Here is a 60,198-nt window from a genome sequence, read left to right as displayed (position 1 = left end):
CAGTGTAGGGTATACCGGGCAGTGGCACTTGACCTTAAAAAAACATCAGTGTAGGATATACCGGGCAATGGCACTTAACCAGACCTAATATGACTAGACCCTTGGTAAATGTCCGAAATATATACTAGGTCTGGTGCCACTTTTGCTATGGCTTAAATATTTAAAAAAAAATTAAACAAAGCGTTTGAATCAATTTTAAACCGATACCGAAATTATTGCTTTAAAATTAAAAAAAAAAAATAATAATAAAAACTGCGCCAGATAAGAATAATTGAAGTAGTTGCTTTATACAGCGCATGTGCGGGAAAAAAATTTAAAAAAAAATTATTCAGGTGCATCTAAAAGTGGATGAATATCCCAAGACATCCTGTGGCTATGTGTGGCACAAATTGCCCACTTGACTTTTAGCATTATACATAATGACCGGGCAATGTAATAATTGCAACATAATTTACCATTTTGTCATATCCTTTTGGGCACTTTTTAAATTGCCCGGGCATTATAAACAATGTCCAATTATTTACATTGCCCGTGACTCGTATATATGTTACGGCGAATGACCGAAATAGGTGGTTGTTGACTTTCACCCGTGAATGTCGAGAAACACCAAATACGTAAGTGAAAGATCGAATATTTCATTACATTCTTGTACATTCGGACCCTCACCGGTGTATGTCAACAATCACATAGTCGCTTTGGTGAATGTCCGAAATATTTGTTATATCTAATTTTATAATAATTTATTCGTTGATATTATTATACTTATTCTGCATTTTAATACTTACTGACGATAGATCAGAAGAAACATCAGTGTTTAGAGTATCTGGCAAATATTTACCGAGCAATGGCACTTGACCTTAAAAAAACATCAGTGTAGGGTATACCGGGCAAATGTATACCGGGCAGTGGCACTTATCCTTAAAAAAACATGAGTGTAGAGTATAACGGGCAGTGGCACTTAACCTTAAAAAACATCAGTGTATGTTATACCGAGCCACTTAAGGTAAAGTGCCACTGCCCGGTATACCCTACACTGATGTTTATTTAAGGTCAAGTGCCACTGCCCGTTATACATTTGCTCGATACTTGGTGTATACCGGGCAGTGGCACTTAACCTTAAATAAACATCAGTGTAGGGTATACCGAGCAAATGTAAATGTATGGTCCGATACTCAAACACTTATCTATCGTCAGTAAGTATTAAAATATCGAATAAATGTAATTATATCCACGAATAAATTCATATCAAATCGAATGTAATAAATATTTCGGACATTCACCAAAGCGACTATGTGATTGTTGGCATTCACCGGTGAAAGTATATAAGTTTAACAGTGACATGATTGGTGAGCAGTGTCGCTGAATCGGATGTGAAATTAGATTTTTCTATGAAAAAAAGAGATTATTATAAATTTGGGACTCGCTGGTACCATTCAATGAGGAAGTAGATGATGAAATTCTTCTCAGCATTACATGATGACGGGTGATGCAATCTGCCCAAATATTACACTGAAACTCTACATATATATATATATACAATATAAAATAACAGCTAGTACTGAACTTTCATGTTCTTCGCCTTAAAAGATGAAGGAGATCATTTATTGTTACCCGGTGGGCACCTGTGAACCAAAGACATGGAGGCAGATAAGAGAAGAAAAACGAAGAAAAACAAATTTAATAAGTTTTATTTTTGAATATAGTAATAAAAAATATAGATTAATATAGTTAAAAAATACAGATAAAACGTGGAAAAAAGATTAATGAAAAGAAAAGAAGAAAAAATTATTAAAACAAAATATTTAAAAAAAAAAAAAAAATTTAAAAAGACGTTTAACAAGATAATGAAAAGATATAATCTTTTCATCAGCTTGCATGATTATATCCGCAAAAAGGAGTGCTTTCTAATATTTGTATCTTCATAGCCAAAGCAAAATATAACAATACAATAAGAGTGAGGAACACTCAAATTTTTTTAGAACAAAATAGAATTTAACACATATCACGTATAGAACATACATAAATATCACATAAAAAACAAAAACTAAAATGTAAAGAAAAATCAGAACAAAACATAAAACGAAAACTATAAAGCGAGTAGCGAATTCATAGTGCGAATATGGAAACGAAAATAGCGAGTAGCGAATTCATTGTGCGAATATGGAAACGAAAATAGCGAGTAGCGAATTCATTGTGCATACATGGAAACGAAAATAGAACACATTAAAAAAAATAAAAATGATATATACATATAATAAAGACAAAAAGGATAAAATAAAAGAGACATTAGTGAAGAAATTCAAAAAAAAAATAATAAATTTTATTTACTGCGCGTAAGTTTCAAGCCTATAGAACTCATAATTAAGTTAAATACGTACAGAAAACATGGAACAACAAAGAAAACAAAAACGTTAAAAAATGCTTTTAAAAAATATTCACAAATTTAAAAAGAAATGGAGGAAAATAAAATAAAAATATAATCTTATCATCAGCTCAAACGATAAGTTCATCTCGGAAATGTCTATCTTTGAAAAATATACTCACATTTTTCCTAACTCCGATTTACGTTTTACTGTTACGTAAAACTCTTAACGCTAGTCCAATGGAAAATAATGTAAAATCAGGGTTTCATGTCATTTTTTTAAAGGTCACTATTTCGCTGCTCCCGCCTCTTAATCTTGTATCAATAAAGAAAATCGGCACAAAATTCACCTCAATTGTCTTGAATAATCAGAAGAAAAATTTAAAAATGTTACCATTTTCAACAACACCAAATTTTTAATAAGGGCCAGAACAGCCTGGTTGGTAGGGCACTGGCCCCATGTCCAAGAGGTCGTGGGTTTGATCCTCGCCGGCCGAAGACATAATGTAGTGTATAAATGGTGACGGATGCGTGTTAAATATGTCGAGTCACAAAGCCTTCCGTGTTCCAATAACAAATTAAAACCTCTGGGGGTACTGATCCAGGAATTTCCTTGTTTCTGGATTGGGTTCAAAATTACAAGGCTACGGAGTTGACCATTAGTAGTCGTAAACCAAAAAACTGGGTCGGTTGTCCAACGAGGGTTATAAAATAAAAATAATTAATAAAGGAAACACAGGGTCACACATTTTCAATAGAATCATATGACCAAATAAGCAATGAACATAATTATTATATTCGAGTATTGCGATCCCCTATGGAAAACATTAAGAAAAGGGATTTAGTAACTGTTCTCAGTCTTCGGCAACTAGTGTCAGGAAATAAATATATCTCTACAATTGAAGTTATCTGGAAAAGTAGGCAAGTTTTTATTTTTTGAATACTTATGTTTTTTAAGCCACTATTTCATTGCACGATCCGACAACGACAAAACGGATCAGATTGTCGTCTGACGATAAGAGATAAGTTAAATTAAGCGGTAAGAAGCTGCACGCTTTTCAGTCAGCCAAAACAATACCTATTATGACGTCTCCGATTCTGAGATATCGTCAAACGGAATGGAATGTCGGTTGAGGTTTCGAGTTAGACAGGTACTTTAAAAAAACTAAATTTAAATAAGAAATTACATTAAAAGTGTTTCAGTAGAAAAATATAGTCGTTTCTGTAAATTAATTATACCACATACCTCTAATTACTTTTTAAACATACATTTAACACTGAAAATAATTTTTCAAAGATTTTTGACATCTAACCTTCTTTGTTTCGATAATTCTTTTAAGGTTAGAAAGAACAGCAGATCCCTCATAGCCAACATTTTCCTGGGATTCAAAAATAGTTTGTAAGAGTTTTACAGCTTTTTCTGACCACTTTTCGGTCATCTATATCAGTGTTCCCCAACCTTTTTATCACCGCGGATCTGTCAATGTTTGATAATTTTTCCGCAGCCCGCTGGTGGGGGGGAGGGGGACGTTGATTGCTTACATTTTAGATTATTTTGATTTATTAATATTAATTTAATTGTTTTTAAATAATTGCCTTCGAAATAAAACACAGTTACACCAAAAAATAAATATAAAGTGATTTAACATTTTAACTTACTAGAACGTTAAATCAATTAGTCACGATCGAGAGACGAATTTCTTCATTAGTTCCAATGTAAATTTCACACCGCGCTTTGGTGTTTTATTTATGACAGTTATGATGATTGATTTTTTTTTTAATTAAAACTAATTGAAAGAAAAAATAGTTGCTGTGGTTTTCTTTCTTTCTTTTACTTTTTAAAACATTAAAAAATGAATGTCACTACCTTCAGGGCCCCCTTTTTTTAAATAAATAAAATTTTAATGGAACACAAATATTTTAATTTGGGGTATAGGAATTTAAATTCAGTTTCAATGAAACGGGAGGCCCGGTACCATTTGATCCACGGACGCGGGGGTTGGGGAACACTGATTTAAATGATTTTCAGCTTCTTCTTCTTCATCTAATATTCTTTTGACACTATATATGATTTCCGCATCTGGAATGTTCCACATGTTGCCAGGTAGTTGTAAACTTGTAAAAATCTTCAAAATTAATATCCAGATATTATTGCATTTCATTCTGGCAAATCTGGCACTGAATTGTCAGCGTCAACAGTTTCTTCTTCTTTACTGATGCCTTCACCCTCTTGTTCATCATCTTCACAGATATTCTTAACACCAACGTTTTAAAACCATTTTGGATAATTTTTAGAGACACATTTCTCCAGGCATAACTGTCATTCTGATAGCATCCAACACATTTATTTTTGGTAAAGAACTTTTTTCATCGGTGGCATCTACAAGTTTACGGTCCAATTGTTTTCAATAGTTCACTTTAAAACTCCTAATTTTCCTTTGATCCATTGGTTGCAATTTAGAGGTGAAAATGAATTTTTATTTCTAGCTATTTTATCGATGTTGATACCAGGTGGTTACTACATCCTACTAATCAACCCTCTCACTTACTGCCAGAATCTTTGTATTTTCTAGCTAAGGAAATTCAGGGATAGTGATCGAAATTCCAAGAAACACCCCAACCTGAGGGTTCACGAAATTTATCTCTGTCCGCAAGTTCTACTGATAAAGAAAATTATGTTGTTTGAACATTTGTGATCTATTATTAGTAATTTGAGAAACAGAGGGTTTGAAAGAAGAAAAAAAAATCCCTCATAAACATGGAAAATACATCGATTTTAGACAGTAAATGTAAGTAATTTTAGAGATTTTGAGATAAACAGGTTCAGCTGTATTTTAAATAGAAAATGTTAATATTTCTTGCATCGGCTTAGATTTCCTGTGATTTTTATTTCAGTTCTTATATCACACAATTGACCTTTGAACAACCTCCTAAAACACAAATTCATAAACTACACAAATAAAATATTGAAGGAAAAAATCTATTTGCAATCAAGTACAACTATTTGTCATTTCTAAAAAATATTTATTCAAGTAAGTATTATATGTATATATATTTCAAAACAAGCATATAAAATTGTCATAAATAATTATTTCAGATAAATGTAGAATCTAGACACAACGTTGTACATGTGCGAATGCAATAAATCTGAACATTGCATCAATGAATAACAGTAAAGCAGATTTAGAAAATAAAAATGTTCCAAAATACGTATAATGGAAACCTTTGATCCCACAATGACTTAGAATTTTTTAAGGATATATTTATATGACAGGAAAAAATTAGATTTATATGACAAGAAAATCACAACCAGTATATTTTTATGAGTACTTGAAATAAAATGATTGAATATCTATTTTTATAATCGCTACTATTCCTGAATTATCACATGAAACTATTAAGCCTAGTTTTGAATTTCAATGTTAATTTTTTTTTATAACATAAAAACATTGGCTTAAATTTTAAATTAAATATAAAATTTCCAAATGAAAAAAATTCTTTTAGAATTAAAATGATTGAATAATTGGAATAAAATAATTGAATATCGATCATTCATAATCACTACTATTCTTGAATTATCACATTAAGATATTAAGCCTAGTTTTAAATTCCAATGTTAAAAATTTTTTCTTACTTCAAAAAAAAAAAAAAAAAAAAAAAAAAATTTGTATCAATTTTAAATTAAAAATACAATTTCCAAATGAAAATAAAATTTATCAGATTTAATTAGAAAAATCGAATTTAGAATATTGATTAAAATTACTAACTGTTATAAATCATAAAATAAAATATAAATATAGAGAATTTAAAAAAAAAAATGAATGAATTCTTCTTACTGGACTTCTTAAAAGAGCACAGGGTTGTTACCAATCATAACTATATTTTGGAGACCTAAATTCATATTTATTATTTAAATAGTAGGGAACATTTAATCCTGAAAATTGAATTTACATAATTTTAAAAATCTTCATAGTATTAATATTTTCTTAATTCTAACATTACTGTCTTAAACGAAAGTATGTAAAATCACACATGATTTTATTTAAACTAATTTTAAAATAATATTGTTCTAATAATAATAAGTATTTTAAATTTACTTATAGCTCAGTACCCAATTAAGAAAATAGTTGAAGTTAAAATTAAGCAATTAAAAGTAGAATACTCCAGCAACAATCAGTTGTTTCCCGAGATTTAAAGCCAACTGAAGGTTGGTGCAAATGAGAATTTAATATTGTGGGCTGACCGCTTTTACTTTCCAAGCACACAGAAGCTGGATTAAAGTTAAAGTTTTCGTAATTCCTGCCTTTCCATAAATATTTGTTTTGTATAATTTTTTGTTGTTTTATTGAAGTCATATAATAAGTGATATCACTACATAAACATGTTTTTAATTAGTGTCAAATCTTCTAAACTTGAATAAAGTTCTACAATAATCAGATTTTGTCCTTTTACACTACGGATGTAAAATGTTTAGATCTAAGGATTGCTATCATAAAGACCTCTTTTTTGTTTCATGTCATTTAATATTTTACAACTTTTACACAAAAGCAAAAATATTGATAATAATGCTTTAAGAATTTAATTTTATTTTGAATAATAAAACTCTTTTTTAATAATAATAAGATATATTTTGTTTTAAATAAGATACAAGTCTTTTTTTATTTTTCATGCTACTTACTTGTAATTACAGGGAATTAATTTTAACAAATGATTTTAACAAATTAACATATAGTTTGTCTATGGTAAGAACTCTCCCTGCTATGAAGTCTGAGGCTGTCAGCTGCCATGGAAACAAGAATAGTGCATTATCAGTCTTTTTTTGTTTGCATTTTAATATTATCACCACCATAAAATGATACTCCAACCACAATATATGTTACAGAATAAACAATATTAACCTATAGTAGGGATATAGCAGATCTTTTAGTAAGTACAGAATACTCTCTCACAAATTAAAATTGGTGGTAGGATAATTTAATATAAAAAAACCTACAGTAAATAATATAATTGGAAATAAAACCTTTTGATTATTCTTCTATTTAGACTACAGATCAAAGAATTTTATTCTTAAAGCTTTTTATAACCCATGTATTTTATTTAACGACAACAGAGAAAATTCACTTAATTATCTCTTCATTTTATTTGAAGGGGGAAAAAACTGAATCACATATTGTTCAAATTATAAACAAGTAACAAAGAAAAAAAAATTTAAAGTCAATTCCTACTTAGGTTAACACAGAAAAATTTTATTTTAGTCACTTTTTATTAAATTATTAAAAAATTTTCTCCCATATAAAACTAAAATTACATTTAATCAATAAATTAATATTTGAAAAAACTTGTATTAACATCAAGTGTCATCTACTACAAGTTTAACAAAATTTATTTGAACTTGAGTGTATGAATAAAAAGTATTTTATTAACGATTGTAAATTTGAACAAGATATAGGGAGAGTATGAACTAATAGTAGGAATGGAAGAAAAAAAATTCACCCTCAACTGTTATAATTTCTTTTAACATTTATTGTAAATAATGTTCCAGAGTTAGGTAGTAGAGCTCTTCAATAACGAAGCTAACATCAAAAACTATATACCGTAAAATGTCATACATCAAGCCTGTGTGCAAATATTAACTATAATTATATAAACATAGCTTATGATATAGCAAATTTAAAAGTTTGTGCAACATACTAAGAACACTAAACTACAGCAATACTGGTAGTGGTATAAAATAGAAAATGAAATAGATATTACTAAATCGTATACTGTATGGAATATATTTAAACAAAAAAAAACTTTTTAAAATATTTTTGTAACTTTAATTTTTATAAAATTTCAAAATTAAATATTGTAAATAAATAATTCAAAATTAAATATTCAGCACTATTATTATATTAGTTTATCGAGCACTTATTGCGACTTCAATAATAAAGAGACGTCAGCTTAAAAAAATAAACATTTTTAAAAAATACATTTTCATAATATTGCATAGATAGATACAACATTTGATATTGCATGAGATAGCAATGCAAAACGTAGTACTATTATTGCTTTAATGTATTACTCTTAATTGAAAAGGCAAAATGGTAAAAAATAGCTTATACTCGTTTTGAACTTTTTAGGTATTAATTCTTTAATTAGAATACTATTTTTTAATTGTTCTAGGTACTTAAAATCACTGGATACTTTAAGAGGTATTGACATTAGGAATTAATATTTTTAACTTTTTAAAACTTGACACAGTAATCATATAACAAAGCTCAATATTTTTTTAAAAAAACTAAATGGTGATAATAGAATTTCAAAATGAGATTTGTAAATAGAGATATTTAATATAAAAAAAAACTAAACATTTTATATTTCTTACCTCGAAAAGCCATTAATAATGAATATTTTTTAAAGCATAAGAAAAATTTAAATAAGAAAAATAAAAAAAAGGAGTAAATAATTCTAGTACATAACATTAATTGTTGTTGTACACAACACTAAGCCGGAAGTATTTGCAATGACCTCGAAACATCCTGGCGGATGATCCGAATACATATAATCTGGATAGCTTAAATATGAATTAAAGTATGTCAGCTAGTTTGAATAATTTTTTCATTTAGGTATTAATCTATTGAATAGAAATAACTAAATCAACATTATTTCTATTTCTTACGGTGAAAAGACTTAAATGGTAATTAAAAATTCATAGATAATTTTAGAATATTTAACTTTAATGTGAATTGTTAAGTGAAGTAACTTAAATTACGAAATACATGAATATTAAATTTTTTACCTTTTAAATATTAAGAATAATTAAAAGATCAAAATATCTTTATTTCTTATTTGTAAAAGAACCCTATAGTATTTATATTCTAAATAGTTAAGTAGGAAATAATAAGAATTATAAAACAGAAACAAGTAAATATGCACTTAACTTTCTTTGGCAAACAATATGAATGTTACAGGGAAAATATTAACATGATTTAAATTTGAAAAACCAACTTAATTGACTAGAAATATGTTATCATTTTTCTTAAATTTGAAAACATACAAGCAAGCTTGATAAAAAAAAAAACTTTTTACACTGAAATATTTGTAAGAATCAAAAAAAAATATTTCATATTAGTATTTAACATTGAGTGCATGACAAAAATAAAATATACTTAGACAAACGTGGTATATAAAGGTATGGGGAAAAAAGTAGCATAAAAAAAAATGTAAAATTAATAAAATTTGCACAAAAAATATCACAATGTTTTAAATAATACTAAATTCAAAACAATAAATGCATTTAGTACAAAGAGGAAAATAAAAACAAGTAAAATAATATAAAATAAATAAATAGAAGAAATAAATATCAGCAAAGCAATGATATCTTGGATCAATTTGCGAATCTTATTTTTCCTAATTTGCATTAAATAAGTTCTGTAAATAAAATATATCTGAGTTAAAATTAGAAAGCTCCATTGTAACTTTTAAGTAAAAACAATAAATTAACATAAACATCAAGCATTTCATTTCTAAACAGCAACTTATAAATAAGGATTTTCCTGATAATTTTTTTAAAAAGATTCATTTTTAAACTTTTTTCATTTTTTAAAATACTGCTGAAAGGAAATGATTTCAAAAACTAAATGCGTTTTTAAAAAAGAAAAAAAACCTTTTGAACTTTTCTGCATTTTGAACAGCAAAATAAATGCATTTAAAAATGTACAAATAATTCAAAATGTAAAATAATCAAACATATCTTACTGCACAAAAAATGCTTATAAAGAATTATAAAAAACAACAAATTAGACTAGATTTTTAAACTGTAAAAATTACAAGAAAGTGTAAAACTATCACTCGTACAGGAATGCCGGCCAGTATTAATGCTTTTTCTTAGACATTAAGCCCTTCTTTTTGTAATAACAAAAATGAAATTTTCCGTACGCATAATGAAACAAATAATATTCTTTGAAAATAAAACTTCAGATTGTAAAAAATTAACAATGAGAGGTTATCTAAATAGAAAAATCTCTTTAGTTTTATTTCAAACAAGTTTACCTTCATGAAAAACAACAAGGTAAATCTTAATTTCAAAACGGCTATAAAAGAAATTTTTATTAAATGAAAGGAAGAAAAAAATCCAAAAAAATAAAAGGCAATCGTGCTTTCCTGCATTTTTTAAATAAGTTTCCTGTAACTTCGTAGTTCGAATTGAAATCTGTGGAAATTACAGAAAGTTTGTAACAGTAAGCATCGCTGGTTATATACACAGATCTGAAAGCAAATAATTTATGTAAAAAGAAACTACATTTTAGCACATTTCATAAACCAGCTATATTTTACTTTATATTTGTAGCAGTATTTTAATTTGTAACTTGGTCTATTTTGGGAGGAGGTAGTCTAGGACCCCTTGACTTTCTAGATTTATCTAACCTATGATCTACTACAGGTACAAGAGGTTGCTTCAAGGCAGGCAAAGTATTTGAACTTCTTTGATGATACTGAATTTCATACCTAAAATGATAAAACACAAAAAGTAATAATATGTACTTTTTATAGGGAAAAAATTTATTCATTACAAAACTGTCACCACAAAAACGAAAAAAAAACTAATTATTTATTAAATTTATGTTCCTAATACCAGGGATGAGATTGGCCAAATGACAAAAAAGCTGAATTTCCACGACAGTAAATCAGATGCGATTACAATCTTTTAATAATAAATTTCAGATAAAAAATAACTATGTGTTGATAGATTTTTAATTGCATAATAATTTATTAATATGTAAATAATTACCTTGACACTTAGTAAAATAACCCATTGAAAAAAATAAAGCTAGAAATTAAATTTTTCTTCAGTTCACACAAAGGAGACAATTACAACTAGAGAATTCTGCCAAGTTTAGCACTACTGAAAACATACATAAACCTTATATTTCTTCTAATAAATACTAATTTGTGATTTATAGCAAGAATATCAATAACATAATTTTTTTAATTATTTAGCAAACAAAATAAAATTTTATAATGGAAATCATTAAGTTCATATTATTATCTAACAGGGGTCTGTCTAGTTTTTATTTTTTGTTGAGAGGTACAGTCGTCCCCACTTAATCGCATAACTCGCTTATATGAATAAAATTTAATGGAACCAAGTAATTTTATATGAAACAAGTGCTTAACTTCCCCGTTTATTTGCTCTTTTTTATCCCCGTAAAATTGCATAAAAAAGTAGTACTGAAATGAAATGTTTCACCAGCTAAATTGGAATTTCCGTTTTTCAGTTAAAATAAGGATACAACAGGGGGTCACTTCAATAGAAACTTCTTATTCATTAGTACATGTTTAAAGTTGAAAAATTAGTCAAATCTTGCAGCCAGTTATACATTGAAGGCCAGTTATACACGAAGGAGGTTTTATCTCTCTTTCGACTTACTTCACTCACACATCATTTAGACTGTAAAAAAGGGATTAAGTGATTTGTCTTCTGGTCAAGACTTGTGATTTGTTCTGTGGTCCCCTCCTGATGCATTATTAGCTTTGAGAATAAAAAAATATTAAAAACCTAACACACTTGTGTACAGAATGTCTTTCTTTTAAGTAGAATAATTGCTTAATCCAGTGAATATTTTGAGTGGGTTGTAAGTTGAGCTCAAATAAGAACGATTTAAATTAATCGAAGAAAAAAAATTAATCTTGGAAACAATAAATTACAAAAAATTCCTCATTAAATAGTGCATTAATTAGGAATTGCTCAAGTTTTAAAGATTAAAAAAAATTAATAGGTAAAAATTAAAAAATTCTGAAATTTTCTAATGAAAATTTTAGTAGAAACTAAAAGGGTATATCTAATTTTGATAAATTGACGAATTAAACGGGTACAAAAAAAAACAGACTTCAATTATGGATTTTTTCAGAAGGGATCAAATAATATTTTAGTACCTATATGATACTTTTCAGTAACATTGATTTATTTTTAGATAACTTTAAATGACATTTATATTTAATGATACTAAAGCAGGCAGTTTTAATTATAATTGTTTTTATTGATCATAAAACTGAGTAATCAAAACGCTAAACTATGCATTAAATACCATTAAAGAGTAAAATTTCGCAAAAAACTCATAATTTAAGATTGAATATTTCACTCCTCCCTTAATAGAATAACACGCTTAATGGCATAAATTTGGCTGGAACTGATGGTATTCCTCTAAGCGGAGTTGACTGTACCTATTTTGTGAAAACTTAAGACATAATTTGTGAAATTTAAAATTTTTTTTAAAAAGTCAACACAAAAATATGGTAAAATAAGAAAATATTTTCAAAAATATTTCAATATTTTTTGAAAAAAGGTTAAGAACATTTTGAGAAACAACTGTTTTTCTTAAAATTGAATTTGTGAAAGTACCACTCAACGGCAGTAAATTTGCCCTGGACAGACCCTTGTCTAATCTAGCTAAAGCTCTGAGAAACATATCAATAATTGTGAAGTAGAAACATTTAATAACTCCTTATCTACAAAAAATTGCTAATTAAGTAGTTTGAATAGTTAAAGTAGTTTGAATTTTCTGTTTATCTTCGAAAATCAAAAATAAATATGATTGTTGTTTCAACGGCTGAATTTTCAGAAAAAGCGGAATATTTATAATAGAAAAAAGTTAAACTTTTAGAGAAAAATCAGTTTTCCATAAAATAAAAAAAGGCTAAAATTCGAGAGACAAAAGCAAAAATCCGCTAGAAAGTGGAAAAATCTCATCCTTACAATACTAGGCATCTTTAATCATACGGTTTTCGAAACTTTGTATTTTTCTCCAGTTTAAATAAGTGGAAAATTAACAGAGGTGACAACTTTCCAGAATAGATTAGAACAAAATATAATCAGTTACCGTTTACAAAATTCAAATTAGTGCAATTGAAGTCATTCTATATATGGATATAATATTATGGGTAAGTTTACAATAAAATTTTTTTAAAAAATACCACTTAAATGAGGTACTAAATTTCAACATTGAAATTTTTCACTTCATTATAAAATTCCTTGGAAAGATTATTAGATTATTCTAGTTTTTGATTAAATCAGAACTAACCCCTATTTCCTTTTTATCATGCTTGGCCTTCTCAAGAAGTTTTTCCCAGACTTACCCTTTTTCTGCTAGTGTTTTCCAGTTTTTAGTTCTTAAAACTAAAACTCTTTTTCTAGGCTACCTATCCATCTCAAATTAGGCCTGCCACTTTTTCGTTTGCCAACTGGTCTGACGTTGAAAACTCTTTTTTGTGGTGCGGTCTTTTTCCCTTCGGATAACATTGCCTGCCTATTTTATTCTTTGTTGGGTTCATTATATGAGTGATAAAGCTCTAAATTTGCTCTTCTAAGCCACACACTATATTTTTGAATTCCTCCAAAAATACTTCGCAAGACCTTTCTCTTAAAGGTACCCAACATAGCCTCAGCCGTACAAGATATGGTTCAGGTTTCGCAAGCATACGTTAAATTTGATCATAAAAGCGATTTACCTAATGAAACTTTTGTTTTTCTATGAATTACATTAGATGTTATGTATTTTCGAATTCCATTAAAATATATATTGGCTATAGTGATTGTCCCTTGTATTTCCATTGTAATACTGTTCCTATCCTCGATCACAGAACCCAAGTAAACGAAACTGTCAACAACCTCAACTTTATATACTTCAATTTCTAAGTGGGTGTAATTGAAGCTGGTTTTAGAACAGGGCAAATATTTTGTTTTGTTCTCGTTTATTCTCAGGCCAATCTTGAGAGCCGCTTACTCTAAAGAAATAAAAGCTTGCCTTAGTGCAACAGGTGTCCAAGAGCTATTAATTAATATTATCTATAATTTTTTTAAATATATCCATCTTTCTTCCATAAACATGCTAACATATTATAAAAGAATGGCTGAAGATTTTGAATATACTAATACTTTAGAATTACTTAATGTCATTAATTAACTGTATTCAATTTACAACATTTGTATAAATTTAATTAATAAAAATGCTCAAGTTTTTTCTCAATAGAATTTATTCATAGAGCATGAAAAATTTAAGGTAATACGTTTTTCAATTCAAAAATATTTGGAAATATTAGAATGATAAAAAGGACTAAAATCATCAAATTGGTTGGATACATATGTGCATGTAAAATAGTAAAGGTATGTTTTAATACAATTGATTTAATGATAAATAAGGAATGGAATAATTTTCTTAAACACATTGAAGCCTTAAGCATATCAATATGCTTATATTATAACAGCAAATAAAATATTATGCATTGATTAAATTTTAAATGAATTTTTGAATGTTATTCAATCTTTTTTAATTGAGGTCTTTTATATAAACTTTGTTTTTTAAAAATGTTAGAATCAATAAAAATACTGATTTGCAGAGGGCAAAAACATATCACCTGGAATAACTTTTATTCTCATGAGGAGATTACTAATTGTCAATCTCAATGGTTCCTAGGCCTGAGATATGCTAATGCTAATTAGATTATAATCATTCATATATGCTAATTAATAAGATTATATCATAATCTACAAAGAGAGAAGATTATGTTTTAGAATAGCTAGTTGGAAAAAGTAAAGATAAGATTTCTTTACCTTTTTTTATTATTTATTTCAATAAAATCTAACTGGTTTCTTAGCTTTGGTAGCCCGACGACCTGAGCGCAAAGTCTTTACAGTAAAACAGTTTTATGAGGACCAATGTCGCGCCCCCTTAGACCCCACAAAGGCTGATCAAAGTGGACACCCACCCGCTTACTCCACAAATTGAAAAAAAAGTAATGTAAAATATACATATATAGCCTTTCTCTTTACATGTTTTGGCTTTATATCTTTGCAAACTTGTCTTTATGTGTCATATCAAATCTCAGATTATGGCAAACAAGTCACACACACACACAAAAAAAAAAAATCCTATTAAACCAGAACAAGTTTATGATAATTTTTTATGTGCTATAAGAAATAAAAATGTTACTACTTGAACTAAAATTAACTTACTGTTGGTGAGAATAATTCTGTTGGTTTCTTAAAGGTAGTCTAGGAAGTCTAGGCTGATGTTGTTGACGAGGTGACTTTTGAGGCTGATGATGATGATAATTATGATGATGACGATACCCATTGCCATTCCTTACATAACTATCTGACCAATCAAGTTTGCAGTCATCATGGCGATTGCGTCGATCCTCCCGCTGAAATTTGTCATGAAACAAAAACTTGAACTAACAAAGAACAATGAAACAACTAACAAAGAAAAACCAACTAAAACAAAAACTAAGTTTAAAATTTATTACAAATGGTACAAAAGTCAAAACACAATGAACGCTTAATAGACATGTATTTTGATTCCTATCATGCCTATATAATTTTTTATTTCAAAATCTCTTTAGATATAGAAATTAGATGAAAAATTATCAGATTTAAAACCTTTTTCTGAATATTTAGTTGTTTTTAATAATACTTGATCATAAATAACTGTCTCTTTAACTGAATTAGATTTTCAATTAGAAAATGGAAACTTTCTTTTCATGCTTTAATAATTTTGAAATTATTATCATAAAATTTTCAAATTAATTTATTGAATTAATTACAAGTATTTTACATTAAAAAAGCAGGGTACATAGAAATTTTTTTAATAGAAAATAAACACTTATTAAGCTCACAAAAAATATTAGGCACTTATTTTTAAAAAAAAAAATCATAATTAGGGTACACATAACTGCCAACACGGATGGGGAAAAATCCAATAGATTTTACAAAGTAATAAATTTCATGATAATTGTTGCAAAATGCACTAAACATTTTACACATGGGGGATTATTGTTAGAAGATTTATTATTATTTAGGGATTTTTATAGTCAGTCATCAAAATAGAAAAATATTTTCTTGTCCCTAACATTAAATTAAATGTTATGCATTACGTTCACTCATAATTTTGAATAGTAATACGCATTTAATTCATCGAAGATAGTTAAAAGACTTTTAATTAATTAAAAAAGAGAGTTCTGGATAACTCAAATTTTAGAACAGAAAAGTATAAATGAGGCTTTTTATAAATGAGGCTTGTTTCATTATGTATAATATATTCAATGAAGTAATAATTTGAGCAAAAATTTTATTTCAATAAGGATCTGTTTAGGAAACTGTCTCAATTTTAGGGAATTTGTAAAAACCAGGAGAATTTTTATTAAACCAGTAGATCAGCAGAAACTGGCATAAACCAGTAGTCTACTGGAAAATCCGGTAGAGTTAGCAATATATATATATATATATATATATATATATATATATATATATATATATATATATATATATATATATATATATATATATATATAATATATATATATATATATATATACATATATAATATATATACATATATAATATATATATATACATATATAATATATATATATACATATATAATATATATATAGAGAGAGATTAATAAACAAAATGCAAAATCATTAAAAAAAATATGTTGTTGCATTGATTAAGATAAAATAACATTTTCTGACCAAGAACTATCTTATTGATTATATTAGCCAACATAAAAGCAATTTATGCAGAATTTAAAATATTCAATATTGAGTTACACATTCCATTTTTTTAATTAATAATCACTGCATTTGATTATTTAAAAAAGAATAATTTAAATTCAAAATTAAAATTAATTAAATTCAATTTTAAAAAAAACTATCAGGTATATTTTTTAGATTTAAAATTAAGTTGTTTATAAAAGTATATTTAAAAAAAACAATAAAAAATTTAATATCATTGATCATGTTGATTTCAGAAAAATATGTAAAGAATTAAGCAAACTAAGAAGACTAAATAAAATTCATATTACTAACGTGAAATAGTGATTATTAAATTTTATTGAATCTTATTATTATCCCTTGTAAATTTTGATTAAAATTTATTACTTAGCTCAATAATTTTTTCAATAAAACGATTAAAATTTCAATAGTTTTGAAATGTAAATACAATAAGTATTGAAGCTAAATAATTATGTCAGAAGTAAAATATTATATGGTCCCTACATTCATAATATTTTAAGAAATATGAGATTATTGAAATTTTTATTTTAAAAGTTTCTAAATGAAATCATTAAGGGATAACTTTAAGTTTTTCAGAATGACAAATGTTAATTAAAATTAAGAGCAAATTTGAATTTTTAGAACAAATTTGAACAAAAACTGCAAAAAAACAAATAGAAGATACTAGCACTGAAAGAAAAATATCCAACCTTTCCATTACGATGATTAGAGGCTCTCTGTATTTGCCTCAAAGTATCAGAATAGTCTTCCATTTGAGGTGACGACCCATTTGGTGAATGGATTTGTTGTCCATCATCAATTGCTGAATCTGGAGGTGTCTTATTGTAATTCTTGTTACGTGACACATGTTTAGAATATTGGTCTCTGAAAAAGATTATGTTAAAATTTAATACACATTCAAAAGCATGGAAATTAAATAAATAATACATTTACAATGAATCACATATAAATTGTAAGTGCATTTTTTTTTGAAAAAAATATTTTATTTAACTATTATAGCATACTTGCCAACATTGGAGAAATAAAATAACAGAGATTTTACTGACCGACCCAATTTTGGGTTGATGTTTAACTCTATAGCCTTGTAATTTCGAAACCAATCCAGAAAACAAAGGAATTCCTGGATCAAGTATTGGAAGAAATTTGACTTTTGATAGAACTAACCCGCATTTGAGTTACATGGAGAGGAAAACCACGAAAATCTCCCACAATCAGCCTGACGACAAGGGGACTCTAATCTGTGATGTTAAATTGTATAACATTTAAAGAAAATTTACTCTTTATTTTTTCATCCCTCTAACATTTAAGATGCATACCATTGTAAAGTTTTCATTAATTTTTAAAATTTGTCAGTACATATACCAAATAATAAACAGAATTAACTTAATAATATGAATTTTTTAATTGATTCTGAATTCCTTATGCATTTGCGGGGTGCTCTTTCAAAATCACTGGCAACTCTTGATTTGAAGGGCCCTAATGTTGCTAAATATATATTAATTATATTTTACTAGATATGTGCCCTTTGAAACAAAACAAAAAATAATAAAATAAATATGAAAAATAATATTTTATATTAACTTAGCCTAAATATAATTTCCACTAGTTATAGTAACCTGAAGTTCTACTATTCTGCTAATTGAAAGGTCTTGAGAAGTGTTTTTGGAGAAATTCAAAATAATGGTATGTGGCTTATAAGATCAAATCTAGAGCTTTATAACTCACATAATGAACCAGACATTATTAACTTTATTAAATGTCAAAGAATTAAATGGCCAGGTCACGTTATCAGAATGGACAAAGACTGTATCACAAAAAGAGTTTTCAATGATTGACCAGTTGGCACGAAAAAGAGGCAGGCCAAATTTGAGATGGATAAATGACCTAGAAAAAGACCTTTTAGTCTTAAAAACTAAAAACAGGTGAAAATAAGCAGGAAAAAGGTTAGCCTGGAAAAAGCTTTTTCAGAAGGCCAAGGCCCACCCTGGGCTGTCGAGCCATTAATGATGAAAAATAATAAAATATGAAAAATAATAGTTTATATTAACTTATCCTAAATACACTTTGCACTAGTTATAGCAATCTGAAGTTCTACACTTTAACTGCTATTTTTTCTTAAAATAAAAAAGAGAATTTTTTTTCTAAATAAAAGGGGGACAACATTTGTCAAAAAAAGGGCAAGGAGGGTGCATTTACCTTTAAAGAAGGGCAGGTAGGGTGGGCCATCCATCTAAAAACCCATAGGAAGAACACTATCACTTGCTATTCTGAGAATAGAAAAAGCCTCTTTTAGCTGAATATATTTCTTCAGGATCCTCGATTTCACAAAATATTTTTGATCACTCAAAAAAAAAAAAGACTTTTTTTTAATTTCTGAGGAATTTAAAACGTTTTCTTGAAATCAAAGCCTTTTCTTGAAGAATAGAAAAATTTCAGCTAAGCATAAAATCAAATAAAGAACCAAAGATATTGAACCTGTTTCAAGGAACTGCTTTTTGAAATAAATACATGTTATACAACTTTTAAAATGTTAGCATAGTTATAAGTTTGACTAACATTTTAAAAATATTTAGTACTTGATTCTCAATATTGAAAAATTTTTCATGTCACTATTCGAGTTTGTGATATCAAGATTTGACTGAATGCTATTCAATATATGCTAACTCAAAATGTTACTAACAAACATTTTAAACAAAACATTTTACATTTAACAATTCTGCAAACAGCTGTGATAAATAAATTACTCTTCAACACTTAACCTAACTCTTAACAATAATGTTTAAGATAATTCTTGAGTTTCAACTTCTTATAAAGTCAACTCTTTGTTTCATTTTTAAAAACTCAGCAAAAAAAAAAAAGCTCGCTTTGATATGGCTTAAGTGACCAGTTGGGCTTACCACGTTGCACTATCTGAGCAAACACGATCTACCTTTTCGTCGACAGCTGGAAGAAAAGCTCCTGTTTTCCGTAGATTGCAATGTGAGATTGGGGTTTGCATGAGACCTTGCCTTTTTATTTGTGAAACTACCGCTTATCCTAAAGTTGAATTTGTGAAGGTACCGCTAAACGGTAGTAAATTTATCCTGGACAGATCCCTGATAGTTTACTCATATACAATAAAAATTAGAGAAAAAAAATTTTTTTTCCAAATATTCTGCACTGCCATAAAAAAATCTATTTTATACCTTTTCAAGTCCTGCACTTGATTTGATAAGGAGGAATTAACCTTAGCCGCATCTCTAAGAGCACTACGTAATTTTCGAATTTCTTTTTCTAATTTTTCAACTGCTTCTGTGTGTTGCTCATCAGATGCTTCTGAAATTTATAAAGTAAAATTTATAAATAGAAAAAAATTTAGAATTCACAAGTTCATAACTAAAATATCATGCAATAGCAAAGGCTCAATTTTTAACAAATCAATTCAAATGAATTAATCTAAATTTGCCACTCTACTTTGAAAACCTAGTAAATGTTTTTTATTTTTTGGCCAAAATTGGTGTCACATGTCTAAAAATAGGTAGGTAGGTACTTTATTTATGTCGCACTAGAACTGCATAATGGGCTATTGGCGATGGTCTGGGAAACATCCCTGAGGATGACTTGAAGTCACGCCATCACAAAGAGGGTGGCTCCCCTGCTTTGGTAGCTCGAACTCCAAGCGAAGTCTAGCACTTAACGGTAGAACAGTTTAACGAGAATCAATACTGTGCACCCTTGATTCATGCACAGACTGATCAAAGTGGTTGCTCACCCGCTTACTGACCAAAAATGATGTTTGACTTCAGTGTTCTATTGGGAACCGTGTCTTTACAATCAGTCCACTACAGGACATCTAAAAATAGAAGCTTGTAATATAAATCCCCCAATCTTTGTTTAAGACATATATTAAAACTATCAAAACAATAACACAGAAAATTTTTAGTTCAAAATTTTTCAAAATTCAACAGTGCAGCTAATAAAAAAAAATATTTAGTTCAGCCAGTGAGAAAACCACACGTCACAAAAGATAAAAAATTTTAAGTAACATTTAAAAAAAAAAGAATTTTTTCTTTTTTACATAACAACGTTGGTTAACAAAAAAGTTGCTACCCGTCTTTTAACTAGACAAGGGCTTCTGCCACTTAATATAACCAAATTAATTAAATTAGAATCTGTAACAAATTAAATTCATTAAAATTAAAAAAAAAATTTTTTTTAATGTAATGAAATTTTGATGTTTGATAACAAGAAATCTTTATACTACTTTTATGTACTATAATATACATATGTCCAGTCATTGCATTAAATACATGACATTTTGAGTCAAAATATGAAATGAGAATTATATACTTTGCCTAATCAATGTATGACTATTGGCCATTCATCAGTCATTTTATACAATGTCTAGAGCTCTGTTTGTAATTCATTAATTATTCTAATTTGGACGGTCATTCTGAGAAACCTAATTTGGTTTTTTAGGGTAATGCCTATTTTTCTGAACCTGAATTAGTTAAAAATGTTATGGAAAATCATTCACAGAATTACTTCTTAATATTTTACACTTACACCTGTAAGACAGTATTAATACAGTAGGAAAGATATCAAATCATACTAAAAAGATTCCAAGGTATATTTTAAATTTACATATTTTTAAGTGTACCCATATGTCAAATTAAATTTTTTTTTAAAATTTTCTTATTTTATAACACATAGAGGTAGAAGGGAAAAAAAGTGGAGAATGTGTAATAATCACAGTTAAATGAGAAACATTGAATATTACGAGTAGGGTGATTCAAGTTAGATTTCAGTGGTCAATTTAGAAAAGATATCAAATCATATTAAAAAGATTTCAAGGTATAAATTTACATATTTTTAAGTGTACCAATAAAAACATATCAAATTAAATTTTAAGAAAAAATTAAAAAAATATTTTAATATGTTTTTAATTTTTTCTTAAAAATATGTGTAATATTCACAGTTACAATGAAGAACATTGAATATTATAAGTTAGATTTTAGTGGTCCCACATAAAAATACCATAGTCAATTTTGAGCACTGAACAATGAGCTTTACAAATTTATAAAATTTCAATGTAAACCTTAAACATATTTTTTTATGTCAAAAAGTTTATGGAATACACTAAAAAATATTTTCTATAATGCATTTTTTTTTTTTTTGCAATTTTTTTATGTACTTATCATTCACCACCTCAAATAATTCTATTATTACATTCTATTCTTACATTCTAAAAAATTCTATTATTATAATCATGGGAATATAACAAACCCTTTTCCTTGTCCGACACTTCTTTTGGTAGGGCAGGTACTCCAGTAACAAGTTCAAAGAGCAATTCTAATGAGAAAATTCTTGATTAATTAAACATTTATACATTCCAAAAACAATAAAAGAACTAATCAATTGCAGGAAAAAAAATACTATTTTAAATGTTAAGAATAGGTAAATGCATGCGAACAAAATTTTCCTTTTTTATACCCCAGTGAATTGCAATTTATGATTGATATTTTTTTTTTTTTTTAATTGATTTACTATGTCAGAAAAAAAATTTATAACTGCTGTTGCACAGCCGAACCAATTTTGGGTTGACATTGATCGACTAATTTTCAACTCCATAGCCTTGTAATTTTGAATCAATCCAGTAGACAAGGAAACTCCTGAATCAGTACCCCCAGAGGTATAATTTGTTATGGGAACATGAAGGACTTTGTGACTCGACAGATTGAACGTGCATCAGTCACCATTTACTACACAGGGAGTTTTCGGAAAGGGTGAACCAAACCCACAACCTTTCAGACATGGGCCCAGTGCTCTACCAACCAGGCTATAGCGTCCTTTTAAAAAAATATTAAGCCAAACTGCAGGTAGATATAAGACATTTGATTCTATATTTTTAAAAAGTTTAGGCCTAATAAATTTTCAATTTTTGTATACTTTATAACTGAATCAAATAGGTTTTTATCAAAATGCAGATAGATACAAGACATTATGTGACTTCACTGTCTTTTTGATAGTGACATTCTATATTTTTAAATAGTTTAAGCCACATAATTTTTTAATTTTTGTTACACTTTATAACTGAATGAAATAGGTTTTTGTATTTCTATTTAACTTGGAAAGAGCAAGAAAACACATGAAAATTTCATTACACATATATGCCTAAGAAATTTTTTTAGTTAACAAAATCATATTATATATATTTGACACACAACCATTAACCAAAAACAATTCTATTTTTACTCTTTTTTTTTAAAACCAAAAAGCACTCAATTTAACTATTTTGACTTTCTTTAGCTAAAAACTTTTTTTTTTTAGTATAATAAGACAAATATCAAACTGTTTTAAAAATTAAAAGACAAAGTACTTGTGTAATAACTTAAATAAAAATTATTTTAAGCCTTATTTGTACTTCCATGATAAAAATTAATTTTATTGATTTTTTTAACTATTAGCAGGCGTAGCACCCTATAAGTACTTTTTAAGCAGTCAAAAAATATTTTTAATCACTTTCCAAAAAAAAAAAAAAAAAAAAATCATAACTAGGATCTGTACAGTAAATAAATTATTTTTTTCTATCGTTTAAAGTTCTTTATTTATAAACATAAAATCAATAAAATTCAAAAACTTTACATAATCATGATAATAGTTTCTGTTCTGATAAATATTGCAGAGAAAATTGCAAAAATCATGCATTTTTCGTAATTTAAAATGACAATCGACACAACAAAGAAAAAATCTCTTTTCAAAATATAGAAAATTAAACAATTATTACAAACCCCAAATAAAAAAAGCACCTTAAAAGGCTTTTAAAAAACTTAAATCAAAAATAAGCACCTTTAAGCACTTTTTAAAAATGCTACATACCCTCTGACAGGGTATGTAGCCAAATTAAACAAAAAATAAGCACCTTTAAGCACTCAAAAAATATTTTACAGCACTTTAAAAAAATGTCATAAGTTTTTGACAATTGTCAAAAATCATGAAATTTTGAATCATGTAAAACGAATAGCATTTTCACATGCTACGGACTGACAATACGTGGAAATAGATTGGGGTTGAATTAATTGTGAAAACATTGAATAGAACAATGTGAACTGTGTCTTTTTGTATAATTCGAAGCAAAAATCAACATGGTAAAGGAAAAATCTCATTTTGATAAAGGGAAAATTAAGCACTTTTTAAAAACACCCAATGAAAAAAGCCCCTTTAAGGGCTTTTAAAAAATGAAAATAAGCGCCTTTAAGCACTTTTTAAAAATGCTACACACCCTGACTATATGTTAATAATTTAAATCCAATTTTCAAAAGATATTTTTTTTAACAAACAAGTTTTGCTAAAAAAAATTTCTCAGGGAGACAGGTTAACCATTCAAAGAATATGCAAGTCTCCCACGAGGCTCTTGACAAATCAAACGATTACAATAAATAAATAAAAATATCCTTGCCTCTATTTTTCAATTTCAAGTCTTCTATTTCTTCATGTAAGCTTTTAAGCATGATGGCATGGTTTTCTTGAACAAAAGCTAAGCTTTTCTCGAGTTGCTGAATTTTCAGGAAAGGGTCGACGCCTCGTTTTTCGTTTAATACTGTTTGTTGGGGAGCAGCACCGCTGTTGGAAACCACTTTGCTTGTTGCCATTATAGAAGGGGGTAGAGGGAGTCTATTGAATCTGTCCTGACGAAATGGCTTCAGAGGCAATCTTTCGGGTATGGAAAAGCGACACCACTGGTTGATATGAGGATGTGGGGGTATTGCCGCAGTAGCAAAAGGAAATGCAAGACCAGGATGTGTTACCTGGACTTCAGCCTTTCCCTCAGAATGACTCATCATAACTCATGACGACACTCAATAAAACTGGGGGGAAAAAATTATAATAAGCATTATTAAATGGACAAGTTTACCACAGAAAAAAATGAACAAAATAGTTGCTTTTAGTAGCCTAAAGCAGGAAAATAGTTTTTTCAATAATATGACAAAAATTTTATTATTAATTTTAAAATAATTAGCATTTATTTATTTCTTTTTATTAAAATATTTAAACATAACAAAGTTTTTGCGCTTTTTAGTCTGTAAGCAATCTCACAATTAGAAAAGAATATATATATATGTATACATCGCTTATGGGCTGCAATCGGCACAACTCAAAAAATTAATTTTTGATATAAGTGGGTTTAAAGTTTTCATTGCTAAGCAAAATGAATAGGAAATGCTTTAGTTTGCTTAAACGAAGATTATCTTCAAGTTGAATTATGAGTTGTAATAGTATTGCTGCTGAAAGAAAATGTATTTTTATAATTACACCTGTTCCAAAACGCATGTTTTTTTAGTTGTGTCACTGCTGCAGCCCATGAGCGATAAATATATATATCTTTATAGAACTGAATTAATCTAAAATTAGAAAATATTCATGCTATTCCAGCTATGATAAGAGAAGCGATGAATTAATTAGAAGAGATATTTTAGCCTTCAACGGATATTCTAAATTACAGTTTCCTGCCAAACTATGGGTCTGTCGATATTTATTAAGCTTTTTCTTTGAACATGGCATTTTGTGCAAAACTCACAGTACATGAAAGTATAGTTTATAGTAGAAAGGTTAATACAAAATTGGGATATTTTGGACCTTTATTTTTAAAATACTTAGATTTTTTTTTTCAAGCTGAAAATTTTATTTCCAGATTCTTAGTCTAAAAATATATTCATTTTGAAATATTGGATACATATAATAAATTTTCATTGATATATTTTAGGAAACCCTGAAAGGTTTATCAGGGTTGTAGAAAATTTTCAGGGCCTAATATTTCCACCGAACGAAGTTTAAGTCACAATAAATTTTTCACAATATTTTTAGAAAGTCTGTATTTTGTCAAAAGTTTTCTATAACTAAGAAAGAGAAATTTATTTGATTTTGTAAAATTCTTAAATGAATTAGCCCATGAGTTAAAATGATAGAAATCAAAATCTATTGAAATAGCAATATTTTATAATTATAATTTTCAAAGAGAAAATATACATATATTTTTTTTTACAATTAAAAAACTTTGTAGCAATTTTTTTTATTTAATTAAACCAAAACTTTTTAAAAAAAAAAAAAAAAACACGTAGATGCTTTCCTGAGCTACAACTAATGCCTTTCGAGTTGGTCTCTCGCTGCTTTTTTTAGTTTTCCCCAGGCCACTAGCCGGAAGTTTCCAAGACTTGGCTAATTCTGCCACAATAAGATCATAAAACGAAAATCTCCCCAATTTCTTAACAAACTCAACTTTGTAGAGAAAGAATTAATCAGTGTGGTACACTTATGCCTTTTTTTTTTAATTTAGTCTAAATTAAATGGATTCAATATTTTAAATATTATATTATGCACATGAAAATTTCAAATCGTGCATTCGAGTCTTTACTTTTCTTGAGCTGGCTGCAGAGTTCTATAAGCACAGTTAAGGGAGAAATTTCCATAACCTTATCTGTGGTAAAATAAGCGTCAAGTCTTAGCAACTTCTTGGTAGTTGCACGTAAGAAACTTAAAAATAAAATAAAAAATCATAGAAAGGGACCAACTTAAAAGGTATAACTCACAGCAAAAGATGAAGGGAGAGATTTCTGTAACCTGATCTGTGGCAAAATAAGCACCAGATCATGGCAACTTCTGGGCAGTGGCCCATGAGAAACTAAAAAAAAATCACAGAAAAGGACAAACTCAAAAGGTGTAACTTGTAGACCAGGTAAACATCTGCATACTTTTTATACAAAAAAAAATTAAAAAATTTAAAAGTTTAAAATCTATTTGGCAATTTTAGTTAGCGCGACAGATAAGGATATGGAAATATCTCCTGGTTAAGCATTAAGAGGACCTGCAATCAGTTTCAAGTCATTTATTTTGGACAGAGAATAAAGTTGAGTATTAACAAAATTACAACATTTTAATAAAGTAAACAAGCTAGCACACAGTAAACAAATATATGTAAATTTAACAAGATATAATCAAGTATAAAAAAAAATCGCTCAGTAAAAGAAATCATGGCTTTAAAACTTGACCTAAAGTAAAGTTAAATCATACCATTTTGGCTTTAAAATAGCGAGGTAAGATATTTTTAAACCTAAATTTAAGATTAAAAATAAAACGATTAAAATGTCATATTTTCACGTCAAATTATTGATTTTTCACAGTAACTGTGACACTAATCAACACACCCAGTAGACAATTTAAAATCAATATATATGTTTTACATTGCTATCTATAATCTTTTAAGAATTCAAGTTATTAACTTCCATTACCAATTTAATAATATATAAAATAAATCATGAAATACAAGTCTTCACTATTTCATGCACACACCCATTTTTACGAAGCAATTAATGTAAATAACACCCTAGTTTTAAACTATAACTTAATTTTCTAGAAAAAAATTTATCATTTTAAATTATAGATTTAATGTCTACCTTCAATAAATAATAAAATATATATACAACTTACCTACTTACATATTACGATAAACACGAAACCGGAACAAGAACAATCAAAATTGTTGCCAATACTTAATTAATATACAGTATATCATCAGTTAAATATTTTGGAGCCATTCCTACTGCATTCGAAAAGCGATATGTAGTAGTTACACTTTACTCATGGAGCTAGTAGTAGGAACAGTCTGAAATAATGCTTCAGGTAGAAGGTTCGATTTTACTTTAAAATCGTACAGTAAAGTAAAGTAAAATCGAACCTTCTACCTGGAGGTCGGGGGTTTGATCCCCATTTCTTGTGTCTCCACATTATCTTTTAAGCAGAACTAAGAACTTATTTTTTATTTATTTCAGATTTATTTCTTTATTTCAGATTTATTTCTTCAAATATATAACTTACATTTAATTTTGATAAATAAATTTTTAAAAAAGAATAATTTTATATTAAACATTTTCATAAATTCCTAATTTAGTATCTACGATACATTTTAACGTTTCCAAAACAACTGTAGTGCCTTTTATTTTTAATTCAGTAAAGGAAAAGAAATTTTATTCCAGTTTTCTTATCGTTACAAAATTTGAAGCAACTCTGAGTAATTTTTTTTTCATGTGCTATGATAAACTTAATGATTTTTCTTTTATTTAGCAAGAAATAGAGCTACTAAAATTCTTTCATTTTTGTATATAATATGTCCTAATCAATTAAAGAAAAATATCAATTGCTTAAATTGTAATGACTTGGAATTTCGACAATTTAGCTAAATATGGCCACTAATTTTCAATTTTAAAAGTGGAATTATTAATATTAATATTGTTTTCAGGTTTTAATAATGAAAATTATTTTTCATGAGCAATTTACACACATGACTGGTTTGCAACGCCCGAGTTTTTCCTTAGTGTTAGTACTTAAAAGCTTCAGGGTAAAAATAATGCATCAATAAACAACAATAGATGTAAAAAACTTTCTATATCTTTGGCTAAAAAAAAAAGAAAGAAAAAACACCATGTATTTTTAATAAATTAAAAAACAATGTAATTTGAAGAATTAAAAGTTAAAAGCGGAGAAAAACGAAATGTTTTGAATTATGGCGACGAAAAACTGATCCCTTCCCAAAAATCAAATTCGTAAAAAACACAAAATCAAATTTATACAGAAGTTGTCATAAACACATCAATTTAATCAAATACGGAAGAATAAAAAGTTATAAATTTTCATTGTTAAAAAAAGTTGATAAGATCAAGGAAGCAGAAAAAATAATAATGGGAAAATATTTTTTTTCCCATCGGTCCCGATGGAAAAAAATATATCGATTTACCAATTAATTTTTTACTTTTTTTTTTATGCCGCTTTGACAGGGTAAAGAGAAAAATACGTTGCCATAATAATATTTCAGTCTGCCTCTTTGCAAATTAAAAAAAAATAAAAAATATAATAATATCAGAAACAAAAGCCGACAGAAGAAAATTGATTGAAAAAATTGAAAATGATTTGTCGATATGCCTGCTAGAATATTCATCCTAAACGGAGGGGCAATCCTCTACCACCCCCGATCGCAAAGTTTTTGATAACTTTAAAAATTATTAATTGGCGCTACAATGTTAAGAGAATTGAAATTGCGACAGGAATTTCAAAAAACATATAAAAAGAAAAAATACCTTAAAATCTAAGATCAATGTAAAACATTGCGACTTACATAAGACTTATTGATTTATTTAATAATCATAATTTTAACCATTAAGTAAAATTAAGCAGCTCGGAAATTTATTTCAGCATAATATTAATTAAATTCGGACCCTAGATTTCTAAACCTTTTAGAGGGGCTGTTCTTTTTTCTTTCTAGTATTGTTATAATTTTTGGATACAGATTAATTTATAAAAAGAAATTCCCTTACCTTAAATTTATTTGATTTTTTAGAATCTTTTTTTGTGCGTAGGATTTTCAAACTTTTAAGGAATTGACCATAAACTTCAGGAATCATAAATTACCGAATTTATAAATTCTGTGTTTATATATACAGTATACTTTCGATATCTCGAAAACCTTGTTATATCAAAAAAATATTTTCCCCCTTGGCATTATATATCCACCGAATGTTAATTTAATTACTAATTTAAAATGTAGAAAACGTGAGTTCAGACAAACCTAGAGTAAGCCATGAAGTTTCAAATACTGAAATGGAAATTTTAAAACATACAAATGAAAATAAATTATGAGATGATAACTTAGGATTACGCAACAACGGAGAAGTTATCATCTAATAATTTGTTAGCATTTTAATATTTTTTTTTAGCAATTGAAACTTTATGTCTTACTCTAGGTTTGCTGAACTTTCTTTTAAATCAGTAATGAAGGAGAAAGAGAATTTGCGATGAAAATTTTCTTCCGCGGTATGGAGTCCTCTTAAAACCTTGATATATCGAATTCTTTTTCGAAATAGAACATTAATTTTTTCGGAAAACACACAAAATCATTGTAAACCAGTTCTGTTCTATTTAACATATTATTGCTTATGTCTTACTTTCAAAAATAAAATTATCATTGAAAACAAATCTTTTCTATTTATAGCATAATTGTCTTACTTTTTAAAAATAAATTAGAAAGAATTTAAAAATTTAGACTAATAGTCAACTATCATCACATAAATATTTATTAGTAGTTATTCTTACGTTTCATGACTCTACTTTTAGAGTAATATTTTAGAATATATTTTTCTACTTTTTAGAACATATTTAGTTCGGAGCTTGTTATCTCAAAAACTCGAAATTTTTTTATAGCACCCCTTTTACAGCTTACTCTAGTTGCTACATTTTCTAAAGCTATTTGCCATTTCTAAATTAAATTAAGAGGACGCCATACAGCAGAAGAAAATTTTCTTCCCAAATTCTATTTCTCCTTCATTGCTAATTTAAAAGAAAGAAAAAGTAAGTTCAGGCAAACCTATAGTAATTTAAGTCATAAAGTTTCCATTGATAAAAAAAAACTTCAAAATATTAAAATGCAAACAAATTATTAGAAGAGAACTTCTTTGCTGCGTTTTCCTAAGTTATCTTTTCATAATTTATTTTTATTTGTATACATTAAAATTTTATTTTCAGTATTTGAAACTACACGGCTTACTCTGGATTTGTCTGAACTTACTTTTTTCTACACTTTAAATTAGTAATGAAGGAGAAAGAAAATTTGAGAGGAAAATTATGGCGTCCTCTTAAGACAGGGATGGGCAAACTTTTTTTGTCGAGGGCCAAAAATCAAGGAAAAAAATGCTTGGTGGGCCAAGTAAAAACTTCAAAATTTAAAAAAAAAAGCAATATACAAGTTTTAATTTAAATATTTAGTGAGATGACGGAAATTGCGATTTCATTTTTTAAAGTTCCTTATATTAAGGTTCGAAGTGAGATGCGCTAATTTTAAGGAACAAGGCTTTTCTGTTAGTCTACTTCTGAAATGATTTTTTCTAAGGTTCATAGTTGAAAACTCTTGTTCACATATATAAGATTAAGCAAACATAGTACTGATTTTCTGGGCATGAAATATTAAATTTTGGAAACTAGCTTTTGGTAATGATTTGTAAAACTTTGGCATATTTAGAAACAACTGCTTCAGATGATTGTTAGATTGTCCGCTCTTTGGAGCGTAAAATGCGCAGTCTGCCAAATGAGAAGTACAATTTACCTTTATTAGATTCCATAAGTCAGCTTCTCGAGAAAGACAAATGCTAGTTGGAGCCAATCTACGGCTATTCTATAAAGAACTTCTGCCTTCAACATTTTACCAATTGAAGCTGTCTGTGCTAACTATTTCCATTAATTTATGTTTTGTAGAACAAAAATAGAGAAAGTAAAAATGTCATCAGTACTTTGTTAAAAAAGGAAAAACAAAAATAATTTTAAACATAGTCGACAAGAAAGTGGATGTATATTGTTTATATTTGCCACTGATCGGCAAATAAAAATTCAATCCGCGGGCCGGATAAAATCTTCCGGCGGGCCACAGTTGGCCCGCGGGCCGTAGTTTGCCCATCCCTGTCTTAAGATATCACTTAGCCACGTAATAAATAATTTTATTTACACAACAGACCTTTTTAATCATAAGTAAATAAGTTATGAAACTAAAGATAAAATAATTTTATTTAATTTCTTTGGAACTAACAACAAATACATTTGTATTAATTCATTGTTGAAATGAGTAATCATACATGTATATAAGAAATATTTTCCTTTAACAATGATTTTCATCCAAACTCTTATTCATTGGTAATACTTTTCAATTTTCAAAAAATAATTAGTATTCAATTTCCTTTAACATTGACTTTCATTCAAACACTGTACATGCCTAATATATTAATTTTTTTATAAATATTAAATAATGTCAAACGGAAAATTTCTATGTACAATATGCTTTATGCTTAAAACCTTAATGACCCTAAAATCCTAGTAAAAAATAAAAGCTATACACAATCAAGGTACCATGTAAGTATTTAAATGCGTAAAAAGAGCTTCTTGAAAATCCAGTGTGTGTAGCCAAATCATTCAACAAAAAATAAGTACCTTTTAAGCACTTAAAAAAATATTTTTAATACATTACATTACATTTATTTTATATACATTAACAAAATGCAAAATAAATTTTAAAGACTTCACATGATCATGATAAAGATTTCAAAGGATAAAATGAAACCTGAAATTGAGAACAACTTGCAAAATGAAGCAGCATGCGAGTGCAAGAATTTCACCGAACCCAGCTTAATATATGCACATGAGGAACTGCAAGTATTTCATCAAAATTGCAAAATGATTGCCGCTTTCATACGGTAAGGACTGACGGTACGCCGAAATGCTTTGTGAAAACGATGAGCAGAAGAATGTGAAAACCACGCTTTTGCATGATACTTGGCGAAAACCGGCATGGTAAAGAAAAAAAAAAATCTCTTTTTCTAAAAAGGAAAATTAAGTACTTTTTAAAAACACCCAATAAAAGAAGCACCTTTAAGGGCTTTAAAAAACGAAAATAAGCATTTTTAAGCACTTTTTAAAAACGCTAAGCACCATGAACTCACTTAGAATCATATTGGTTTAATAGGGCATAAAAAAAGAATAAAATCATTAAAAATCAAAAGCTTTATTTGTGCCGATTAAAACATATTTACCTTTTGCTAGAGAGAAATTTAACATTTCATAGTCAAATAAACTGATTTTAAATTGATTTTATCTTTACTTTGCTCATACTGACCTTGTTGGTGATTGGACAATACCTATTAGAAAATGTTTTTGTTCCTCCAATCAAAAGCCTTTAATGTGCATAGTTATTATTATTTTTAAAATTTCATTGCATCTTCTAAAAGCAATCCTTACTGAACCATATATATATATATAGATTTTAAAAAAAAAAGCATTTTGCCATAATCAATTTCAGGTATCAACACTTTATTGAACATCTTAATTATTTCCCAGATTTCAGAAATGACTTAATCTTACTGTGTAATCAGACATTTATCTTTAAAAAAAAAATTAAAAAAAGAGATTTTAAAAAGTCAAGAATACACTCTTGATCAAACCTAGTTCTTAGGGAATAAATAGTTCAAAAAACACTGATGTGTTACTCATCATGTTATTTATCAATTTAATTGAATTTTAGATTATATAGATGTTTAAACTAGTTATTAAAATGTTAATAATGAATCAACACAATTTTATTTTACACTTAATCATTTGAATATATATGACTAATGAGCCTTAAAATTTCGTGTAATATTAAAAAAGAACGACAACATTTAATATTATAAATAATTATTAATACTGCAATTTTAATAAAAAGAAAGATATTCAACAAATGAGTAAATTTAAATATCACATTTCTGCTTTGGGAGGTGCTGAATACAAAATAAAATACGCAGTTTAAACTTCTAAGAAATAACTAAGGGAAAAAAATGGCTCCTGATAAATTAAAGCAGAAAAAATTCTTTTTTATTCATCAACATAGATTTATTGAACTTCTTTTGTTAAATACTCGAGTAAATGAAATCAATTCCAGGAAGGAAAAAAAAACCTTTCAATAATAAGGTGTCTCAGATTATGCCTCATTTCTTTAAAAAATCCTCTGCACAAAAATGAAGAAAGTGAATAGATAAATAAAACATCTTCATACCAAATGATTAAAAGACATAAATAAATTCGTAACATAAAATATAAATTCCACAAGAAAGTATTATTAAAATAAATTTTATTTTCAGAATCCAATATTTTCATAGCTCAAAATAGGTTTTAATTGTTCCATAGAGTCTAACAAGTAATATAAAAAAATTTAAAAGTCAATTCCTACTTAGGTCAACAAAGACATTTTTTTATTTTAGTTACTTTTTATTAAATAATTACAATTTTTTTCTCCCATATAAAATTAAATTAATTAAATTTAATTTAATCAAGGAATTAAAATTTGAAAAAACTGTATTAACATCTAATACAAATTTTAAAAAATGAATTTTAACTTGAATGGATGATGAAAAAATATTTTATTAATGATTGAAAATTTGAACAAGATGCAGGGAGAGTGGGAGCTAATAATAGGAATTGAATAAAAACCAAAAATTGTGGTATTGAGTAGATACTTTAAACCTCGTAACTCTTAAAAAAAAACATAATAATTTTATCCTTTAAACTAGATGGAATTAAAACAAACTGTATCATGATTGAAAATCATTGACTGTTCCACAATAATTAATGACGAATTCATAATCAACATTATTGCTGTTTTTAGTATTAAAATAGTTATAAAATAGATTAAGCAAAATTTCCAATAATATGAATAGATACTCTCAATCCTTATACTTTCATACTTTGCAGTGCACTTCATTTTTCTTTATTTAAAAAAAAAAAAACTGTTTGAAAAAGCATTCAATAGATCACTAGAATTAAAATAGACAGTGTAATAAATAATTGGAAGTTATTAATTACCTTTTGAAAAATAGATAATAATTGATTGAGAAAAATTTAAAAGGAAGATGAAAAAGTTCAAGGATAACACCACATTCAAGTACTTAAGAGTTATTACAGTATTTAACAGGAAGAAAAAAATTTAATTGTGATTCGTCATAACAGAACATACAAAACTTTAAAATGAAAAACGTGTTGAGAAAAGCAGCACTTTATAAAAGTGAAAGCGTGCAGATTGAATCATAATCAAATAATTTTCCGATTCTTCATAACATCCCTAACACTAAACATACCATAACTGGTCAAATGGCCGTTTAAGAACTTTTGCATCGAAAATCCGCATATCATCTCATCGCTTTTGCTCATTTGACTTCATCACTTTTCCTAACAATTATATACAGTTAATATTCCATTATTAATATTTTTTTGTATTTTGTTTGTTTAGAACAATACTTGTTGAATACCGATTTCTACCAGGACCGGTCATTTGTTCGAGAGAACAATTTATTCCTTTATAAGGTTATCAGATCAGAAACTACTATAAAATGTGTGTTGCTTTCAATCAGTTGCACATTTCTGCAAAGACTGTTGTGTAGTTAGTTCAATCAGAATAACTGTGAATTCAAATGTCAAGAAAGTACCTAAAACTTTAGATTGGTATTTTTGTGTCAGAAAAAGTGACAAGAACTAAAAGTTTTGGTAAGTAGATTATATTTTATTTTGATAGCTTTACTTCATTTCTAACTAACTAAGGTCAGTTTTTACCAAGAAAACTTGTTGAAACAATCAAGAGAGCACAAGTTCTTAGAAGAAACAATATTAATTATAAAAATTATAATTCTTATAATTATAGATATAATAAGTTTGCAGAAAATGTAGAATGGAAACACCCTGTATATGTAAAAAATGCATTGCTTATTCTTGGTATTTTTAATACATAAAAATTGGCAATATGCAATTTCGTTTAATTATAATAAAGTTTTTTTTCAGTTTATTTCATGTATTCAATCAAGAAGTATACAATCCAGTCATTTGACCGGCTACAGAAGAAATAGGTATAGATTAAGTGTTGGTATGTTTAGTGTTAATTTACAGCTATGCAAAAATAAATAACAGATACAGTAACATAACACTAACTGGAAATCTTACATAAAAAATAAAGTATAAAAGATTTGCGATTAAGCTTTTCTGTAAACAATTCAACTTTTCTAACATATTTTTTAAAAATACAGGTAAAAATTGTCAATAATACTTAAATTTAAATCACTTTAAAAATCATTCAGAAAGTTCTAAACAATGTACAACACATGGTCAAACTCACTAAGTATTGAATAATACACATATAATGATGCAGTTCTACTAAAAAGAAAAACTAAGGTAAACTTGGGAACACATACATTCTGGTTAATATAGCAAACTAAGACATAAAACAAATAACTTAAAAAATCATAACAAATATAAAAGAAAACAGAAGATAAAATAGCGAAAAGAGCACACTATAGTTTGTCTACGTAAAAACTCCCCCTGCCACAAAGTCTGAGGCGGTCTGCTGCTATCGAAACAAGAATAGCACATTTCAGGGACGGTAGCTTCTCTTCACTCAAGGGCTAACACAATAGACCTAAGAAAACCTTTCTCTTCACGACTCAAGGCCCAAAACTACCTTGAGCAATGACCCCGACTCCCCTACTTGAAATAGTTATACCTCGTTACCATAGTCACTGTCACTGGTCCAGACGAATGGCAAGGGAAGATCTTACTTTAGACAAACAATAACAGGTGGTTAATGCAGTTTTAGCTAAAACCTCACACCATAACAAAACATACATCAGAAAAAATAGTCAATAGAACCTGCTAAAATGTAGTCAATAGAGCAGGCTAAAGATGTTAGATAAAATAACACAGTTGTATAAGAATAAAACAGAAAGAACTAAAATACTGAATTAAAAACAGGAATTGAAAGACAGAGAGGTCAGATCTGAAAGTGAAGTTTGAAAACCAACAGAAAATAAAATGAGAGAAATTTGATTACACATTTAAAAAGTGATAAAATACTGCTTTTTCAATGAATGTCCTTAACAAATTTGAAACATTTTAGGCAAATGAGCAATTAATAGATAGCGTAAGCTCTGAAATGTAACATTAATAAATTAGAAACAAATGCTATAGCAATTGGCTCACAAGTACAGTATTCATTAATGAAATATTTTTGTATATAGCTAAGGGGCCGTTCAAAAAGTACGTACATCCCGTAGGGGGGGAGGGGATTTGCTATTATGTACGGTTTTGTACGATGGGGAGGGGGGGAGGTATTATACAAAGTACGTACTTTATAAACATACACCCAATTTAAATTTGACTTTATCCTACACACTCCTTAAGTAAATATTTAATTTTATTTAAAACATAATTATTTTAATTTTTTATGAAAAAGGGGGGTAGACTAATAAAATGTACGTACTCTAAGGGGGGGGGAGTAAGACCTTATGTACGGTAATGTACGAAGGGGGGGAGGGGTTTGAAATTTCTCCATTTTTGTGTACATACTTTTTGAACGGCCCCTAAAAAGAGAGCATTCTTTTTTTAACAGAAGTAGCATTGCAACCTTTTTTAGAAAAGTAACTAAACATTATCCTGTTTGAACAAAGCACTTTCAATCAAGTTCATGAATAGCAAGAATTTTCAATCGTGGAGCTTTTGCTCTAGATTATATAGCTGGATCTACTATGTTTGTAATGCCATACAGATTAACACTGATTTTGAATCTGTTTTTAATCTTTTAAATAATTTTGATTTATTGAAAATTTGCAAAACTTAACCATGTTGCAGTATATTAAAACTCAATTTATTTGTACTAGTTAAGTTAGTGAAATTGTTGCATTTAAATTAGACATATAATATAGTTTTGAATTGAAGAGTCAGTCCAAAGGATTTGAAAAGAAATAAAAAAATCTTTTGAATAATCAACATAGTAGTGTAATTTTAAGGAAAATAATTAACAATAAAAAAAAGTCTTAGTATTTTTTATTTTTGAAACATTCATTTTGTTTAATTTGGTATTTTCCCTTCATTTACACACAATTTTACTATAATTGCAAAAATACAGCATGCAGTGTATAATTGCAGCTGATATGTAAAATAATAAATTAAAAATGCAAATTTAAAATAATAAAAATATAATTGTAAAAATGCAAATGTCTCTTGCAAATTAAAAATAATAAAAGTGTAAATAAAGTACTTTTTGTGTTACTGAATGCTCTAAATAGAAAACATTTTTAACAGATACCTAAATAATACACAGCACTTAAACTTTAAACATGATTAGAATAAATAATAATAGAAACCAAATAATTGTTTCATTAAGTACATTTTGAACTTATAAAATTAACTTTCAACATATCACAAAAACAGAGCAACGATTCATTAAGAGTGTTTTTCAAAGCTCCTTTGCCAAAGAAAATTAAAGTTCTTTATACTTTGATTTTAATCTAACAATTGAACATTTTGCTTTAGAAAATTTGAAAGAAAAAGTTAAAGTTTCTTTTATTTAAAAAAAAAAAATGCCAATTTGACAAGATTTTTAATGGAGATGAAATTGTTTTTGTATATTTCTACGAATTTAAACATTATGTGGACAACAAAAAGAGTTATTTTTCAAAAACATTAGATTCTCTGAAACCATTTCAGCGTGGAATCATTTGTGGAATTTTTATCATTGATTTAATTACAACTTTAAAATGAAATTTTTTTCCTACTAATTTGATATTAAAAAAAAATGTCTCAAAGATTGTTAACCCAATTAATGACTAAAACTAATGACAGAACTGTTTAGAATTTAAAATGATTTCTTTACTAATTTATTTAAGTTTTTTATCATCATTTTTTTAATACCAATTTTTTAATGATCAAGTTATTAATGATCAGTTCTTAATGATCAAATCAATGATCAATGATTTTCATTTAAAACTCGGGCAACTATGATTTAAATTTAACTATAATGGTCAAAAATAAATTGTTATGACATAGAAGGAAAGAAGCAGGACAGGTGCAATAAAATGGTCATAAAAATATTAATGCCGATACACATAGATATAAATGTATGTGTGTATATATGTAAATATATATATGAAGTTGGGGAAAAAGAAATCCACTATATTTCGGCAGCTGGCTGTAAGTGATAAATATCTCATAAAGTATCAATCAAACAATTTCAGAATTATGCTTATTAGAAAGGTGACACATGGCACTAAAAATATATTTTTGCTGTTTTTGTTTTGTTCATTCAGGTGTAGGTTATAGCGTGTTAAAAATGGAAGTCAAGAAAGGAAAAATTTGATACATTTTACAACGATAAAGTTTTACACGGATAAACGTTTTCGTGGATAGAGGACAAATTCAAGCCAGGCGGCGGAAATCGCATATGGTATTTACAGCCCTGATACTGTAACAGCCAATTACGTGCAATTTTGGCTTCGTCAATTTCGTTTACAGTGTTTTTGATATTAAAGATGTAAATGGCACAGATAGGTCCAATGCCTCAAATGTGGGTAAAATCATAAACAAAACAGTATATATTTGTCAAAAATTGGTAATACAAAACATGTAAAAAAAAAAAAAGAGACTAAGTTCACGTAAAAATTATTAATTTCTCTTTCCCAAACATAATATATATATTGAAAAAAATAATAAAAACTGCAGAAGAAAATTAATAAATAAAATTTTCATATCAATAAAATAAGAAAAAATTTAACTATGTTTAAATATTCTAACACTTATATGATAATTCTCCACAAACATTCCTTATGATTACTAATAATTTCCAGAGAAATAATTAAAAAAAATGAATATTTAATGGAAAGAAAGGAATAAAAATCTCTTGTTCTGTATTGTTGAGAAAAATTTGTTTAAAAAATTTGATACTCTCGAATGATTTTAAAAGAAAATGTCTAAATACATGGGGAGTAATGTTTTAAATTTCTCGTAATTCCAATTACCAGTAACTTCTTTACATTCTAAAATAATGGCAGATTTCATAGAGTCAACCATAGAAACAAATAATATCAAAAAATTTTATTAAAAAGAAGAAAACTGAGGCTTTTTTCATTGAAGTTTCAATTGACCACATCAACCTTCATTTATCAAAAGGTACCTCAAGATGGATTCACATTAACATGTCTTATATACTAGTGATATGGTATTTAATATTTGTAGTGGTAGTTATGCCACATTACTCCCCTTTCAGAATTTTATCTTTAATAGAATTCGATGAGCGAATACTACTAGTTGATTTTTATGCTGTTTTGTATTTTGTTTATTTATTTTTATATCATTTTGCTCATTATATTTTCGCTCATTTTTTTCCCTTCAATTTTGTTTAGAACATTTTGCTCATAAATTTTCTTCTTCTCAATATTGTATATTACCGGTTGACTTTATTTACTTCACCAGATTTTTTTTTAATGTGTTTAATGTGGACCATTCATCAATGTTGGTAAGTTAATATCACGTCGGCAGGTCCCCATCGAGGGGTACTATTTATCGACCACATCAACCTTCATCTATCAAAAGGTATGTCAAGATGAAATCAAGTTAAGATGTCTTACATACTAGTGATTCGGCATTTAATATTTATAGTGGTAGTTACGCCACATCATATTGGCATTCAGGCAATTACCATAATTGGCATAGAAGGCATGAACTGAAGAAGGAGTAACTTAACCAAATGCTATGAAAGCACAGTTATAAAAATAGCATATTTTCTAAAAAGCATTATTCCATGTAACAAAAGAGACTTCAAAAAACAACCTTAACCTAACATTGTTTTCAGATAACTAAGCCAGACTGATAAAAACAAAAAAAAACTACCATTACGAATTGATCAATCAAGCAGTATTTCCCAATTGAAACTTATATTGTTTAAATGCATTAGAGGGGGAAATGGTGGCTTTGCGATGTGCCATTTTTTGGTGCTATCTTGTTCAACAAGTGCTACGCTGGCGTAGGAAAATTTGGGTACTAAAGTCAAAAGATCCTTCTCGTTTCTAGGTGGTTTGCCGGTCAACTGCCTGCTGCACGTGTCTAAAGATGCTGCATGAGCAACAAGCAGAATATCTCCTAAAATAATTCATAAAAAAGGCAATTTATAAATCAAATTTTATAATGATTAAAATAATTTTATAATGATTAATTAAATGATTGGGACGTTTTAAAGCTGTCATAAATATTTGTTTCTGAAGCAGCGACCCTGTGACAGAACCATTTTTTTAAAAGCTATTTGCGACATAGCTCTATGTCATTTATAAAGTAAGAAAAACAATTCTAGCAGAAAACAAAAAGTATAAAAATTTTAAGATATGTGTATTAGCACATATCTTTCTCAAAATTTCTTTTCATTTTTGTTTTCTGCAAGAATTATCTTTCTGACTTTATAAATTAAAATAAAAACAAATTTGGATTTAGCTGCTTTTAGCGCTTTTCCACATTTTGACTCATTATTTTAAATGTTACTTACTTATTTTGTCTTTTTCCGAATTTGTAAATTAGTTTCGTTCTTTGATTTGATTAAAACTCTATGTCACTAATATCCTTCTGCAAGATACCATTCATAATAACAAATACACATGTTACAAATTTAAAATAGCAAAAGCGGTATGTAACCAAAAAAAATAACTATATAATTTTTTCTTTAATAAAACATGGAATAATTTTTTATTCTAATATTATGGGTGATATTCTCACATTTTGTGAGGGGGACACACAAATCATTTCCTTCTTCGCACTTTGTAAATATATATCACAATAAAAAATATAATTAAAAACCACGAAATCCATAGTAGTAAATGCCGAAATCACGCGAAACGGGCTCCTCAAGGGCGTGCTTCGTTTCGAGAATGCATTGTTGTAGGAAATAATATTGCATAAAGAATATCGGATTTAAAAACTAAGGAGAAATCAATAACAATAACTGCCAAAAATTCAATAGAATTATTGCCTTAAAAAGTAAATACTCAAAAGCAGGATTCAAATTTTCCATGTTATTGGAAATATATCTGGATATTATAAATCCATGTGAAAATCAATATCAATAACAGCAGAAATATCGTCGCAAATTGAGCATGTCAAAAGTGATTATCTAACTCAGTGTTTCCTAAACTTATGACTTTTGTGTACCCTTTCTAAATTTTTTGTAGCGCTGTGTACCACTAATAAAAAAAAATGAATGTATTTTTTACTCTAAAAAAATTGCACAAAAATTCAAAATCACAACTGGCTGTTGATACCACTAATTATAAACTGTTAATTCTGCAAAATATAGCCAATAGAAAAATACGTAATCGCAAATTTTCATGACTAGATTTGTTTTGGAAATGTTTTTAAAAATTTTAATTCATTTAAAGCTATTTTGCATAACGCGGACACCCACAAAACTGATCCCATACCAGTGGGGGTACGCGTACCACACTTTGGGAAACGCTGATCTAAATGCATGATTCAAATATTACGTGTAAGTTTCAGTGGAAAAGAAAAGTATTTTTACTTTTCAAAAGAAAAATATTCCTGCAAGAACTCTGTAATGTTCTGCGGCAATGTCGCTGCAATTTTGCCACAGGGAGCAGCAACATTACACTTTAAAAGAGCTTAGAAAAGAGTTTTATACTTTTGAATTATAAATACACTCTTTCTGTAATTTTTTCAACACTTGGAAATAGTCCCCCCCCAATTAAAATTTTTTTTATGAAGCTTCATAAAATTATGTTTTAAATTAATTTTCCCTGCAGTTTGAGATCATTTTTTGTGCTTTTAAACAAAAAATAAAGAACATAACCCTTTTATAAGAATATTTTCAAATTCCAATTGACTAAGCATATAGTGGTCACTCAACCAGCATATTTAATATTGCAATTTCACATTTTAAATTGTAACTAACTACTGCAAATTGCCTTACAAAAATTTAAGACTTAGTTTAACGGTCTAAATTACATTACTTGAGACTTTAATTGTAGTTGCAATAAAAAAAAGCAAGGGAAAAGAAAGGCTTTTCTGTTGCATTTAAAAAATAAAAAGGTTCAAAGGAAATTTGAGGTGATTTTTCCAAGTAATCTTTTTCATCACAGAGAATATTTATCATTTCTGACGTAGTGAAAACTTAGTAATCGAGACTTAACATTTGATTTCTTTACAGACAATAGAAAGTTTCAACAATTAGTAATGTCAGTATCGCATAAATACTTGCATAATTGCAACATGTTTATTATACGATGCAAAACATGTATGCCTAATTTTTTCTAAGAATTTTAGTTGATTTAGCAGTAACTTATAAATGAAAAATTGTATTGCTTAGTGACAGAATTAAGTACAGCATTAGTCAGTTAAGAGTAATTTAATACATCATTTTCAAGTTCTTTTTTTAAAAATTTTTATAACATATTTAGATAGAATTGGTATTAACATGACTAGGAAAAATGAGCATTAACATTATAAACTTACATGTTATATTGAAGATTTGCCTTAATCCCATGCTAAATCAATTTTTTTCAACTCATTTAATTCTAAATGTAAAATAATAGTCTTTCACTTAAAAAAAGAAAAGACCAATTACTTAATCAGAAACGAAATTCTTTTTAAATTTTTTAAAGAAATTAGCATTTTACCGATTACACAGATTAAAGACAACGGATTGTCATCGTGACCTGTGAAAAAATTTATAAATGTCACAAATTTTTGTTCATTTCAGTGGAGCAGGAAAATAAACCTACTGAGAAAAAATCCTTATGCAAGTGTTTATTTTATGCTAACATAAAAATATAAACTAAAAATATAAAAATCAACAATAAACTCTCAGGGTAAATTTTTAACTTTAATTAGAACTGTAAGCTAACAAAAAGAGTTATTATTTACGAATCAGACCTTAAAACAAGAGAACAGTGAACAATTGTTTTGTTAATTCCATGAATAATGTTCCCCCTCCCCCTATTAAGTTATTTTCCTGCATTGAACATTTTTCATTTAAAAAACTAGGCTGGATTCAAAATGTAATATAATTTAAAATGAAAGATGTAATACACTTAAATTTCTTCTTCAAATTAGTTATCATTCCCTATGTTAAAGATCCAGCTTAGGGTGGGGTTGGTAAGGCATTGGGCCAATGTCCAAAAGGTAGTGTGTTTGACCCCTGTCGGCCGAAGACTCCCCGTGCAGTAAATGATGATCGGTGCATGTTAAAACTGTCAAGTCACAAAGTCCTTCATGCTCCCAGAACAAACCATAACCCTGGGGGTACTCATACAGGAGTTTCCTTGTCTTCTGGATTGGTTCAAAATTACAAGGCTACAGAGTTGAATATTAGTAGTAAAAGCAAAACTGGGCCGGCTGTTCGGCGATGGTTATTAAAAAGAAAGGTTCAGCTTGAGGTGGGTTAAAATAAAATAAAGAACTTAACTCTTATTAAGAAATGATGGCTGAAATTCACAGATCTTTCCAACATAGAATCCTTTTTTTTTCTTCTTGTCAAACTTATTACATGAATCGCATCAAAAATTATCATATTCTATTGTAAATTATAATTTATCTCTTAACAACCAAAATAAAGTTATTTTATTTGTTAAGAAGGAACATGCGTGAATTGAAAGCTGAAGAAACCTAGCGGGTTCTGAAATATGCATTAATTTTCCACATTATAAAATTTAAAATACCTAACGTTATTCAATATATGGTTTCAAAAGACTTCAAAATGTTTTTATTTTGGCAGATTACTGCTTATTCTATCTTTAATGCCATGAATTTTTTTTTCTTCATAACAGTACATTCAGAGTGTGCAGCTAGATTTCTCAAAAAAAAATAAACATCTTTTAAGTACTATATAAATATTCAAAAAATATTTTTAATCACTTCCAAAAAAAAAAAAAAATCATAACTAGGATTTGGGCAGTAATGAAAAAGATTTTCTTCTATCATTCAAAATTCTTAATTTATAAACATAAATTCCATAAAATTCAAAAACTTTACATATTTATGAAAAAATAACTAGTTTCTGATAAATATTGCAGAGATAATTGTGAATTTTTTTGTAATTTAGAACGATTATCAATACAGCAAAGAAAAAAATCTCTTTTTTAAAAGATAGAAAATTAAGCTCTTTTTACAAACCCCTAATAAAAAAAGCACCTTCAAGGGCTTTTAAAAACCTTATATAAAAAATAAACACCTTTCAGCATTTTTTAAAAACGCTTTGCACTCTACATTTAAGGAAACAAAAATAAGTTTACCTGAATATTTTTCAATAAGAGTTTTAGAAATGAGGTAATTTCTCATGTAATACTCTTCACTGGATTCCTTCCTAGAATGCATGTCTTCCATTGAGATAATGGGTTTGTAATCTGGCGTCACTTTGAAGCCATTTTCACTCATTTCTTCAAGGGTCATCCATTTTGGCATGCCATCAACATACCATCCAAGCCACTCAAATAAACCTGGCTCAACATTAATTGGCAAAGAAGTTTGTTCAGAGGCTGAAACAAATAAAAAAGGCTTCATTATTAAATAATGCTGCATTATCTTGCTTAAAGGTACCCTTCACATTAGATTTGATCGGTATGGGGCTACTAGTTATCAACAATGTCAACCTTCATCTACTCCAATATAGAATCGAGTTAACATGTCTTATATACTAGTGAATTGAAATTGCATTTTTTTAGTGGTAGATACACTACAGTACTCCCCCACCAAAATTTTATCTGTGATAGAATTCAATGATACCACTAGTTGATTCATTGCTGTTTTGCAAGATTCCTGGAGAGCTGTATTAAGATCACCGTATTTGAGTGGTCGAGTGTATACGTTGTGTGCGATCGAAACCAAGTACCAACAGCACAAGGAGGTGGATAATGTTCCAATCACAAGTAGCAAGTCAATTGTTCAATGGGGACAATCCATCAAAGAAGACATGTTCAAATCGAAGCGGAGTTTCTGTCAAGGTAGGCGCCACATCCGGGTCACCAATGTGGGGCGAGTTGTTATCGAAAATGTCAACCACCATCTATGAAAAGCTACCCCAACATAGAATAGAGTTAACATGTCTTATATACTAGTGCATAGGAATTGTTTTTTTGTAGTGGTAGATACACTATAATCAGGTCTAAAATATTGAAATTAACATAGTTGCCAACATGGATAGGAAAAATCCAGTAGATTTTTCGAAATAATATAAATTTCATGATAACTGTTGCATAATGTACTAAATATTTTACGCATAGGGATTTTTATAGTCATCAAATAGAAGAACTGCAATATTTTCCAGTTATGATTGGCATTAAACATACTTGAAATGCTATGTATAATGTTTACTGATAGTTTTGAATAGCAATAGGCATTTAATTCATTTAATATATTTCAAATATTTTTTAATTAATTTAAAAAGGGAGTTCCGAAAAAAAAACTGAACATTTTAGGACAAAAACTGATTTTTATAAATAAGCCAAGATTATAATACTTATTTTAATATTAATACTTATTATAATACTAATACTATACTATAATTATATAATACCAATCTTCTTCTTCTTGGGCACTACAGCCTATGACAGGCCAAGGCTGTACCAATAAGTTTTTGCCATCTTGATCTATTCTGTGCCATGACCTTCCAGTTAGTTATTCCTATTATTTCCTCTCAACTGCGTCTAGCCATCTAGTCGGTATGCGACCCCTTTTTCTTGTACCTTCTGGTTTAAAAAAGTTACTTTTTTGCGGTGTTTTAGTCTTCAAATCTATAAAGGTATCCCAGCCATCAAATGCGATTCGCCTTGATAACGTAACTATGTCTGGTTGTTTATACTTTTTATATAACTCATGAGTATAATTATAGTATAGTATTTGTATATAATACTAATACTATACTATAATTATATAATAATAATACTACTTATGCTAATACTACTTCTCATGTTATTAAAATAAAATTCTTATTTTAATATTCAAGGAAGCAATAATCTCTGCAAAAATTCTATTTAAATAGGGATTTTTTTAGGAAATTTACTTAATTTTAGGGAATTTTCTAACATGTACAAAAACCAGGAAATTTTTTATTAAACCAGTAGACTAGGAGAAACTGGAAAAATCCAGTAGAGTTGACAGCTATGAATAAAATACCCTATCATTAAAAAAGTATAAGAAAAATTTTAAAAAAAATGAAACTTAAAACTCTACCTTTTAATACATTTGTGCAGGTTTCAAGGCACCTCAAAGACGGTGAGCAGAATACATGAGAAAATTTGACACCACTAAGTTTCATAGCCTCGCCTGCAGAAAATAAAGAAACATTTATTTTATTACATCTTCTAAAACAAATTGTAATTTAAGAACCAGGGGTGATAGTGAGACTAATTCAAAAATACGGAAAATTTCTTAAATAAAATCATTAACGCGGCATTTCAAAACATTTATGTCTTTATAAATTTAAATCATTGAAATTTTCAAAACATGAAACTCTAATGAAATTATATTCAGCATCATTTAAATGAATAATTATTTATAAGTTTACTTTTATCACCAATCACATTTATTATTCTACCAGAAAAAATATTTACAAATGAAAGAGATGTCAAGTAAAAATTCTAGCTCTATCATTTTTAAATAAAATATACATGAATTTCTATACATAAAAGTGATCAAAGACTTCTTGAAACTTCTGGACCTCCACGGTTAGTGAAAAATCCAGATTTTTTCTGGAGCACAATCATGTCTGAAGAACAAACTTGAACATCAGTAACAATACTTTTATTTTAAAATGTCCATAATGGTAGACAAATAAATTTATCTGCAAATGGAGAAAATCGATAAGAGAAAATTCTAATTTCAGAACAATGTTAAAATTGTGAAACAGCTTACTCTCTAGATTAATCTTGTTAAAGAAATGCTGTTTCCATCGCTCAAAGTTTGTACCCAAAGTTCGAATCGTGGGAGAGTAGTAAAAATGTATTCATTAAGATTTGTTGCTGATTTCAAGGATGATTGTGAGCCCAACTCAAAAATCCTGAAAATTTCTTGATTAAAATCATTAACGACACATTTCAAAAAATTTATGTTTTTATAAATATCAATGATCTAAAATCATTGATATTTTCAAAACATGAAATTCTAAATAAATTATAGGCAGAATAATTTTAATGAATAACTATGTATAAGTTTACTTTCATCTTTAATTACATTTGTTATTCTACCAGAAAAAATATTTACAAATGAAAGAGATGCCAAGTATAAATTCCAGTTATAATATTTTTAAATAAAATATACAAGAATTTTTAAACATAAACGTGATTGATGATTTCAGAACCTTGGACTTCCGGATCGCGGTTAGCGAAAGATCCGGATTTTTTTCAAGAACACAATTATCTCTGTGATTCACAATTTATTAAGGTGTTTTAATTCATTAAAAAATAGGCCATGAAATTATTTTCACTTTGAAATATGTTCCTTATAAAATCCGTCAAATTTATAAAAAAAAAATTTAAAAGGATCCTATTAGATTTCAAATCTTGTATTGTCGAACTAATAAAGGAACCAAAATTTCTTTTTTAATAATGTGCTAGCATTTTTTTTATTTAGTAAGTCACACACAACTTACATTTCTTTTTTTCCTTTTTTTTTAACATTATGAGCATAGTAGCATAAAATTTTGTGACCTAGATGCAGAACTTAAGTTAACCTAATTGAATGATTGGGTGTTGTGGCAAATTTATGTTCCCACAATCAATTTCTTATTCTTAAATTTTGTAAATTGACAATTGATTGTACAACTTTTCTTGGTTACATGATACTATTCTCATTATTAGTTCATAATTATCACAATTAACTAATTGTTCAAATCCTCTCATGCTATAAATAGTAATTATTAAATCTTGTGTCTTATGCTTTTGTTTATTACTATTCAAATTCACTGTTATTAAATTTGATTTGCCTCTACTTTCACTGTGACAATAAAAATATTAAATATGTCAAAAATGTTTTTTTTTTTTTTTTTTTTTTTTAACTTTTCATATTTGAAAGGGTACAAACAAAAAACTGTGTAGAATCAATTGAACTTAATAATAAGTAAGCTTTCCTACCTCAGTTTTCAAAATTTATAATGATTATACGACTTAAGTGTATTTTTGAAAGAATTGTATTTTTTCACAGCCAAAGCTTAAGTCAGCTGTGAAAAAATATAATTAAGTCATGGCTGCAAAGCAATTGATTTGAAATTTAAGTTTTAAAATTAACGTAATTAGTTAACATAATCACACATAACAATATTTATTCAAATGATTTAGATTTGCCATGAAATTGTCATAACAATGAAAGTTAAATAGCATGACGAGTGCTCTTCATAAATACATGTTTGTAATATTATAAACAAAAACATATCCTTAAAATTTAAATAATAATCTAAAACATATAAATATAATCTAAAAAATCCAAATAATCCAATGCATGTTGAATTGTTTCTACATAAGCCAAGACTACAGTACCCAGATATAATAGGTATTAAAAGATAAGAGAAAAACAGGATCGTACTTTTGCAAAAAAATTTTTTTTTATTTTACCAATTAATCAACGTTGACTTAATATCAAACCTTCAACTGGAGAATTTGACAGAGCTATAATAATGTGAAGAATAAATCCTGCATTTCTTTTCCTTTCAGAATTTTGTATCATAAATACTGCATAAAATGGAAAAATTTATAAAGAGCATACTTAAGGCTGATGAAAAAGTTAATTCCTCATTAAAAATTATTTTTCACTGCAAGTTTAATGATTAATAACGATTGCATCAGTAATGAAATGTGGAACTTTTTTATTCTCACAGTTCTTTATTCTATATATATGTGAAATTCCAAGCCTCAATTATAGTTTCTGTGTGGCAAAAAAATATGTCATTAAGTTGAGTATTCAAAATCCTCGAGATTGCAGATTTTGAATATATAATAAGATAAAATTATATTTCAGGCAAAATTATACTTTTTCACAAAAATAGTCATTAAGGTTTAAGTCTAAGATTTGCTTTGATGTATGAAAATCACTAAATAAGAATAATAATTGTAGTTCTGAAATACTCAAATTAATTTCAAAATTTGGAATATATATTATGAAAAGCTTTTTACAGTACAGTGCACGCCGTTTATTAAAATCACTTTCGTTTTATGCTCTTTTGATTTCATTAAGCGGCTGATTTTATTAAGAGGCGATTCAACATTTGAAAGAAAAAAATCTAATTTTTACGATATATTCTAAGCACACACTTTAAAAGCTGAAATAATGACAACATTAATGCTCTATTTTAACTAATTTAGATATTTTAATAAAGTAAAACCCTACATAAGATTAAATTTAGAAAATTTTTGCAAAAAACCGATCAATGGTTGCTTGAGTTGCAGTTTAACTTTTCAACATCGTTGGAAAGTTTATAGAAGTTTTCGATATTTCCTCCTCTTTGTTCTAAAGCCCGCCGCAATACATTAAGTGCTATTTGACTTCCATTGAAGATGGCACTGATCAGTTTATTTCATCTTCTGAGTCTGATTCCTCCATTTCTTGATTGGAAATAACTTTGCAATTTTTGATGTCTGTAACAATTTCAGAATCAGATTTTTCCCCTGATGTTTGCAGGTTATCGTCAATAGCTACATAACATGAAAAATTCTAGTCCATTTCATTTTCTTCATTTCTGAGCATTTCTTCAAAACAGTTATCAGCTCCATCGTCAGTGCTCAATCCACACTTTTTAAAGCAATTTAATATTGTTTGGGTTGAAATAATGTCCCATGAGTTACGAATCAAATGCATTGATTCCAAAATAGTATGAGATTTCGATAGTTTGTTTGCAGTTAAGAGTTCCGAAGAGCTGTCACAGTCTATGTCACTAATGATTTTTTGAACAACCATTTTTCTGTAATGAAACTTGAATGATCTTTCTTATGATTCCCTGATAAAGGGGTTGGATAATAGCTGTAGTGTTGGGTGGCAAAAACACTAATTTAATGTTTTTCAAACGCAAGTCTTCATCAGCAGGGTGCGCAGAACAATTGTCTAAAAGTAAGACAACCTTTTCATTTTTCAGCTCCTTGTCCCATTCAAGAAGAAATTTTGTGAAGATGCTGGATGTCATCCATGCCTTATAGCTGTTGGCATAACTAATGGGCAGGTGTTTTACTCCTTTAAAATATCGAGGTTTTAAACTCTTTCCTATCACTAAAGGTTTTTTTCCACAGTTCCTGTCATGTTGCATGTTAGCAGCACGGTTAGTCTTTCCTTAATTTTTTTACCTCCACCAGTCGATTCATTTTTAAATAGCAGTGTGTGTTCAGGAAGTGCTCGGAAAAATAATCCTGTTTTATCTGTGTTGAAAATTTGCTCTGGTTCATAGTCTCTAATGAGTGTTGGTCACACATCGTTTACCCAATTGGCGGCAGAGCTAAAATCAGCATCTTGGCTTTTCACCATGCAATTTACGATAGACTATGTTATTGCGGTCTTTCCATCAGGTTAGGCACCGATTTGTAGCTTTAAAATCAGAATCACCAAAGAAGTCTTCATTCGCGTGCACTTTTGAACCATTCTAACAGAGGCATTTCAATTTCATCCGATTTTCCTTCACGCCTTCGCTTTCTTCACAGATTTCCATTCTTTTTTATTTCCTCGGAAATATTAATCCTTTGTTTCAGAATGTTGAAAAGAGCAATTTGGGAAATCCCTAATCAAATTGAAGCTTCACGTTGACTACATTTAGAAAGCTTATCATAGTTTTGCAACGCTTCGAATTTATTTTTTGGACTCAAATCCTTCCTTTTTGGCATGCTGATAAAATTTAACACCAAATGAACTTAGAAATGAAACGTGCTGTAACTCTAACTATAATTTACTCAAATGGCTTAAATAATATCGAACATGCTCCCAGACAATTTTTGGAAATCTATTCATGTTCTCTGTTAAGATAGATAACAAAAGAAGCTTCTCTCCCTTCTATGGTTCATTCAATAAAAAGTAAGATAAGAATTCGACCCCCTGTAGAGTGACATACATTTTTCAAAACTTCATTCAAGTCAATGAATTGACATTGATAAATTGATTTCTATGAACTCACTGCTTACCACCCACATTTTTCCTTATCTCTTACACTATGTATGAGGTATATCCCCAAAGTAAGTTCCGCTTCTATTTCTATCCGCGGCAGCGCTGCGATCGCAGTTCCGAGCATGCGCGCCAGTTACTCTGACTCAAGCAGAAGCAATGTACGCCATTTTCAGATCGTTGCTGCCGATGTGTTCTTTGTAGTGCTTCTTTATGATGTCAGCCTTAATTGAAAATGCCGCCACTTGTGAAATCAGATCTGTGATTTGTTTTCTAAATGAAAAGAAAGTTAAGCCATGTGAAATTCATCGGCAAATCTGCGAGGTTTACGGACAAACTGCTAAAGTGATTCAATGGTTAGAAGATGGGTCAGACAGTTCAATGAAGGACGTGATCAACTCCACGATGAAGAACGGTGTGGAAGCCCGTCTTTGGTTACTGATGAACTGGTTCACGCAGTTGAAGAGAAGCTTAAGCAAAACCGTAAGTTTACAATTAGTGCTCTCGTTACGTAATTTCCGCAAATCTCACGATCACTTATTCATGAAATTGTTACTGAAAAACTGAAATTTCAAAAACTTCGCTCACGTTGGGTACCCAAAATTCTTACTGAACAACACAAAAAAACAATGGATGGGCAGTGCACTTCAGTTTTTGACGCGCTACAATGAAGATGGTGAGTATTTTCTTTCTCAGATAGTCACGGGGGATGCAACTTGGGTATCTTAAGACACCCCAGAAACTAAACGGCAATCAATGGAATGGAGGCACACTTCGTATCCAACGAAAATTAAGCCTAAGCAAATCTTGACCTCGAAAACTCATGTGCACCGTTTTTTGGGGACAGAAAAGGCATTTTGCTGATTGATTTCTTACCACGAGGCCAAAAAAATCAATGCACATGCTTATTGCGAGACCATTAAGAAATTGCGCCGCGCAATATAGAACAAGCACCGAGGATTACTGTCAAAAGGTTTTCTTTTTTTACACGATAATGGGCGACCTCACACTGCGAACGTGACAAAAGAACTCCTTCAGGAATTTGACTGGGACGTGTTTGATCATCCTCCATACAGCCCTGACCTCACTCCTAATGACTTTCATCTCTTCTTACACCTAAAATCTCTCCTTGGTGGTCAACACTTCAACGATGATGACAAGCTGAAAGAACATGTTACCACATGGTTGAAAACACAGGTGGCAATCTTCTATGAAGAAGGCATACAAAAACTTGTGTCATGCTATGACAAGTGCCTACAAAATTTTGGAAGCTATGTAGAAAATTAGTTTCACAGTTGTAGATTTTTGTACAATAAATATTTTTTTCTGTATCTGTGCACGTTTCTTTTATATAACCAAACGGAACTTACTTTGTGGATATACCTCGTATATCGTAGAAAAGTGCTAACCACACCTGTTTCACAGGTTTGTGAGTAACTGTTGCGTCTTCTAAAAAAATCTTTAAACTTCGAAAAAATTAAAATTTTATAAATAAGAACAAAAAAAGCTGAAATATTGCATTTTTGATTTATTATGTAGTCAAAATTTTGATTTGAAAAATCGACGGCTTTGATTTTATTAAAGGATGTTTTTAACATGCATTAATATTGTAACGATTCGGTTCTTGCCGATTTGATTTTATAAAGCGAATGATTTTATTAGCGGCGGGCACTGTAATGCTCTTTCTACTGACAATTAACAGACCTAATGCAACCAGTGACTTGTGCTATTTAACTTTATCATAATATATTATGTAAAATAGTTAGCCGAAATGGTTAGAAACGAGCACTACTCGCGTAGTGAAATTTTTCCCCAATAAGCACTGAGCTCGTCCGCCATTATTATTCTGCATTGATTATGTTACAAACGAATCCTACTTGCGAAATGTAGTTAGTTTTACTGTCTACAGATGGCAGTACGGGTTCCACAAATTTCTTTACGTAATGAAGGGGAATTTTTTTTTACCTTGTTCTTATTATGCATATTTTGGCTCGTTTCTTAGGGTGCTTGTAAAGTAAAATTGGCTCAAAAGCGAAAGTTTGATAATTATGATGATGATTATGATACAAAAAGCTTATCAAGTTTCGAGTCTGATGAAGACTTTGTTCAGAGTATTTAGGTAATTACTGTATTTAAATGCTCCATAAAGTTCTACATTAGTCGTATTTATTTAGTCCTTTCAATTTAATATTTGTCTTATATTTATAATTAACTTTATATAATTTACTATTTAATAATTATCATTTATTAATTATTTTAAAGTGTGTAAAAACTGTTATTTAAGTACTACAAATACTTTAAGAAATTTTTAAAACGCGTGAGGCGAGCTATCTATGGCATCGCCAGAGAAGGGTGACATTTTCGGAAGAATGGCGGGGAAAACAGCTGCCACTTTTGACTACTGTTTACTCGCAATACTGTGCGAATTAAGTAAGCGAAAACTGCTCATTTCCCTAACCGTTAAAGGGTTATTTGAAATGTGAGTGTCCAGCAACAATTAGCAACATAGAACATGAAATATAACATTAATTTATAACAGATTACTTATGAATATGATTTCATGAAATAAAACATTACTTTGTTGTACAAAATTAAGAATGATAAAATGTATATATACCAGTCAAAGTCGCTTGATGCAGGCCCATCCGAGTTAAAGGACAATCTTTAAAAAAATCCCAAGGACCTCCTTTACGTTTAGGGACTGACAAAGGCATATTTAGATTTCTTCGGATGTAATTGTCTGAAAAATAATTTTATTCATTATTTAGAAAACATATTAATGATGCATAGTCTTAACAGGATGATCATGTGCAAAGAAAGACATGCTTTATTTAAAACTTGTCTATATTTTTAGAACAATTTAAAAAAAAAGTCTACATAGAATGATGTTTGAGGCTGTTAAAACTATTTTTAAGTAACTCAGTGTCTGCAGGGTTGACACAGAAAAAAATAAACAAAATAGTTGCTTTTAGTAGCCTAAAGCATGAAAATAGTTGACGAAAACTATGAAATTAGTTGCCTAAATAAGAACAAAAATTTGACTAAAATTTTATTAAATGACTTAATTGTCATATACCATGATCTATTTAGTCAAGTTGGTTGCCACTATGATAATTTTTATCTAACGTTGGTGTTTTGGAGCAAAATGTTTATATAAAAAAATTAGTATATTTGCTAAAAATTAAATAATTTTAATTACTAGAACTCATTCAAAAAAATACTTTTTCATTTAAAAAAACATACTTTTTCCAAAAATTTTTTCCCTTTTATTAATAATTGATTTAAAAAATATATATATATATATTGTGAAAAGTGATTACTCAAATTCGAAATTCACCAATCGTAATATCGTACTAAAAATCAAGTTTTTTAAAATCGTGCGGAATTTCATAGCAATAACCGTTGAAAACACGATAGAGAAACAAATTAGACTTATAATGGAATCTGTGAAAATTGAACAAACTAAAAAGTGATAACTCAAATTTGTAATTCAAAATTTTTAAAATTTTTTATTTTTAAAGAAAAAAATCAGTGTGTTTAGAAGCTCCTGTGGGTCGCAGGTTTTCAACCTAATTTATGCTAAAAAACATTGTTAGGAGTACACTAAAGTCTTCCAATAGTCTCCTTTTCCTGAAAATAGTTGCTTTTTTAGCCTTTCAGGCAAGAAAAGTTGCTATATTTGTCTCATGTTGAAAACAGTGTGTCTGTTGCCCTGTGTGAAATAGAACCCTGTCTCTGTCGCTCGGATACAATCTTTGATACTGCAACATTCATTAAATTCTAATAATCTCAATAAGCCCGTGACAGAATTTAGGCGACATTGTCGTAGAACTTTACAGAAATCTTGCAGAAATATTTTGCTCTTGGACAGTAAAAAGTTTGGTTTGCTTTTCTGCAGAAATTTACACATACAATTTGAATCGTACATTTAGATAATAACTTTTTGAAAAGCTCAATTTATGCCGATATTGTAAATTCATTTTCCTTATTTTTTCAGCAGTTATTGACACAGATTTTCACGTGGCTTTCAGATATCGAGATACATTTCAGTCGATATGGGACATTCAAACTGCGCATTAGGTCATTTGCTTTTTAAGGCAATAATTCTATCTATTTTTTGGCAGTTATTGCTTTTGATTTCTACATAGTTTTTAAAACAAGATATTTTTTATACAATATTATTTGGTACAGCAATCGACTCCTGAAATGAAATATGCATTTGCGTAACCCCTTTCTGAAGAGTCCGCCTTCCGTGATTTCGTCGTAGATCTGTTTTTCGGTAATGTTATACTGATACAGATTTCATGATATTTAACTTTTTTTAAATTTGATAATGATTTGTAAAATCCGATAAAGGAAATAATTAGTGCAAGCCCAACAAAATGCGAGAATATCATTCATATTAGAATCAAATAAAAATATATTACTTAATAACTTATTCAAGTAAAAAAATTATATTGATTTTGTAAGCACATAATTTTTATTACCTTTAATTAGTAACATACGTAATTGTTAACACTGAAAGTATCTTTTAGAAAAATATTAGTGCTAGAGAGTTTTGTTGCAGAAAGTCAGAAAAAATTCTGCCATATGGCTCAACAGAAATTTTGATTTATTTAGCTGCTTAAAGCACTTTTAAACACTATTTTCTACCCATTTGGATTCATAATCTTTACTTAGTTTAACGAATTTATCAATTACACAAAAATAACTTCGCAAAATCTTTCTCTCAAATATTGCGATATAATTTTCCTTCAGTTTTGTCATTGTCCAAGCTTCGTATGTCAAGACTGGCCGGACAAGAGTTTTGTAGATTAAGAACTTTGTTTTTCTAGAAAGAAACCTAGATTTAATAAATCTTCTCAGCCCATAGACAGCCCTATTCGCCAGATAGAGTCGGTTTATTATTTCAGGAGTAATTCTGTTGTCAATGGTAATAATTGATCCTAAGTAAGTAAAACTTCTCACTGTTTCAAATCTATAAGAATTTATTTCAAGATAGGGGTCTGGGACTCTGTTTCTTGAGAATAACATATATTTTGTTTTCTCTACATTTATGACTAAGCTGATTTGCCTTGCAGTCACCTCAAGGGCAAGAAATGCCTCTTTCAGGGCAGGAAGGGAATGAGCAATTATATCAATATCATCAGCATATGCAAGTAGTTGTACTGATCGAGTAAAAATGTGACCACTGGTATTGATGTTTGAATCACGAATAACTCTCTCAAGTGCAGTATTAAAAAGAAAACAGGACAGAGAATCTCTTTGTCGAACACCTGTGAATGGGTCAAAATTTTACCCCTAGAAACTTAATCTTACATTTTTTATCTTTCAATGTAAGTCTCATCAATTTAATGAGTTTGTAGGTATTTCAAAAGTATTTATTGTTTCAAAAATATAATTTCTATTGATACTATCAAAAGCAGCCTTGAAATCAATTAAAAGATTATGTGTTTCAATCTTAAATTCCATTGACTTCTCTAAAATCTGACAGAGAAAAAAAATCTGATCTTTAGTTGATCTTCTAGCATGGAATCCACATTGATATTTTCCTATTTGTGAGTCAATTAATGGTAACACCCTGAGATATAAAATTCTAGATAGAATTTAATGAGTTATACACGAAATCCTTGTTACGAAATCCTTAAAACTAAGTATTTTAAAAATCAATAAACTTTAATAATTAAATTTGAAATTATGAACTTAAAAAGATAACAAATTTGTATTAAATTTAAATTTGTTGAATTATTCAACTTAGTTCAAACGCTTTTTTTAAAAAAAACATGTAGAAGTTTGCTCGGGGGTGGCTATGAGTTATACCACCTTTCAAGTTGGTCCTTTTCTGTGATGTATTTTTTTTTTAAATTCTCGCGGTCGCTGCCCAGAAGTTACCAAGACATGGCGATTATTCTGCCACATATTACGATACGGAAATCTCCCCATTCCAATTACTTTTAACTTAACCAGAATATACTAAACTATACATATCTTTATGCCATAGCAAGTTATACCAGGTATAGCAGGGTTGCCACTCAAATCTGGAAAAAAAATTCCCTGTGTTTTCCCTGAACTATTATACACAATATATTAAAAGGAAACAACAATTACTGTGCTCTTTCGTGAGTTATATAGGGCTAACTATATTTATTAGTTTTAATTGGTGGGAAAACAGCTGAACATATTTAAATAATGTTATAGAAAGTGAAATAGTTTAGTATAGCTGAAATATCATGGCTAAATATCCCATAGATTACGCTTTGAGTGGGTACCATTTTTTAAAAGACAAAAATAAGAAACAAAATTCCCTGTATTTTCCCAGTTTGCAAGGAAAAAATCAAAATTCCCTGCATTTTCCCTGTTATTTTAGGTGATTTTTAAATTCCCTGTATTTTCCAGGTTTTCCCTGTTCTCCATGTAGAGTGGCAACCCTGTATAGGCTATATGCAGTGTAAATGCTCATTATTTCATACCACAGAGTATTTTCTTGACTCACATCACCAGGCAGGGAGACTAGCATTTTTTACCATAGAAATTTAATTATATAGTAACAAAGCAAGTTTATAATAATTCAAAGACAAATTAAACAACGGGAGTTGTATTTAAACTCAAAAAATAGTTGGAACAAATTTATATAAGATAAATTATCAAACATTAAACAAAACGAATTAAAGTAAGAGTCATTCATGTGTTCAGATAAAACAAATGAATAAAAGCACACAAATCATTTTAGTTATCAATGAAATTCATTCAAAACACTTCTAGTTCTTGAACTTTAAATAAAAATGCTGTAATTTCTCTGTACATTTTTAAAATAAAAAACCCAATTATTTTAACATAGTGAAAAACAAATGCCACATTCGTTTTGTCAAAATCGACAGATACGTATGTAAATACCCTGTTTGTCAAAACTTGTGGGTATCCATGAACCAAAACAAAAATCAACTCTTTCAGCATGCCGCATAATGTAGAGTTTCCTTAATGAATGCATATCCCCCATATCTAAAACAAAATAGAATAAATTAAGCAAATTCTAATAAAATGTTAAATACTAAAAAATTAACAAACTAAACAGATGATTAAGTAGTTCTGTTACCTAAAATCCTTCTGCTCGCTTAAAGCGGTACTTTACGACGGTCACAGTTTCTGAAGATGTTTGTCGAAAGGTCACTCATTAATCATTGGAATCGAAGTGGCCTGCAGGTGGCGCAAAGCAGAACTCTTTACCTATGGTAACACTTTTCCAGAGCTTTCACCATTACCGTGTGTAGAGTCATAGGAGAAGCAAGTAGTTTCATTTCCGTCTTGATTTTCAAATAGATAGAAGACTTTTGCTTGAAAATGAAAGCTGCATTGAACATAGTTCTAAGGGAAAGCGTCGCCGTAGTTTTAGAAAATGTTTTTGATAATTAAATACGAAAAATATTAAGAAAAAGGAAAATATCGTAGTACATCTATATAACTGAGAAAAGAGAAGGGTCAAGCCATAGAACCTGTCTCTTCCACAGATGGCGTATTCAAGCGTTGCGAACAGAGAATAAACAGCTTGTTTGTTGACATCTCCATAAATACGTCCCGCAGTGGACTGATCGTTAAGACACGGTTCCCAGCATATTACCGAAGTCAAGCATCACTGACTGCGGTCAGTGTGCGGGTGGGTGACCGACTTGGATCAGTCTGCGTAGGGATCGAGGGTGTGCGGTATTGATCCTCGTTAAACTGTGCTACCGTAAAGTACTCGACTTCGCGCTCAGGTCGTCGGGCTACCGAAGCGGGGGTGCCATCCCCTCCGCAGAGGATCAAAATTGTGATGGCATGTCTTTGGATCATCCTCTGGGATGTTTCCCAGACCGTCGCCAATAGCCCATTGTGCAGCTCTAGTGCGACGTAAATTAACAACAACTATCAATGCAAATATAAACAAAAATCCTGAACTTCACAACTTCCAGTTAGAAACTTAACAGCTGCTCACTTCATGCACTATTTTCAAGCAGTATTAATTATTAATAAAATAAATAAATAACATAATTTTTTAGCTTAAATCTGATATATTTCATACGTTATTATTGTTGTAATTCACATTTCATAAGTTATTGTTGTTAAGTAATTCGCAATCGCAACTGTGTCATCGTCCTGCTCGTGCTGTTGCTCTCTTGAACTCATTTACATAGAATGGGATCCTGCAGACACTCGACTGCTAATAGCAACACAGGAGAGACCATACACACAACCGTGAACTTAATACAGCTCTCACAACTCGGTGAACTCAATACAGCTTTCACCATAAGTGCTCAAAATCCGGCGAACTTAACACAGCTCTCTCGGTCGTTCACAAATACGGCAACTAGTGATATATGTTCACACAATTTTATCCCTGATTAAATTCTGGTAGGGGAGTATTGTAGCGTAACTCCCACTACGATTATTAGACAACAATTCACTAGCATATGAGACATGCGAACTCGATTCGATCTAGACGTACCTTGTGACGTTAGACGAAGGTTAGCATAGTCGATAACACCGTCCTCCACAAACAAATCAGTGGAGCATCTGTGGGGACAGTAGAAATCGACAATACCAACATTCATCTATTAAAAGGTATCCCCAGATTAAATCGAATTATCTCTTATATACTAGTGAATTCATGTGTGAAAATCATCGAGGTAGTTACGCCACGATATTCCCCGATTCAGATTTTTATAAGGGATAGAATCAGAAATTTTATGGGAGTTCCACAGAAATATATCACGCAACCTCTAGTACTTTTAGTAGATGTCCGCTAGACGTCATGGCAAGCACCC

General features: G+C 28.7%; 2 protein-coding genes across 5 annotated transcripts; both read right to left on the bottom strand.

Moving 5' to 3' along the window:
- Positions 1 to 10,011: 10,011 nt before the first annotated feature.
- LOC107442933 (uncharacterized) lies at positions 10,012 to 27,442 on the bottom strand. Of its 3 annotated transcripts, none has more exons than XM_016056622.4 (7): positions 27,383 to 27,442; positions 24,357 to 24,765; positions 22,184 to 22,249; positions 20,104 to 20,233; positions 17,608 to 17,782; positions 15,357 to 15,547; positions 10,012 to 10,852 (listed from the first exon to the last, which is right to left on the bottom strand). In XM_016056622.4, the coding sequence occupies exons 2-7, from the start codon at positions 24,739 to 24,741 to the stop codon at positions 10,702 to 10,704; spliced, it is 1,098 nt and encodes a 365-aa protein (XP_015912108.2). In that variant the 5' UTR covers positions 24,742 to 24,765; positions 27,383 to 27,442; the 3' UTR covers positions 10,012 to 10,701. The 3 variants fall into 3 exon arrangements, with proteins under 3 accessions (XP_015912108.2, XP_042906545.2, XP_087014855.1); XM_043050611.3 differs by having other exon boundaries at positions 27,391 to 27,423; XM_087158729.1 differs by lacking the exon at positions 27,383 to 27,442 and adding an exon at positions 27,184 to 27,273 and having other exon boundaries at positions 10,676 to 10,852.
- Positions 27,443 to 34,235: 6,793 nt separating this feature from the next.
- Epp (Ecdysteroid phosphate phosphatase) lies at positions 34,236 to 58,604 on the bottom strand. Of its 2 annotated transcripts, XM_087158728.1 has the most exons (6): positions 58,494 to 58,604; positions 58,295 to 58,399; positions 54,018 to 54,140; positions 46,502 to 46,594; positions 44,566 to 44,808; positions 34,236 to 40,414 (listed from the first exon to the last, which is right to left on the bottom strand). In XM_087158728.1, the coding sequence occupies exons 2-6, from the start codon at positions 58,395 to 58,397 to the stop codon at positions 40,179 to 40,181; spliced, it is 798 nt and encodes a 265-aa protein (XP_087014854.1). In that variant the 5' UTR covers positions 58,398 to 58,399; positions 58,494 to 58,604; the 3' UTR covers positions 34,236 to 40,178. The 2 variants fall into 2 exon arrangements, with proteins under 2 accessions (XP_087014854.1, XP_042906548.1); XM_043050614.3 differs by lacking the exon at positions 58,494 to 58,604 and having other exon boundaries at positions 58,295 to 58,487.
- Positions 58,605 to 60,198: the final 1,594 nt, after the last annotated feature.

Source organism: Parasteatoda tepidariorum, chromosome 3, assembly GCF_982258835.1.
Source record: "Parasteatoda tepidariorum strain Cologne lab strain chromosome 3, Ptep-v5.0, whole genome shotgun sequence".
Taxonomy (NCBI): domain Eukaryota; kingdom Metazoa; phylum Arthropoda; class Arachnida; order Araneae; family Theridiidae; genus Parasteatoda; species Parasteatoda tepidariorum.
Note: the sequence above shows the minus strand (reverse complement) of the source record. Positions and strands in the feature narration are given on the sequence as shown.

Bases quoted from the DNA above. Each gene is read 5' to 3' on its own strand.
- LOC107442933 (XM_016056622.4), bottom strand. From the start codon at position 24,741: ATGATGAGTCATTCTGAGGGAAAGGCTGAAGTCCAGGTAACACATCCT. The intron at 17,783-20,103 runs GTATAAAATAGA...AATCTTTTTCAG, and splicing joins CAAGTGCAGGACTTGAAAAG to AGACCAATATTCTAAACATG. The intron at 15,548-17,607 runs GTTGGATATTTT...GACAAATTTCAG, and splicing joins CTAATCATCGTAATGGAAAG to CGGGAGGATCGACGCAATCG.
- Epp (XM_087158728.1), bottom strand. From the start codon at position 58,397: ATGGGGGATATGCATTCATTAAGGAAACTCTACATTATGCGGCATGCT. The intron at 44,809-46,501 runs GTAGAGTTTTAA...TATTTGTTTCAG, and splicing joins CTGCACAAATGTATTAAAAG to CCTCTGAACAAACTTCTTTG. The intron at 40,415-44,565 runs GTAAACTTATTT...GAATTATTTTAG, and splicing joins TCTTATTGAAAAATATTCAG to GAGATATTCTGCTTGTTGCT.